The sequence below is a fragment of the Bos grunniens genome, chromosome 13, assembly GCF_055505025.1.
Source record: "Bos grunniens cultivar Pamir isolate PY7600 chromosome 13, Bosgru_T2T1.0, whole genome shotgun sequence".
NCBI lineage: Eukaryota > Metazoa > Chordata > Mammalia > Artiodactyla > Bovidae > Bos > Bos grunniens.
The window spans coordinates 2,167,235-2,238,928 of record NC_141177.1 but is presented as its reverse complement, the minus strand read 5'-3'; the positions used below and the strand labels follow the sequence as shown (position 1 = coordinate 2,238,928).

General features: G+C 47.4%; 2 long non-coding RNA genes across 4 annotated transcripts; one reads left to right on the top strand and one right to left on the bottom strand.

The window, feature by feature from the left end:
• Nucleotides 1–24,915: 24,915 nt before the first annotated feature.
• LOC147359959 (uncharacterized) lies at nt 24,916–36,950 on the bottom strand. 2 transcript variants are annotated; one of them, XR_015138820.1, is made up of 3 exons: nt 36,838–36,950; nt 35,027–35,115; nt 24,916–27,853 (listed from the first exon to the last, which is right to left on the bottom strand). It is a non-coding gene; the product is annotated as an uncharacterized LOC147359959 (long non-coding RNA). The 2 variants fall into 2 exon arrangements; XR_015138819.1 differs by lacking the exon at nt 36,838–36,950 and adding an exon at nt 36,360–36,491.
• Nucleotides 36,951–41,330: 4,380 nt separating this feature from the next.
• On the top strand, nt 41,331–51,990 carry LOC147359958 (uncharacterized). Of its 2 annotated transcripts, none has more exons than XR_015138821.1 (3): nt 41,331–41,398; nt 50,584–50,749; nt 51,276–51,990. It is a non-coding gene; the product is annotated as an uncharacterized LOC147359958 (long non-coding RNA). The 2 variants fall into 2 exon arrangements; XR_015138822.1 differs by having other exon boundaries at nt 51,165–51,990.
• Nucleotides 51,991–71,694: the final 19,704 nt, after the last annotated feature.

The following is a 71,694-nucleotide window of genomic DNA, read 5'->3' as shown; positions in this document are numbered from 1 at the left end:
ATCCTCTTGGCGCCGGAGTTTGTTCTTACACTTGCATTAAAGGTGATGCTGCTGGTCTGGGAACCACACTGTGAGATCCATGGACCTAGAAAACATGCATCTTTATTTGGCTTTATTTGCAGAAGTAATATTTGCTGACCTTAAAATAAAATGCAGACAATGCAGAAAGGTATAAAATAGAAAGTGAAAATCAATGGCTAATTTCTATCCTTCTGGAAGAATTAAGGAAAAAAAAGTTAATTTTTAAAAATTGCTTGTTTCTTTATAAACTGATGTGCTACAGGCCATACCATATAATTTAAGAGCTGGGAAGGTTAATCTTTCTTTTCCAGATTGGCTTGAAGTTACAACAAATTGAACAGAAGAAGAAAGTGAGGGCTGAGAGGAGATACAGTGATCAGTAACAGATGGAGACTCAGTGCTGAGCTCACTTAACCCCCAGAGCAGCTTAGGCGGGGAGGTACTGGTTAATACTCTCCTTTTACAGATGAAGAGAGGCTTAACTCTGTCAGTGACTCACACACGTATGGTCACACAGCCTGTGACAGTGATGTTGGGGTTTGAACAGGAGCGACCTCATATTCATGCTCCTTGTTCCTGGACCCACTCACTCATTCCTTCTCCCCAGCTTTGCCGGTTGGCATTTACCGATGGTCCCTTAAACACCGGACACTCTGCCAAGAGCTGGGGACACAAAGATTTCAGGGATGTGAAGCATGTTCCCATGCTTTGTTCTCTGTGGACTCGATTCAGGATTCCCTGTGGCTGTTGTCTTCTGGAGAGGATGCACAAACGCAGCATTTGAGGCACAGTTTCGGGGTTACAGTAAAGCCAGAGCCTCCGCTCGTCTCAGACACGTTCCCGGAGCTTATTTATGAATGTCGAAGCCTCCCGAGCGAAGGATCCTTGATCTTGCAGCATAATCCCCAAGGTTTATCGCAGGGGCTCAGAGACTGCAACTTGTGCCTGGTACTGAGCAGGGGCGTTGGTGTTTTGGCCTCGCCCACGATTTGAGTGAGCACCACGGCCTTGGCGTTCTCATTATTAGACACAGGGCGGGCTTCACAGGCCTGCGTCTGGGCCCCAGGCTCAGAAGAGTCCCGCACTCGCCTTAATGCTCTGCTGTCACCATCTTGAAATTCTTAGTAATTTTTGAAAAAGGAGCTCACATTTTCACTTTGCACTGGCCCTTATTAGACGCTGTGGCACCCTAAGAAAGACCCTGGAAGACTCAACATTTGCTGATGATAATTACAGGGCAAGTATTCATTCATTTCACCCCCACAGTGTCCCAGTGTGATCAGTTCTAGTTTTACCCCCATTTTACAGAGAAGTATGTTGTAAATGCAGTCAGTCCTTGAAATGTCTAATGTTACTTAGTAATGAGTGAGCCTTATTAGCGTAATGAGTCTAGAATCTTGCCTATTTGTATAAATTCCTCATCTGTTTTAAACACACAGAAAATTGCGTCTCTGGGGACCTGACCCAGCCGAGCAGATATCTTCCTTCTGTAAATACTAAGTTGTTATCTTCAGTGTTCTAGTGGGAGTTCAGGAAGTTCTGATTGATCTTAATTCATCTCCTGAGTGCATCCAAATCCAACTCTCCATCATAATGGGCCTGGACCATGCTGAATTGCAGGCTGGGGTGAGGCTGCAGTTCGTGGCTCCAGCTGCTGGTGACTGCGGGGAGACCGGCGGAGCAGAGGAGCCGCCTGCGGTCCCCACAGCTGGACGCAGGTGGCCGGGGAGGAAGCCGCTGCGTCTGGGCCTGATTCCCGGCCCGGTCTGGGAGGGGGCGGGCGGTGGAGCAGCGATTCGGAAACTCGAATTTCAGCTTTGCCTTCCTCCCAGTGCACTCCCCAGCTCGCTGCCTGGAGATCTGTGCCTCGTTCAACTGTGGTTCTTTGAGCACAATTTGGATCGCTAACTCAAAAGAGAACTGAAAGTCTATTTTTGACTAAAAAAAAAAAAAAAAGAAAGTCTCTGGTACGTTGAAATGCTAAGAGAAATGTGTACTACATTTCTTAATTAGTTTTCTCTAATAAAATACTTTTTATGGTTTTCTGTGCCAACGGTATACTGTTCCCGTAACTATTTGATTAAAAAGGAAAGAGTTCTTTGAAAAACCATATTATTGTAATATTAGAACTGAAATTATACCTGTTATTCCATACTACTGCCTATGGCCTTTGGACCTTTCTCATTATACTGATTTGTGAGATATTTTGTCTTCTGTGGGGAAACTTTGTGGCCTGTCTTTTTTTTTTCCTTTCCTTCCTCCCTCACTCTCTCTTTCACCCTCTTTCTTTCTTCTAAAAGAAATCAACTGCTTTCTCATTGTTGTAGGATATGTATGTGCTGTTTACTACACAATTTCGAGTATGAGATGGCACCCTTTCATGAGAAATTCATTAAAAACAGTAACACACGGCATTTAAAAAACATATTTCTTAATACTACAATTGAGCTTGATTGCATGAAATACAACTTGCAGACTGGAAACCGAAATAAATTCCAAAGTATGTTTTTAAACACCCGGGTACTGGGCTCTGTGACCGGCAACTGTGGACACTGAGTGGATGAAAACCCCGTCTGGAAGATTACCACTTTATTTTTACCAGCTACTGAGGTCCTGTGCTAAGAGCATTAAATGGATCATTTCATTTAATCCTCACAACCATTCAAAGGAGTAATACCATTATCCTTGCATCATCCATGAGAAATGCCCAGAGAGGTTAAACAACTTGCTCAAGGATGCGGAGCCACTAAATGGCGGTGCTGGATATAAAACCACATCCAGCTGGCTGCAAAGCAAGGTCACTTACAGCCTGCACGCATCTAGGAGCCCTGTCTGGTTGAGTTGAGAAGAAAAACCACTAAGGCACTCACAGGGCCTGCAACCTTGCTGGACTTGTATCTCCTCCCTCCTCTGAGAAGGAAACTGAAAGTGTGATGTCTTTGGTTTGATTCTGTTTAGGCTCTGAGGTTACACTGTCTCTGGGTTCTGCTCTACCCGTAACGAGTCACATGGCCATGTGTAGAATACTTTCTTTTCTACCGCTCAGGTTTTCATTCCTGAAAATGTAGATAATAGTGACCTGCCTAACGACATTAAGCCGGGCTTCCCTTGTGGCTCAGCTGGTAAAGAATCCACCTGCAGTGCAGGAGACCTGGGTTCCATCCCTGGGTTGGGAAGATCCCCTGGAGAAGGGAACGGCCACCCACTCCAGTGTTCTGGCCTAGAGAATTCCATGGACTGTATAGTCCATGGGGTTGCAAAGAGTCGGACACAACTGAGCGACTTTCACTTCACTAATGACATTATGGGGATTAAATGAGAAGATCTGTGTAAAATACATTCAGAAACAGGTGGCTGACTTATTAAGCTCATGTGTTCTGCTCAGTGGTTGAAATTATTCTTAAAAGTTGACGAATTCATTATGAAGAAATACATTTTATTTTTATTTTTGAGCTTAGCTTTAGGTTCATTGCAAAACTGAACAGAAGGTACAAAGTCTTCCTAAATATTGGTGCCCCCACCCCGAGCACAGCCTCCCCCGCTGTTAGCATCCCACACTCGAGGGGGCGTTTGTTGCGACTGATGGACCTACGCTGATGCATCATCGCCACCCAAAGCCCAGAGTCCACAGTGGGTACTGTACGTCCTATGGGTTTGGACAAATATGTAAGGGCGTATATTCACCATTTCAGTGTCATGCAGGGTATTTCCAAGGCCCTAGGAGTCCCCCACCGGTTTTCATGATGGTGGTGACTACTCCACCAATTCCTCTCTCTCCAGGCCCCCGTAACACATGCATACATTTATCTTTTTTCACAGTTATTGAAATTGATATACAGCACTGTATAAGGTTAAGGTGTATAGCATACTGACATGTCTTACATATTAGTATATTGTGAAGTGATTACTGCAGTAAGCTCTGTTGTTGTTCACTTGATAAGTCACGTCCCACTCTTCTGCCATACCGTAGACTGTAGCCCACCAGGCTCCTCTGTCCATGGGATTCTCCAGGCAAGAATTCTGGAGTGGGTTGCCGTGCCCTCCTCCAGGGGATCTTCCTGACCCAGGGATCAAACCCCAGCCTCAAATCTCCTGCACTGGAGGCGGGCCCTTCACCACTGGCGCCTCCCAGGAAGCCCTGTTGATGCCTGTAGACAGTGGCAAGTCGTTTCTGAGATAAAAGGTGGTTTATAAGAGGATTGTTGGAGAAGGAAATGGCAACCTACTCCAGAGTTCTTGCCTGGAGAATCCCAGGGACGGTGGAGCCTGGTGGGCTGGCGTCTATGAGATCGCACAGAGTCGGACACGACTGAAGCGACTTAGCAGCAGCAGCAGCATAAGAGGGTTATGAAGGGTCAGAACTCTATAGTTTGGGAATCAGGAGTCCACTGAAGGTTTTTGAACACGGGTGTGCTGTGATTCAGTCGGCATTTTAGGTAGAATCACTTGGGGGTTTACTATGGACTGTTTATTTACTGTGGACCAGCCACATGGTCAAATAGTTTGGGGAAATAATGGTGAGTCAAAACAGAGCTAGGCTCCGGGGCAGGCGACCTCTGAGACGGCTCCCGTGGTCCCCACCCCCTGGTATTCACGCCCCTGGGTGTGGGCTGAAGCCAGTGACTCAGTTCTAATGAAAGAATATGACAGAAGTAAGGGGGTGTCATTTCAAAGCTTGGTTACACAAAGGTTGTGACGTCTGTGCCATCTGCCCGCTGTTGCTCTGTCTCACAGCTCACTTGCCCTGAGAGGGTCGGTTGCCGTGTTGTGAGCTGCCCTGTGAAGGGGCCCACTTGGCGGGAGCTCAGCAAGGCGTCCAGTCAACAGCCAGAGACCCACGTGGTGCCACAGTCCTGCAGCCACCAGGCGCCGAGTTCTGCCGGCAGCCACACACCCTTCCCCGGTGGACACCTTCCGTCAGGCCGCAGCCCCAGCCTGCACTTGGCTTACGTTTTCCATGGTTAGCATAGCTGCGCTGTGGGCTTCCCAGGCAGCACGTGTGGTGGGGAATCCACCTGCCAGTGCAGGAGACCTGGGTTCGATCCCTGGGTCGGGAAGAGCCCCTGGAGTAGGACATGGCAATCCACTCCTGTATTCTTGCCTGGAGAATCCCACGGACAGAGGAGCCTGGAGGGCTACAGTCCATAGGGTCAGAAAGAGTCAGACACAACTGACTTGACTAAACCTCCCCCACACACGTGCTATGTAACTTAAAAATTATTCATTTGGCTGTGCAGGTCTTGGTGACAGTACTCGAGACCTTCAGTCTTTGCTACGGCATGTGGGAGCCTTAGCTGCAGCATTCAAACTCTTCGTTGTGGCGTGAAGGGATCTAGTTCCCTGACCAGGAATCAAACTCACACCCCTGCATCGGGAGTGCAGAGTCTTAGCCACTGGGCCGACAGGGAAGTCCCCCACCCTACGCGTTAATTGTACCTGGAACTGAGGCATTCTTTAAACCACACCCAGATTCCTGAGCCACTGTGATACTAACTGCAGAAATCACCGCTGCTTTTAGCAGCTTTGTCTGGGGACAATTTGTTTCTCAGAAATGGATATCCTGATTTCCCTTGTGGCTCAATGGTTAAAGATCCGCCTGCCAACGCAGGGGACACCAGCTCGGTCCCTGCCCCAGGAAGATCCCACATGCTGTGAAGCAACGAAGCCCGAGACTCAGGGCTCCAGGGCCCGGGGTCTGCAACCTGAGTGCCTGTGCTGCCGCTTCTGAAACCCACGTGCCTAAAGCCTGTGCTCCACAGCGAGAGAAGCTCTGCAGCTCGAGCCGCAACTAGGGAAGGCTGGAGGGGAGCAACCCAGACCCGGCGAGCCAAAATAAACACACAAATAAGATTAAAAAATGGACAAGTGATGTGGTCTCTGTCCTCAGGGAACTTACAGCCTGGGGGAGGAGAGTGAATGCGTGTGGACGCATGCTCGGTCTCTCAGTCGAGTCCGGCTCTTTGTGACCCCGCAGACTATAGCCCTCCAGGTTCCTCTGTTCATGGGATTTCCCAACAAGAATACGGGAGTGGGGTGCCATTTCCTACTCCAGGGGGTCTTCCCTGCCCAGGGATCGAACCCGTGTCCTCTGAGTCTCCTGCTTTGGCAGGCAGATTCTTTACCAGTGAGCCACCAGGGAAGCCTGGGAGGGAAAGATGTCATTTAAATGTGACCCCAGTTGTGTGGCCTTACAGCTGTGTCACGTGCGGTGGGAGCGGAGGATGGGTGTTCAAGGATAAGAGCGGATGCAGGGGCCGGTTCGGAGGTGCCTGCAATGGTCCAGTCTAGGAGGATGGGCTGGACGGGGGTCAGTGGGAGACACGAGATTTCTAGGCAGCAAAACTGGTAGGGCTGGGACTTCGCTGGTGGCCCAGTGGTGAAGACTCCACACTCCCAGTGTAGGGGACCCAGGTTTGATCCCTGGTCAGGGAACTAGATCCCACATGACACAGCTTTAAAAAAAAAAAGATCTTGAATGCCTCCACTAAAGATCCTGCATGGCGCAAGGAAGACTGAACATCCCGTGTGCCACAAGACCAAATAAATAAATATTTAGAAAATTGGTAGGACTTGTCAATGGTTTGGACAAGGAGGATGAGGAGGAAGGAACTGTCAAGGCTGACTCATGAATGCTTCTGGCCGGGGAAGCAGCAGAGTCTGGAGACGAGATGCTGTCCAGGTGCTACGTAAAGAGGCCATGAAAACGCAAAGTCAGAGACGGTAGGACAGGCAGAAGCATCCCCAGGGCGCCATAGAGAGAACTCAGGATTCGGCAGCTGACTGGCCGTGGGGTAAAGCCTTGGAAAAGGAACCGTCTACAAGGACGTGGGCCCAGGCGTTCTTTGCTATCTCTAACATGCAGAATACGTACCCCATGAAGTACCCTCAAATCTGTCCATTTACACAGAATTAAGCTGGTCTGTGAATGCCTAGAGGGAAGAAGAGAATAATAGAGCTTTTCAATATCCACAAAGTATTATTAAACCCAAAGGGGGAAAAGTGCTGTTTTAATGAACCCATTAGATACACTTGGAGATGTATTGCAGGCCGTAGAAGTGACCGGAATGAGCTGGGTGACAGAAACCCTGTTCCTAGTTGAACAGGGCTGTGCTGATGGTCAAGTTTGAATTGTTAGCCTAAATGAGTTTGAATGGAAATAAATGATTTTTATTTGGCAAGACTCACGTGTGGCAATTGCAAACTGATACATTTCTATATATATGGTACGAAAAAATATGCATATACACACATACATTTCATATATATCAGTATTTAATATACAATGACTATATTATAGATAAATGTACAATATACAAATTGTTTATCATTTTATTAAATTTTAATTTATAATTAGTATATCATCCTTCATTACTTGCAAATACACCGAATAAACATCATCTTTCATTCACTTATAAACACTAATAAATAGTGTTTATTTATTTAAAATAAATTTAAAATTTTTATATATATATATGATCTCCCTTAATCTAACCTTTAAATCTTTAGTCATCACTCAGCCCAGCTGACGTCTGTGCTCGTACAGAAAGACACCACACTGTGGTGTCAGCTGTCACCTGCAGGATGCTGCAGCCTGGTGAACAATGCCGTCCATCCACCAGGCGTTCCGGCCGGTTGAGATTAAGACTATGTACGTGAGCAGATAAATTTAAGCATTGGAGCTCTCTGTGTTCCAACTCACCCCTCTACATTTTTGTTCAAACAAATTAGGCTTGTAAATACTTGGACAATTTTAACAACACGTGGAGGCCCTCCGTCTTGTTTCTGAGATAAGACAGCACAAAACAGGCCAGACAGCGGCTCTGGCGTCCTGACAGGCCTCTCGGCCCTGCACTTGCCTTCCCGCAGTCCATTCTCTGCAGGAGTCATTGATCCTCTCAAAAAGCGAATCGGACCCTGCCGCTGCGTGTTCACACCCTCTCCAGCAGCTCCCACTGGCTGCATCAACGCCGCTCCCAGGCCCGGAACCTCTGTGACGGGCACCCCACCTCCCGGCAACCCTTTCCGCTCTGCGTTGCTCCTGGTCACAGCACGGAGCGTCGTGTGATAACGATGCACCAGCCTTGCCCCTCCGCCTCTGTCGGGCAGGCCTCTGCCTGCCACGGGGCCTTCGCAGTCGCCGCTGTCCACCGGGAGCACACTTCTGGTCATGTTCCCCAGGGCTGGCGTCTCCTCCTCACTCGAGTGGACTCGCGTGAAGACTCTCCCTCCTCTGGTCCTTTCTCCTGTCATGCTGTTTTATTGCCACAGGCTCAAGCGTGTCATTGCCTGAAACGACCTTTCTTGACTGTCCTTGGGAACTGGTTTTTGGCGGTCTCTCTTGCCCGGGTGCCTCCTCCAATAGGGCTGTGTCCTTTTCAGTCTCCTTCACCACTGTCTCTCCAGATCCTAGGACACTGCTTGGCACTTAGTAGGTGCTCAAAAAAATCAATTTTTTTATTTAAATAGGTTTATTAAATGGACATGGAACAACAGACTGGTTCCAAATAGGAAAAGGAGTACGTCAAGGCTGTATATTGTCACCCTGCTTATTTAACTTCTATGCAGAGTACATCATGAGAAACGCTGGGCTGGAAGAAGCACAAGCTGGAATCAAGATTGCCAGGAGAAATATCAATAACCTCAGATATGCAGATGATACCACCCTTATGGCAGAAAGTGAAGAGGAACTCAAAAGCCTCTTGATGAAAGTGAAAGTGGAGAGTGAAAAAGTTGGCTTACAGCTCAACATTCAGAAAACGAAGATCATGGCATCTGGTCCCATCACTTCATGGGAAATAGATGGGGAAACAGTGGAAACAGTGTCAGACTTTATTTTTCTGGGCTCCAAAATCACTGCAGATGGTGATTGCAGCCATGAAGTTAAAAGACGCTTACTCCTTGGAAGGAAAGTTCTGACCAACCTAGATAGCATATTCAAAAGCAGAGACATTACTTTGCCAACAAAGGTCCGTCTAGTCAAGGCTATGGTTTTTCCTGTGGTCATGTATGGATGTGAGAGTTGGACTGTGAAGAAAGCTGAGTGCCGAAGAATTGATGCTTTTGAACTGTGGTGTTGGAGAAGACTCTTGAGAGTCCCTTGGACTGCAAGGAGAACCAACCGGTCCATTCTAAAGGAGATCGGTCCTGGGTGTTCTTTGGAAGGAATGATGCTAAAGCTGAAACTCCAGTACTTTGGCCACCTCATGTGAAGAGTTGACTCACTGGAAAAGACTCTGATGCTGGGAGAGATTGGGGGCAGGAGGAGAAGGGGACAACTGAGGATGAGATGGCTGGATGGCATCACAGACTCGATGGACGTGAATTTGAGATGGTGATGGACAGGGAGGCCTGGCGTGCTACGATTCATGGGGTCGCAAAGAGTTGGACATGCCTGAGAGACTGAACTGAACTGATTAAATGGACTGGCCCCAGCCACTCTGAATAATAAAGACTAATCAAACTAAGCATCATGGTGACCATTCTCCTGGATAAAGATTTCAACGTATTCAAATGTGTTGCTACAGGCAGAATCCTTGTCTTATAAACAGAATCGTGTGGTGATGGGCAGCCTGGCTCATGAGTCAATGGAATGGGCAGGGCAACAGTCAACTACACATTCTATGAGGTGTAGTATTGGTCATCCAACTCCTCCCTGGGCATGTCAGCTATTTTTAAAATAGCTTTCTTGAGATATAATTCACATACCGTACAACTCACCTATTCAAATATACGGTTCAGTAGCATTTAGTTTATTCACAGAATTGTGCAACCGTCACCACTAAATCCAAAACATTTTCATTATCTCAAAAAGAAACCCCTTCCTCATTAGCACTCATTCCTCAATTCCCCCCAGTCCTACCTCCCTCTAGTAGTCAAGTCTCTCTCTATGGACTTGACTATTCTGCATTTTTAAAGGGCTTCCCAGGGGCTCAGTGTTAAAGACTCCACCTGTCAATGCAGGAGGCACAGGAGATGCAGCTTCAATCCCTGGTTCAAGAAGATCCCTTGGAGAAGGAAATGGCAACTAACTCCAGCATTCTTGCCTGAAAAATCCCATGAACAGAGGAGCCTGGCGGGCTACAGCCCATAGAGTCTCAAAGAATTGGAGAGGACTGAGCCACTGAGTGTGCACGCACCTCTCAAACATGTGACCCATTGGGATTGGCTTCTTTTACTTGACTTCACGTTTTCAAGATCCATCTGTGTTGGAATACGTGTCCTTTTTTTTTTTAAAGTCACTCAGCCATGTCCATGGACTACTGCAGCCTGCCAGGCTCCTCTGTCTGTGACATTCTCCAGGCCAGAATACTGATGTGGGGAGCCTTTCCCTTCTCCGGGGATCTTCTCAACCCAGGGATGGAACCCAGGTCTCCTGAGGTGGATTCTTTACCGTCTGAGCCACCACGGAAGCCCAAGTATACTGGAGTGGGTAGCCTATCCCTTCTCCAGGAGAGCTTCCTGACCCAGGAATTGAACCGGGGTCTCCTGCATTGCAGGCAGATTTTTTACCAGCCGAGCTACCAGGGAAGCCCAATATGTATCCATACTTTATCCCTTTTCATTGCCAAATATTCCGTTTCATTTATCCACTCATCTGTTGATGGACACTAGGCTAATTTCCGTTTCTGGGCTGATGAACATCTGCTTTCAGTCATCTTGGGCAGTAACTCCAGGTTTATCCTTTAGAGGAACTGGCGGCGGCTTTCCAAAGTGATTGCCCCGGTTTCCGATGGCGCATTAGTTCTTGAGAACCGGTTGACTCGGACGACACACAGCGTGTCCGAGAGCCCGCCGCCAGACCGGTGGAGACGCTGGGAGGGCCGGTGAGGGAAGCGGCGAGCCCTGCTGAACAAAACCCGATTGTTGTAATGTGAATGGAGATTTGATGATGCAACAAAGTGTCTCCCTGTTTGTGGTCTGGGAGAGGATTTCAGTGATCCAGGGAAAAGGCATTAATCACAAAGAATCCCGACGTGAGAGCACACTGCTCTTTCCATTGTCTGGTCCATCCTTATGATTACTCAGAGAAGACAGGCTCAGTGTGACGCTAATATGTCTTTAACACCTCGCTAATACTTGCAAATCTCCCTTTGGAACCAAGAAAGAGCAGGTCATCGGCTCTTCAGAGCCTTCAGCAGGCAACACGATATGGCCAGAATTTAAGCATTTTATTTTTGTGCATTTTCTTAAACAGTTACTTTCTTTTTATGGAATATGGTATTGATTTCCATTTATAGCAGCGACAAAGTGTTTTCTCTTAGACATTATATTTAAAGCAGAACACTATTTAAAAATAAGCAGTGGTAATATTCTTCTCTGGTCCACAGGGAAGATTTAAAAACAATAAAGGCTCTTAGTATAATGGCTAAGTATTCTTTGATGTCCTTGCTATGTGACAATCAGAGGTGTTTTTTTCAATATTTATTTGGCTGAGCTGGGTCTTTACTGCGATATGAGGGATCTAGTTCCCTAATCAGGGATGGAACCTGGGTGCCTGCACTGGGGTCATGCAGTCTTAGCTACTGGAGCACCAACCAGGGAAGTCCTGTGACAATCAGGGCTTTAAGAATTTTAGGCCAGTCAACTTAGTGCAACATTCACAACACTCACCACTCAGATGAGGAAACTGAGGCTCGGTGACCTGCTCCAAGTCACACGGCGAGGAAGCAGCAGAGCTGTGATGGGCACCCAGGCAGCTGGCAGTGTCTTGTTCTGACGGTGGCGCGTGGAAAGAGTGATGGTGGGAAAGCTCAAGCTCAGCGACGCGTCATGGTGCAGCCAGCTCACGGCGGCTCCTTCACCGCCGTCCCTCCACCCTCTGCTTTGGGGTCGGGTCCCAGCCACCTGGATTGAACTAAACGACCATGCTCTTCCAACTACCTTTGAGTAAATCAGGGGCAAGACTTGACCCAGGCTGGGCAAATTCAGGTCTTCTCTGAGAATCTGGAACTGTTTTTCAGAGATGGGCTTCCCAGGTGGCACAGTGGTAAAGGATTCACCTGCCAGTGCGGGAGATGCAAGAGATCCGGGTTCAACCCCTGGGTTGGGAGATCCCCTGGAGTCAGAAATGGCACCTACTCCAGCATTGCCTGGAAAGTTCCATGGACAGAGGAGCCTGGTGGGCTGCATTCCATGGGATCACAAAGAGTCGGACATGACTGAGCACACACACACACACACACACACACTGAAAGAGATGCAGTCTCCACAGTGAACACTGAAATATGTCAAACAGGGAGACCTGGGTACCTGCATTTTCTGTAGATGGAGCCAGTCTACAAGGAAGAGGAGCATGAAGATGTGCAGAGAGAGACAGAGTGGAGAGACTCTATTTCCTCGGCTCCCTGTGGCTTCCGCTTCCTAGTCCTGGTCCTTCCTGAGGCCAAGTCAGACCTGTAGTTCTGGACTGCCTTATCTGCACCCTTTCAGAAATGCGACCTTTCAACCAAAGCTAGCTAGAGTGGGTTACTGTTTCTTTTAATAAATACAGATTTTAGTGAGAAATGCAAGCAATACGTAGATGCAAAAGAGGGAGGTAAGGAATTCAAGATCTATAGGAAGAGTTTTCAGAAATGAAATGAATATCCTCTGGAGGACACGACTGGACCTCCCTGGTGGTCTAGTGGCTAAGAATCCGCTTGCCAGTGCAGGGGGCACAGGTTCAGCCCCTGGTCTGGGGAAGATCCCACACAACGCCTGTGGGGCAACTACTGGAGCCCAAGTTCTACAGCCTGTGCTCTGAGACCAGAGAAGCCACTGCGATGCGAAGCGTGAGCACCGCAGCTAGAGAGTGGCCCCGTCTCTCTGAAACTGGAGAACGCCCTCACCGGAAGGAAGACCAACCTGACCAAAAAAAGATCCCAAGGCCTGAATTCTTAACTACAGGGGTATAAGGACTCTCAGATGCCGATCATTCTTCTTTCTTATGAGTGTGATAGAAAATATACTTCATTTGGTTCTAGCTGGTCCGTTCAGCCAGCTCTGAAACATGAGACGTCAATGCCCTAGTGATACTCCTGGGTGGGGAATTTCACTCTGCTCAGCCACGCTAACTTGGGGGAGTGACCAGACTGTGACCTGAAGTACCGACATTTCTGTACATCAAGGAGCAAGCCTGGTCTGTGAGCTGCCTCTTGAACTCACAGGGTGACCAGCTGGTTCTGACTGGTCTGGCATTTTCCTAGCTTTTGCACTGAAATTTCCACATCTGGGGAGACCCTTCAATCCTGAACAAACTGGGATAGTTGGTCACCTTAGCGGACTCCCCTCAATACTTGGGAATTCCAGAATTTTCTGATGGCAGAGTCCTGAGAGTCTGGGCCAGTGGTCCTCCAGGGCAGACTAAGAGAGGGCCAACCCTGCATCCCTGAGAGCATCTGTTACAAATGAGGGTACCTGTCCCTGCTTCAACTAGGGGGGATGGACTCTGATGTGGCCCAAGAATTTGTATCTTCACCCAGGGTTTTTAATGCACGCTGAAGTTTGCAGAATCAAGCTTCCTGAGTTAAGGATCCCAGGCCCCACATGGCGGTGGTGACAGCAGTCACTGTGGTCAGGAATGTGGGTGAAAACAGGGGATAAAGAGAAGCCGGGCTTCAAAGTTGAGCAGGCACCCCCATCTCATTTGTCCCCGCAGTGGGAGCACGGGATCTTAACCACTGGTTCGTCAGGCAAGCCCCTGTCTCTGGATAATTAACCAGCTCCCCGAATCTCAGTTTTCTTATGTTTCAAATGGGGATAATAAAGGATATAATATATGCAAAACCACTGGCATCTGTGGTTAAAGAGGCACCACGTCATCGTGTCCAACTCTTTTGGACTCCGGGGGCTGTACCTGCCAGGCTCCTCTGTCCGTGGGATTTCCCAGGTGAAAATACTGGAGTGGGTTGTCATTCCCTTCTCCAGGGGCTCTTCCCAGCCCAGGGATCGAACCCAGGTCTCCAGCATTGTGGGCAGATTCTTTACCATCTGAGCCACCAGGGAAGCCCCTGGCATCTGTGAATGCCTGATAAATTTTAGTTCCCTTTCCTTACATTCGGATTGAGAATCGCTACAAGAAATGGGCATAAAAAGTAAGGCTGCACATGTAGAAACCTCTCTTCAGAATATGTCCCCATGAGGAACTTAAATAAGTAAACAAACAAGCGAACAACAAAAATAAACTCCCGTGGAGAATCGCAGAATGTAGCACCTGAAAAGTCAAATCTCGCCGGCCTCCCAAGAATTTGTCCTGTTTTCTTCCAGTCTCCTCCTCGTTACGGTTTGACTCTTAAGAAACCCACACACTGAAAATATAATCATTTTAAAATTAAGTTTGGAGCAGCACACTTGTCTAGTCCTTTTGTTTATTTAGCTGAGCCGGGTCTTAGCTGTGGCCTGCAGGATCCCCAGCTGTGGCATGCAAACTCTCGGCGTGTGGGATCTAGTTCCCCGACCAGGGATCGAACCCGAGCCCCACGCACTGGAAGCATAGCGTTTCAGCCACTGGACCACCGGGGAAGTCCCCTAGTCCTCTTCTTATGGGGCTCAGTATCTACTGAGTTGTTCTTACTTCGAACATTTTTTTTTTAACTTTTATTTTGAAATAACTAGTTTCATAGGAAGTTGCAAAAAGAGGCCCTGAGTCCCCTTGCTCCAGTTTCCCCTTGTTCCCCATCCATAACTAAAGGGCCACGTCAAAGTCAGGCAACAACAGTGGGACAACGTGTGCACGCAGAGTTTAGGCCCCTTTGTCGCATGTGTGACTGCCACTGCCAGCAAGACACAGCGCTGCTCCATCACGCCAAGGATGTCCCTTACAGTACTCCTTTCAGGCGTTCTCCCTCCCGTCCTGCTCAGCCAGCCTAACTCCTAGCAACCATGAACCTACCTGCCATCCTCACGGCTTGGTTATTCTTAGAATATTGTGTAAATGGAAGCATACAGTATGACCTTTCAGCACTGACTTTTCACCCAACACAACAGGATTCAGAATATGGTTCTTGAGATCCATCCAAGTTGGTGGTGGTGCAATCCCTTTTCACTGCTGAGTAGTGTTCCAGCAATGACACAATACACATATTACATGTATATGCATTCCAGCAATAATGTAACAGACATGTATTCTTTAAACGACCCTCGAATCATTCTAAGTCACAGGTGAAGCTACAAATAGGGCCTTTTACCCAGATCGCCACCTGTGACTGTGTGCTGGGCAGCGTTCACATACTGACTCACGTGATCCCCAAAACAGCCCTGTGAGCTGGTGGCTGTGATCTGCCTTCCTTTTAGGCCAGGAAAGTGCGGCCCAGAGAGGTTCAGGCACTTGTCTAAGGTCACAAAGCCAGGCAGCCTGGCTCAGGGCCCAGGCCCTCAGCCCTGACCTCTGCTGTCACCTACAAGCCTGTCCCCGTGTTTCCGGAGCACGCACAGTGGAACTGGCTCTCCCGGGGAACCAGCGCCACAACTGTCCCAGCAGAGGTGACTCAACACGTTTACACCAAGCAGGAGGAGCCGGATTCCTCAGGCTGAGCTTCTCGACTAAAGAGCGTGTCTGCGGAAAGAATGCCAACACTAAAGAACAAAGTTTTAGGGTCTGAGACTCACAGAACCCAAGGATGAGTGGAAGCAAGATGAAGTACGTCCGTCGTATGGGAGCACCCGTGTTTTTACGTAGAATTATGTCAGATTCGGTTTTTTATAGTGTCTTTTTAAAAAGTGTTTTTATTCATTTATTTTTGGCTGAGCTGGGTCTTCGTTGCTGTGCAGGCTTTCTCTAGTTCAGAGGACGAGCGCCACGCGCTCGTTGCACTGGCTCCTCCTGCCTTGGCGCACGGCCTCTGTGGCACGGGGGCTCCGTAGTTACGGCACACACGCCTAGTTGCTCCCAGGCAGGTGGGATCTTCCTGGACCAGGGATCCGACCCGTGTGCCTGCGTTGGCAGGTGGATTCTTTCCCACTGGGCCACTTGGGAAGCCCCTGTAGTGCCTTTGTAAAAACATCTTAAATTATGGTTATGTATACATAATATCACCAAGTTAGCCATTTTAACCGTTTTTAAGTGTACAGTTCAGTTATATTAATCACTTTGACAACACTGTGCAACATCATCACTATCTATTTCCAAAATCACTCCAAACAGAAACACTGCATCCACTAAGTAATAAATTCCTATCCCCGTAGCACCTTGTACAGGGGCTGCTACTCCTGGAACTGCTTCCGTTTCTGTGAATTTGACAGTTCTAGTATTTCCTATAAATGGACTCAGACCATATTTGCATTTCTGCCTGCTCTCCTTCACTTGGTGTTTACGAGGGTCACCCACATTGCAGCACGTGTCCGATCTTCACTCTCTCTTGATGCTGAGTGACACGTCTTGTGCCTTTATGCCACGTCGTGTTTATTTGCTTGCCTGTTGGTGGGCCCTGAGGTTGCTTCCACCATTTGGCTCTTGAGATCAGTACTGCAGTGAACACGGGAGCACACGCTCCTGCCCGAGTTCCTGTTTCCAAGTCGTTGGGGTTCCATCTAGGACTAGAACTGCTGGGTCATACAGTAATTCTATATTTAACTTTTTGAGGAACTGCCTGATCCAATTTTGGGGCAGAATGTTTCCAAAAAGGAGGAGAAGAAGTATACAATGAAAAAGAAACCACACCCAAACCTCACAGCCCAGCTCAGAACAGGTGTTTTGCACTGATTACGTTTTTTTCCCCTTCCTATCAAGCATTCCATCTGTAATTCTGCTGGTTAATCTTCAGAAAGAGACACTTAGAAAAACAGAGCTTGGGGTTTTCTTTTTTAAGGCCGGTCTTTTCTTCAGAAGTCCTGATAAAGTAAGATTTCTCTAGAACGTGAAACTGTATTTTAAAACCATGCTTGATACCAAAGCCAAAATAAGTCCCTTCCTCTGAGTGTGACTTTGTTTTAATGTTTGAGGATACACGTAAATAATTGCACACCATTGCACGCTAGAACATTTTAGGCAAACTGCATTGATACATCCCTGTCCTCAAAGATATGTTTCTTTGAATTTTCAAACGTCCTGGCTAGAGTGCAAGTAGTGAGTTAGTTTTCTTCAGGAGACCTCACTTTATAAGTAGTCAAGGTACTATCCAGGTGGCTCAGTGGTAAAGAATCCGCCTGCCAATACTGGAGCTGCAGGAGACACGGGTTTGATCCCTGGGTCGGGAAGATCCCCCAGAGGAGGAAATGGCCACCCACTCCAGTACTCTTGCCAGGATAATCCCATGGACAGAGGAGCCTGGCAGGCTGCAGTCCATGGGGTTGAAGAGTCGGACTTCTTCAAGTTGAAGAGTCATGACTGAAGTGACTGAGCAAGGTACTATTTTAAATATACAACGATGGATTTCACCACATGTGCGAGCTTTCTAAGGTTGAAACTCAGTCCCCAAGGCATAATCAATCGAGGGTAAAATTCTGTAGGAAACTCAAAAATATTTCAGGAATCTTAAAGACTCTATTTACAGATAGGGTAAAATATGCTTCCAATCCATGGGACCAGTGCATGTGGTAAACACAATTCCCTGAAGAAACAGAAGAAAAAAACATTTCACCCTGCCGCTCCACTCTGTGTACTTTGCCGTATGTGTTCTTGACTTAAAAGCTCCTCCTCGCCAGTTCTGAGAAGCAATTTGTTATTTTCCTCTAAACCCCTCAGTTGTGGCAAGACTTTCTTCCCAGTTGAATCAATCTGCTTCAAGAATGTGTTTGCGTGATACTTAATCCCTTACTGGGAGCCCAGATAGGGTTTCTTGCCAGAACTAGAAATGGCCTCTTTTACAAATTCCCCTTCCCAAGCAAGCCATGGTAACCCACATTTGGGGCCAGTAACACCCTATCAGTGTATCTTTAAAGAAGAGAAAAAGGCTCCACCTTGTATCGTAAATTACAGCAACATCGTCTCTGACCACAGGGGTGCCGTTCACAGGAGCAGAAACGGCCTGTCTTGGATCTCGGGGATATAGCAGGAACTTTCTAGTGCAGCAGCGGATAGCCGTCAGGTCAGTGGCATGCGGACAGACGGGCTCTCGGGGAGCCTCAGTGGTGTTTTCCAGTTTCAGTGGCATAAATACTCTCACCGTGCTGATATCATCAGGGGCAGAGTTGAGAAGATCCTTACAGATCAGCTCCCCAGAGCCAGCCCACGGGTCTCCAGGACAACCCACTCTCAAAGACGCCTTCGACTCAAGACATAAGAACCCACATCTCTTGAAACAACACCATCCCACTCTTCCCTGGAGAAAGTTAAAAATGAGGTTTTGCTACAAAACTACTATCTCTAGCACCAAATCCCAGGGGCTCTGCTAATTCTTTTCGAGGAACAGAATTCACTTAAATTATTCCAAAGTTAATAATATTAAACCTCAACCTCCGTTCTGATCCAAAGGATACACATCCTGAGAAATCAAATTTTTTTTGTATTAAAAAAAAAAAAAGCGTTTTGTTAGTGCCTCCCTGCTGTGGAATTAATCCCATTTAAAAATAATTGTCATATGTACTTTAGGACTTGGAGTTATTTAACAAAATGTTCTTGTCATGTTGATGTCATTCTAATGACATGTTATTGGTATTTTTGTTCTCAAAATGTGAATGTTTCCCAGGAAACTGACCAGTGGGAAGGAAGTTGGGTGGGGAAGTGAGAGTGTGTCAGAAATTGCAAGCTAACATTTTTGCATAGCTCTTCTGGTGAAGTCCTAGGGTAACTAAAATTTTCTAGGAAAGAAGGGCTTTCAGGTTTCCCTGCCTTGACAGAAAAAAAAAAAAAAAAATCCTTCTTTGGGATCCTTTAACGGTCTTCAGCATCCTAGGCAAGTCTCTGTGTAACAGTTAGCCTTTTCCACGCAGAATTGGTGTTATTGATTTTCTCTTCTTATTCAGTTAGGCCAGGCTCTTCATCAAATAGCCAGTTTTTTGTTTTTTTTTTAATCTCTTTGACTCTCTCCTGTGCCCAGGAAACACTAGATTTGTTTGCGGAATGAGTGCTGTGAACTATTTTCAAAATGAAAAAATACTATCAAGATCCTAGGGGACTCGTCTTTTTCATGAATTCACCCTCCACAATTGAGGCACCTTTAAGCCCCCTCCTATTTTGGATTTATTTAGCAACCGACTCTATTGAAAGCTGCATAAGAGGTGGTGGTTTCTACAAATGGCTTAAGCAAATAATGAGGTGCTCCGTGTGGGTGAAGGTGGTAGGTTAATAGTGTGGGCAGGGAGCCAGGAGCGTGGGGCTGAATCACAGCCTGTCACTCCCCACTGAGAAAGGCCCGCATGCTTCGGAACGTTGGCTTGTTCATCTGTGAGCTGGGCGCATATCTAACGTTTCCGTGTACTGTAAAGCTTCAATGAGATAACGAGTCAGATCTAGCAGGCTGTCTGGTCCGGAGTAAGCCTCATCCAGTAAATGTTCCTGCCCCTCTCTCCTCCCGACACCTTCCTCCCGACACCTACCCTTTTCTTCTCCCAGCTATTAAAAAAAAATTGCAGTAAAATATATGTAACACAAAACTTACCATTCTGGCCAGTTTGAATGTTTAGTTCGGTGGCACTAAGTACATTCACATTATTGGGCCACCACAGTCACCATCCATCTGCCAAACCTTTCACCATCCCAGACTGAAACTCTGAACCCATTCGACAGTAACTCCCATCCTCCACCCAGGGGCCCTGACGATCACCCTTCGACTTTCTGCCTCTGTGAATTCAACTACTTTAGGTCCCTCACGTAAGTGGAATCCTGCATTATTCCTCCTTCTGCGTCTGGCTTATTTCCCTTAACACACAGTCCTCAAGGTTAATGCATTTGTACGTCTGAATTAAATTCTCCTTTTTGGGGGGCGGGGGGGCTTTGCTGTGTGGCTTGCAGGATCTTAGTTCCCTGACCAGGGACTGAACCCAAGCCCCAGCAGTGAAAGAGCCGTGTCCTAACCACTGGACCACCAGGGAACTCCCATGAATTTCATTTTTAAGGCTGAATGATATTCCATTGAACTATACACCATATTATGTCTATCCATTCAGCACTGGGTTGTTTCTCTCTTTTGGCTACTGTGAATCGTGCTGTGATGAACACTGGTGTCCAAGAATCTGTTTCAGCCCTCCCCCACCCTTGAAAAGTGCGTTTCACAGTTTCACCCAAAACATTGTTTGAACAACTTCAAACCTCCTTCCTGCTGTAGGTCTTCCCCATCTCCTCTGTCTAAGGGCATCCCTGGCTGTGACTCTCCAGCCATCCACTCAGCTGTACTGATCTCATCAAGTATCATTCACCTTATACCTTAGGAACTGACCTCTTTATTGTCTGTCTCCAAGCCTTACATTAAAAGACGCTTACTCCTTGGAAGGAAAGTTATGACCAACCTAGACAGCATATTAAAAAGCAGAGACATTACTTTGCCAACAAAGGTCCGTCTAGTCAAGGCTATGGTTTTTCCAGTGGTCATGTATGGATGTGAGAGTTGGACTATAAAGAAAGCTGAGCGCAGAATTGATGCTTTTGAACTGTGGTGTTGGAGAAGACTCTTGAGAGTCCCTTGGATTGCAAGGAGATCCAACCAGTCCACCCTAAAGAAGATCAGTCCTGGGTGTTCATTGGAAAGACTGATGCTAAAGCTGAAACTCCAATACTTTGGCCACCTGATTCGAAGAGCTGACTCATTTGAAAAGACCCCGATGCTGGGAAAGATTGAGGACAGGAGGAGAAGGGGATGACAGAGGATGAGATGGTTGGATGGCTCACCGACTCAATGGATATGGGTTTGGGTGGACTCCGGGAGTTGGTGATGGACAGGGAGGCCTGGCATGCTGCGGTTCATGGAGTGGCAAAGAGTCGGACACGACTGAGCGACTGAACTGAACTGAGCTGAGACCTTACATACGAATCCCAGGAGAGTAAGGATTGGCCCTGACTGTATTCCGGCTCTTAGAACAGTGCCTGGCATAGTAGATGCTCAATAAAAACATACTCAGTGGCCAAGCGGTGCCCGGCTGCCCGTCCACCACCGCTGCCCAGAGTCATCCGGACAAACGCTTGGCCGCCGCCTCTGCAGCCGGAGGCGCAAGCCGCGCTTGGAGCCGCGGGCACCTCAGAAGTGCCCAGGAGCCCGCCGCCGCCCCACCCAGCCCTCCCGGGCTCCCTCTGACACGCAGCCCGGATCCCCTCGGTCTGGGCCAGCTCTGATTCACCTTCAGGACGAGCGAGGCCTCGGTGAGGACAGCGCTGGGCACGTGACGGGCTGATTTAGAAACAAACTGACCCAGCACTCGCTCGACATTGTTTGGTGCAAAAACACTGCCTCGCGGAGTTGGCTCAGCTGCCTGCCTGGTTTTCCGTGAATTCGTTTCTCTCCCTCTGTCTGTCTGTCTTTCCAGCCCACGAAGTTTCACAGAGGCCCTCAGTGTGTCCAGCCCGGCGGCGGCAGACAGAGGGACACCCCGCCTCCCCCAGGCCTTTGGCAGGGCAGGGGGCCCCGGGGGCGCTTGACCCCGGCACTCACTCTGCTTGAGGTCAAGGGGGACAGAGTGAACACCCTTTGTCCACTCAAAAATGTGTTATGTGGGCATTCCTACAGTTAGCTCCGCTTAGGAATAACCCATCGACTGCCTCCCCAGCTAGCTGCCGTATACTTGGGAGAGTCACTGAGCCCCTGGGCCTGGGCGTCCTCATTTCTAGAATAATGCAGCTGGATTAAGGACAAGAGCCCCGCAAATGTGTGTCTTGGGCGCGCGTGTGACACGGCCGAGCTCCAGGTCCACAGACCCCGCCCCGGAAAGGGGCTCCGCAGGGAAAGGCGGCTGTCCCCGCGTGGCGCGGGGACTCTCAGGGTGGATGTTGCGGGAAGTCCCAGATCCACTCAGACAAACGGGAACCAGGGCCCCCGGTCTCAGAGGCTGGGACGTGAGAGGGGCAGCGTACCCCAACGCTGTGCTTCTGGAGTGGGGGGGATCCTTGGCGAAGTCTGGAGACGGTCAGGTCGTCCCAGCGCCGGGGGTTGGCGGGGTGCTTCTGGCATCCGGTGGGTAGAGACCAGGGTGCGGCTGACCCTCCCACGAGGCGCAGGTCGGGCCCCAGCAGAGGGCGGGCCGGCGCCCAGGTGAGCGGTGCCGAGCCGGGTGCGCACGGGCTGACGGCGGGCGCAGGCGGCGCCTCGAGGGACCGAAGTCGGGCCAGGACCCCCGCCCTGGACCCAGGACCGGCCCAAACCAAGATGCGCTCGCCGCCCCCCACCTCCCCCGGGCCCCGCCCCTCCACCCGCTCAAACCCACCAGGTTCACTCCTTCACGCGATGACCATTAGCGAGCACCCGGCTTCCTCCGTGCCCCCAGCCGTCGGCAGTGCCGTCTGCGCCCTGCAGGGTTTGTGGCCCCGGGCCTCCTCGTCCAGCGCCCACGAGGGCCTCTCTGCAGGGCGGGACCGAGCGCAGGACCCGCACGCAGAGCTTCAGCCCCTCCCGAGGCCCTGGACGGCCTTCCGGGGGCTGGCCCGCAGACCGGCGGCCTGTTTACGTTAGCTATTTTTGAGGAGGAAAGTTCAGAAATCAAGTCAGTCCTGTGAGACTTTTATAGGAAGTTGATTCACTTTATGGTTACTGAATCCAGAGAGAAGTGGAGCTGGTGTTTTATCTGTCTGTGCTTTATTGGTTCATCTCTCTAGTACTTAGCTCCTACTGCATTTTAAGTGTCTGTCTGTGACAGACAGCTAGTGACAAAAAACAGCTCAGCTAGAACTTTTTTTTGCATTTTAATGAATTAATTCACTTAATTGAAGTATGGTTGATTTACAAGGCTGTGTCAATCTCTGCTATACAGCCAAGAGACTCAGTTTTACACACACATACATTGTTTTTTTAATCTTCTTTTCCATTATGGTTTATCCCAGGAGCTTGAATAGAGTTCCCTTGCACCTCAGCTAAACACTCTGAGTCTTTCTGCATCATGCTAGTGACTTCCCATGTAGGCTTCCTTCTGCTTTTCTAGCCACAGGTGGGAACAGGTTTATACACAACAAACAAAAAAATCTTCCATAGACTGAACTCTTCTAGCGTCCAGGACCTCAGGTAAGAGTTTCAAAGTTTGAGGTAGGTAAAGTTATTCCCATTTAATGGATGAGGATTACAAGCCTGAGGGAGACTAAGTAATTCGCCTAATTTACAAAACAGACTCTTGTGAGTAGGCTCTGAAGCAGGAGCTGGAAACCCAAGTTTCAGCATCTGTGAGGGAGGGAAGGACTGGGAGTTTGGGGTTAGCACATGTAGACTATTATTACAGGGTGGAAAAGCAACAAGGTCCTTCTGTACAGCAGACTGAGGAAACCATTCAATATCTTGTGATAAACCGGAATGGAAAAGAACATATAGAAACAGGAATGTGGGGCTTCCCCGGTGATGTGGTAGGTAAGACTCTGCCTGCCGATGCAGGGGACAGAAGTTCAGTCCCTGGCCTGCGAAGATTCCACAAGTCGCAAAGCAACTAAGCCTGTGATCTACAACTACCGAGACGGGCCTCGAGGGCCTGCGGGCCCACCCACTGAGCCCGTGTGCCCGACTACTGAAGCCTGCGCACCTAGAGCCTGTCCGCAACAAGGGGAGCCCACACCGCCACGAAGATAACCCCTGCTCGCGGCAACGAAGATAGCCACGCTCACCGCAGCTAGAGAAAATCCCGCACACAGCGACAAAGACCAGCGCAGCTGAAAATAAATAAAATTACAGAGAAAAATAGAATGTCTGTACGTGTGTAACTGAGTCGTTTGCTGTACAGCAGAGATTGGCACAACCTTGTGAATCAACTATACTTCAATTGGGAAAATGTTGGAAGATACATTAACACTATAATTGCATATTTTATTTTGGGGGGATATTATTTAACCTTTTAAATACCCTATTTACGTAAAAAAACCAATACTTGCCGTGATACGTAAAGTACAAAAGGGCACTGAATCTCCTTCTAACCCTGTTTCAAGTGACCCTACTTCTTGCTTAGGAGAAAAACCTATCTTACAAATTTCTCCTGTGTGTTTCCAGAGTTATTCTGTGAATACACAAGCATTTCTGTGCTGTGGGCCGTACTTTTGTCTGTTTCTATTTCACAGTGCATTGTGGAGATTGCGTCATATCACTGAAGCAAGCACCTCCTCATTCTTTTTTATTGCAGCATAGTATTCCATTTTGACTCATGTAACCTGTCTCCCATGGATGAGAATTTAAATCATTTCTGCCCCTTTGCTCTGACAAGCAGTGCTGCAATAAGCAGCCTTGTCCACTATTCTGTGTGTGGGGGAGGAGATCTCAAGAATAGCTCCCAGGAGTTATGCGCACATTTTAGAGAAAAGAACAGGGAAGCTCTGCCGGCCGTTCCCATTCAACACGTAAGAGGGGTAGCACCTACTCTCAAGTTTCAGCACTTTTGGGGAGGACCACGTTCAAGAAGGGCCTTCATTCTCCAGGACAACAGAGCCAAGAGGGCAGGCTCCAAATAGCTAATCTGGCAATAACGGTCTCCCGAGACCAGACAGGCAGGCAATTGTACCAACGCGGTGTACGTAGTTGAGAAGTGACTTGAAAGTAACTGGGGTTGGTAGCCATCTGCCTGACTACTCTCACTCTTTCACATGTATGGGCGTTTCTGGATCACCTTTCTCTTAAGAGCCAACGCTTCATTCTCCCCAGGCTTCGGGACAGCACAGCAGCCAGCATGCCTCCCGCTCACTTGAGGGGCTTTCGCAGAAGCGTGGGCCTTTCTTTCCCTTAAAGCTCTCACGTTCGTCTCCAGGCCCATCTGGCTTTGAAGAAAGATGTCTCCTTGCCTTTGCCTCTGTCCACCAATAGAAGAGAGCTTGTTCTGCTTGATAGTTTTTAAAAACATAAAGACATTTTGATGACTTGTGAAATCCAATTTTTCATTTTACTTGGAAAAAAAGACTTTATTTCATCAGCTCACAAGCTTTTTTATACCACTCTCAGCTTGGAGAAATTCTCTATGCTGTTCACAAGTTTATTCTTCAAAGCCCAGAGCAAGGACTCTGCCACCAGTAGATATATTGATAATTAGTAATGATAATCAAACTAGAATACCTACCTTTGACTGTGTGGATCACAATAAACTGTGGAAAATTCTGAAAGAGATGGGAATACCAGGCCACCTGACCTGCCTCTTGAGAAATCCGTATGCAGGTCAGGAAGCAACAGAACTGGACATGGAACAACAGACTGGTTCCAAATCGGGAAAGGAGTAAGTCAAGGCTGTATACTGTCACCCTGCTTATTTAACTTATATGCAGAGTACATCATGAGACATGCTGGGCTGGATGAAGCACAAGCTGGAATCAAGATTGCCAGGAGAAATATCAATAACCTCAGATATGCAGATGACACTACACTTAGGGCAGAAAACGATGAAGAACCTAGCCTCCTGATAAAAGTGAAAGAGGAGAGTGAAAAAGTTGGCTTAAACCTCAACATTCAGAAAACTAAGATCACGGCATCCAGCCCCATCAGTTCATGGCAAATAGATGGGGAAACAGTGGAAACAGTGACAGACTTTATTTTTTGGGTTCCAAAATCATTGCAGATGGTGACTGCAGCCATGAAATTAAAAGACGCTTACTTCTTGGAAGGAAAGTCATGACCAACCTAGACAGCATATTAAAAAGCAGAGACATTACCAACAAAGGTCCATCTAGTCAAGGCTATGGTTTTTCCAGTAGTCATGTATGGATGTGAGAGTTGGACTGTGAAGAAAGCTGAGCGCTGAAGAATTGATGCTTTTGAACTGTGGTGTTGGACTCTTGAGAGTCCCTTGGACTGCAAGGAGATCCAACCAGTCCATCTTAAAGGAGATCAGTCCTGAGTGTTCATTGGAAGGACTGATGCTGAAGCTGAAACTCCAATCCTTTGGCCACCTGATTCGAAGAACTGACTCATTTGAAAAGACCCTGATGCTGGGAAAGATTGAGGGCAGGAGAAGGGGATGACAGAGGATGAGATGGTTGGATGGCATCACTGACTCGATGGACATGAGTTTGAGTAAACTCCAGGAGTTGGTGATGGACAGGGAGGCGTGGTGTGCTGCAGTCCACGGAGTTGCAAAGAGTCGGACATGACTGAGTGACTGAACTGAACTGACCATGTCTTGAGAATTTATTGCTTTATCATTTCATTCTACAATCCTTCCCCCTCCCATGTTTATTTACTTTTGGGTGCATCGGGTCTTGGTTGCGGAATGCAGGCTCTTCGTTGCAACGTGCTGGCCTCTCTCTTGTTGGCCGTGAGGGCTGCCGAGCACATGAGCTCAGTCGCTGTGGCACGTGGGCTTCTCTGTTGCAGAATGCGGTCTCTAGGGCACGGGGCTTGTTGCTGTTCGGCATGTGGGATCTTGGTTCCCCGACGTGGGATCAAACCTGTGTCCCCTACGTTGGAAGGCAGACTCTCAACCACTAGACCACTAGGGAGCTCTCTCATTCTACAATCTTGTGAAATTAAACTCCTACTCTGTGTATGTTGCAGAGAAAAAAGTGAGGCCTGATTTAACAGGGGGTTAAATTATGCTTAAGCCCCCACAGCGAGTAAATAGTAGAGAATCTGGATCTGGGTCAAAAGCAAATATTCTGGAATATACGATAGCTCTGATCCTCTGCCAGGGGTGATGCTGCCTCCTGGGCAATTGGACAATGTCTGCTGACGTCCTTGGTTGTCACGCGGGGTGGAGGGGGATCTGGTGCTGGTAGCTGGTGTGTACACGGCAGGGATGCTGCTAACGTTGCTCAGTGCACTGGTCAGCCCCACAACAGAGACTTTTGCAGCTCCAAATGTCAGAAGTGCCATGTTTGAGAAATCGTGTGACGTATGAGCAAGTCATTCAAACCAAAGCATTTCAGACTGGTATGCATATCCTCTATTTTTCTGGGAGCCATAAATTCAAATTAAACACAGTGTAATCAACATGATATGGTATGAATGGTATCAACTTGAATGGTATGAATTTAAGATAATGTGACATAAAATATTAAAAATATCTGATCACAAATTTGATATATTGTGCATTTCCTCTCAAACTAAAAATTGGTCCAGAAACACAGTTTCAGAGCTCTCACGGTGAGGGTGTATGGTATCAGAGCTGTCACGCTGAGGGTGTATGGTATCAGAGCTCTCACGCTGAGGGTGTATGGTATCAGAGCTCTCACGCTGAGGGTGTATGGTATAGCCACATGACAACACCAGGGAGCTGGCGAACAGGAATGTTTTGGTGCAAATCCATCCCAAACAAACGTTTGCCCTGTACTGAGGACTGAATGAAAGAGTGGCGTGCAGACTTTTATGTGCCTGCAGCTCCATAAGTATGTTTGATTTGTCTCAACCTATAGAGGTTTGTTCTACAATATCATTTCACCAATACTCTAGGGCTTGCGCATAATTCTTCTCAGAAATTATTCCTCAGATAATTTGCACTTATCAAACTTGTAATTATTCCAACAAATAGGAAGTTGCCTTTGAATGAGACCATTTCCAGAGCATACAAAGCGGGTGATGTTAGATTGTTCCCATGTCTCGGTCCCCGGCAACGTCTGTGAGCATCTGGAGGCGGAAAGCGTTTGCTCTTTAGTGCCCGTGATTGCCATTGTCATGAGAGATGCTGGAGGACATCGGATCGCCCAGCCCTCGCAGCAGATGCCCGCGGGGATGCCGGTGCTTTTCAGACGCTCCTTGACTGCTCTTTGTTCGTTGGCACTGTGGCAGGAGTGACGACTCAGAAGCCGCGCTGGTGGAGCGCTTACTGGCTCACCTGGCACTTCTCGGTTCAGCACAGGAGTCACTGTGAGGTACAGCGTGTTTCTCTGAAAATAAAAAGGGAGACTGTCGAGCAGGGGTTGGCACACTTTTTCTGTGAAGGGCCAGCTACTCACTGTTGTAGGCTTTGTGAGCCAGACGGTCTCCATCGCGATGACTAAACTCCGCCCTGGTGGTGTGAAAACAGCCATCGTAGACAACAGACAAGTGAGCGTGGCCGTCTGCCAATAAAGCTTTATTTACAAAAGCAGGCAGGGGGCCTTGTTTGTCAGCTCCTGGAGGAGGAAATGACAACCGGCTCCAGTATCCTTGCCTGGGAAATCCCATGGACAGAGGAACCTGGTGGGCTACAGTCCATGGGGTTGCCAAGAGTCGGACATGGCTGAAGTGACTCAGTACGAAGTAAAGCGTTAAGTATTTAAAGACTCAGATATGAACAGATAGGTATAAAGAGATACTTGAAGTGTAGCCGAGAATGCTAACTTCCACGACCCAATCCTCTCTCTTCTTTAAGATCAGACCTTTATACTGTTGAGGCCAGCAAGGTCTCCTCTTCAGTATATCTATATCCCAGTCTCCCTTGCCAAAAGGAGTCATTCTTAAAGTGAGAGCAGAAAATATAAATGAGGCATCTGGGAATGCTCTGTAAAGAGGACTCATCTAACTAGCTGAAGCTATTTTGCATTTGACCTTTCTCTCTTTTCATGCCTGGAACAAGGGAAAGATGGTTGGAGCGAATGTGGGCATTTTGTGATTAAGAGGGTAAATCAAGAACCTATCAGAAACCGTAGCCTCTACATCTACAAGCCAATGAAACAAAGCCTGCAGCGCTGACCTCTGAAGCTGTTATATGAAAGAAACAACCTTTCTATAGACTTAGGCCGATGTTGAAATTGAGTCTGTATCTCCTGCATAACTAAAATTCTGACACATGTTGATAACAGACGCATAGTGCGGCTTACAAATACTAGACGTGACACTGCGAGCTATGACTGTTTTAACCGTGAAGAGGCAGTACTTCTGATTCAAGACCTTGTCCATCCAGATCTGATGGCCAGTCATGAGTCTAATGCTGACCTTAGGTAATTACTCTTTCTAGACTTCAGTTTCTCCCCTCCAAAATTGGGATAAAAATATTACATGGCTTCATGGTATTGTTGAAACACTTCAGTATGACAGCGGATGTATAAAGTAACTGGCAGATGCTAAGTACTCAGAACACTATTCATTATCAACGCTATTACTGTTACTACTATTATTTTGTTGATCTGGTGAATGACTGTTCACTTCTTTGAAGCAAGGATGTGTATGAGAACAGTTGGTGATGACTTTTTCCCAGCCTCACTTTTCAGGTGTCGCCTTTATCACTAGAACAATACATGGAAATCCACCCACCATCTTGGGGTTTTTAATAGTTATTATATGTCTGACAGAGTGCTGGGTGTGGGGTTCTCAAGATGAGTCAGATAGTTCCTGTCTTCTGTGGGCAGTGGCAAGCCGGGCAACAATTAGATGTAATTATCAGGTGGATGATGGAAATATGAATGGAGGTCAGCGGGAGAAACAAGGTGCTCAGCTCTACACTGCCGAACGGAAATGGTCTGAAACTCTAGAGGAACTGGGTGTGAAATGTGAGTAATGAAGAGGGGGGGCTGGTGCAACGTCATTAATAACTAAGGATAATAGTAAGAAAACGTTAAGCCTCAAAGAAAATACGAGCCATGGTTTTCCTTTCTTCCCTCCGTTGCCCCTCCAGCCGCCCCTCCCCGCTCCGCGGGCGCCTTTCTCGGCCGTAGGAGGAGCCGCTCTCCGGTTTCTGCTCGGGGGCAGCCAATGGGCGGCGGCTGTGGAAGAGCGGGAGGAGAACACTGAGCTTGGGGCGTTTCTTTCCCTGATTTCCTCTCGGCCCGGGTCGGCGGCTTCCTCCCGCCGAGGGACGAGCCTGCGCTCCGCTGCCGTCCTCAGGTGTGGGGCCCGCAGCCCGCCTCCGCCGCTCCCGGGCTGGGGCAGCGTCGGCTCCGTGTTCGCACGACTGGCCTCGGGGTGTCCCCAGCTCGGGTGCTTTTCTCTTAGCCCTGCTCGCATCTTTGAAATCCTCCTTTTGTGCAACTCTCGGTGGACACCTAGTCTATTTCAGGGTGGTAACTGTTTCCAGCTGGGATCCTGACAAACTCGGTTGCCAGCAAGGGTGCGATCGGAGGGACTCGGGCCAAGTGTGACGCAATAGGGAGGGCTGGTGACGGCGGAGAACAGGCTCTGCCTGCCCGCGCCGTTGAAAATGCGACTCCAGTTGCGTCAGATCTGATTTATCTGTGGAAGCCGAAGGTGCACATTTTAAAGGTTGTTTGTTCGTTCTTTGTTTTTGGCTGCGCCATGCAGCACGCAGGATCCTAGTTCCCCAAGCAAGGACTGAACTCACGTCCCCTGCGTTGGGAGAGTGGAGTCCTAACCTCTGGACGGCCAAGGAAGCCCCAAAATACACATTTTAAAAGAAGAAATGTTCCTGTTTACAAAAATGCTCTGTGGGCCAAAGAAAAAAATATGTTTAAATTTGACCTGTGGCTGCTACTGCTATAAACCTAGAGCGCTGGTCATCAGGGGAACAGATTGCACCTCACTAGTGCTAACGATTGTCACCTCATGCCAACACAGCACACGTTATTTTGTTTAATCCTTTCAACAACACCAACTTGAGGGAGGTTCTGTTTTCCTGCTTGTATGGAGGAGGGTGTGTGTGTGTGTGTGTGTGCGCGCTCAGTCACTCAGTTGTGTCCAACTCTTGCGACCCCGTGGACTGTAGCCCTCTGTCCACAGGATTCTCCAGGCAAGAACACTGGAGTGGGTTGCCATGCCCTCCTCCAGGGGATCTTCCCGACCCAGGGATTGAACCTGCGTCTCTTTACATCTCCTGCATTGACAGGCAGGTTCTTTACTACGAATGCCACCTGGGGGGACCCACTAGCTAATAGATGATTTCTGGAGAGGTCTACGGGCTTCCCTGGTGGCTCACACGGTAAAGCATCCGCCTGCAAAGCAAGAAACCTCGGTTCTCTCCCCGGGTTGGGAAGATCCTCTGGAGAAGGGAATGGCTGCCCTCTCCAGTATTCTTGCCTGGAGAATTCCATGGACAGAGGAACTTGACAGGCTACAGTCCGGAGAGAGGTCTAGGAAATGTTTGAAATTATAGGCACTTTTAAATATGCACATGTACATTTTGCTGAGGAGCTATGCTGTAGCTTTCATGAGTATCTCAGATGGAGAACCACAAAAAACGAAGCCCATCTGTCAGGGTGTTGGACAGAAAATTAAAAAAAAAAGCCAGACCCACTAGAATGGCTACAATAAAAAAAGATGGAAATAACAAGTGTTGGTGAGGATGTGGAGAAATTGGAAAGGAACCCTTATATGTTGCTAACGGGAATGTAAAATGGTGCAACTATTTTGAAATACAGTTTGGAAACTTTTCAAAAATTTAGTACAGAGTCACCACATGAGCCACCCATCCCGCTCCTAGCCATATGCCCAAGAGAGCTGAGAACACTCATCCAGACAGAAACCTGTACTCAGACGTTCATAGCAGCGCTGTTCACAGAGGCACAAGGCGGAAACAAGCCAAACGTCTGTCAGCTGATGGACGGACAGATAAAACGTGGACCATGCACATAACTGAGCATTATTTAGAAGAATCAAGTACGATAATGCCACAATACAGAAGAACCTTGACAACAGATGCTGGGGGCTGTCCTGGTGGCTCAGTGCTACAGAAGTCACCTGCCAGTGTGGGGGACACAGGTTTGATCCGTGATCCGGGAGGATCCCACATGCCTCAGGGGAGCGACGCCGGTGCGCTGCAGCTGTTGAGTGTGTGCTCCAGGGCCTGGGAGCTGCGACAAGAGAACGAAAGTCGCTCGGTCGTGTCCGACTCTTTGCGACCTCATGGACTATACAGTCCACGGAATTCTCCAGGCCAGAATACTGGTGTGGGTAGCTGTTCCCTTCTCCAGGGGATCTCTCCAAGTCAGGCATCGAACCCAGGTCTCCCATAACGCAGGCGGATTCTTTACCAGCTGAGCCACAGGGAAGCCCAAAAATACTGGAGTGGGTAGGCAGTGTAGCCCACCAGGCTTCTCTGTCCATGAGATTTCCCAGGCAAGATTACTGGAGTGGGCAGCCTATCCCTTCTCCAGCGGATCTTCTCAACCCAGGAATCAAACCAGGGTCTGCAGCATCCCAGGCGCGTTCTTTACCAGCGGAGCCCCCAGGGAAGCAACAGAGAAGCCGCTGTGATAAGAAGCCCACACACCACAATGAAGAGCAGCCCACTCACCGCAACTAGAGAGAAACCCATGCAGCACTGAAAACCCAGAAAACATCACGCTGGACTGCCCTGGTGGTCCAGTGGTTAAGAATCTGCCTGTCAATGCAGGGGGCACGGGTTCAATCCCCGGTCTGGAAAGATCCCACCTGCTGTGGAGCAGCTAAGCCCATGCACCACAGCTACTGAAGCCCCCACACCCTAGAGCCTTTAAAAAGAAAACATGCCAAGTGTAAAAAGCCGGTCACAAAAGACCACCTATTGTATAATTCTTTTTATAAGAAATGTCTAGAAAGGAGGGAAATCAATAAAAACATGACATGTTTATGAAGGTTAGAAAAATCTGTGTCCCTTATTCACTAACTCATCTGTCCGTCCATGCACCAACACGGCCTTGGACACCCACAGAGCACGCTGTACTCTGCTGAGACGTGAGGATAAAAAGGTATAGTCCGGCTCATTCCTTCCAAGAGCTGATAGCTTTGTTGGGGAGAAGACTTTAAACAAACAAACAGGTGAACGAGAAGCTGCAGCTGGGACAAGTGTAACAAGTGAGAAGTGAGTGGTGGTATGAAATTATCGATAACCTGAAGAATCTGGCTTGGTCCTGGGGTAAGGGCATTCAAGGAAGGCATCTCAGACTCCAAATCTGGAGGTGAGATGGGATTGGAGGTTGGAGGGGGAACGAGACGGCGTTCTCATCAAGAGGCAGCAGAACGCTGAGCGAGACTCTGTGGCAGGAAGTGGCCTGGGCCACGGGGAGAAGGCCTGTGTGATGGGGCCAAAAGGTGAGCCAAGGTGGTGAGAGAGCAGCCGCAGGCCAGAGGCCGGCGCCGGGCCAGGACGGGGCTCTTGGGGTCTCAGGTTAAAATGTGTCCCTTCAAAGAGGTACACTGAGGACTTCCGGGAGGTCCGCTGGTCACCTTCCAATGTGGGAGGTGTGGTTCGACCCCTGGTCCGGGAGCTGAGATCCCACATGCCTCAGGACCAGAAAACCCAAAAAACATGAAACAGAAGCAATATTGTAACAAACTCAATAAAGACTTTAAAAATGGTCCACATAAAAATGTCTTTAAGAAAAAGGTCACTGATGTCCTGTGTGTGCCCAGTCACTCAGGTGTGACCCAGTGGACTGTAGCCTGCCAGGCTCCTCTTTCCACGGGATTTTACAGGCGAGAAACACTGGAGTGGGTTGCCATATCCTTCTCTAGGGGATATGCGAGACCCAGTAGACTGCAGCACACCAGGCCTCCCTGTCCATCACCAACTCCCGGAGTTCACCCAAGCCCATGTCCATCGAGTCGATGATGCCATCCAACCATCTCATCCTCTGTCGTCCCTTCTCCTCCTGCCCTCAATCTTTCCCAGCATCAGGGTCGTTTCCAATGAGTCAGCTCTTCACATGAGGTGGCCAAAGTATTGGAGTTTCAGCTTCAGCATCAGTCCTTCCAATGAACACCCAGGACTGATCTTTAGGATGGACTGGTTGGATCTTCTTGCAGCCCAAGGGGCTCTCAGGAGTCTCGTCCAGCACCGCGGTTCTTTGGCGCTCAGCCTTCTCCATGGTCTTTACCACTAGGTGCCCCAGCATCTTAGAATATGACTGTATCTGGAACCAGGCCTGTTGCAGGTGTGATTAGTTAGGACGAGGTCGTACTGGAGAAGGGTGGAGGGGCACCTAAGACAGACACACAGAGGGCAGACCGTGCAATGATGCAGACGGAGCCTGGCGTGATGTGGCTGAGGGCCCGGGGTCTGCCAGGAGGGCAGGCCCGCTGGGGAGAGGCGAGGAGAGCCTCTGCACAGCGTTCAGAGCGGCCTGCCCAGCCGGCCCTGCACTCTGGACTTCTAGGCTCCAGAACTCTGCAGCAATACCCTTCTGTTGTTCTAAGCTGCCTAGTTTCTTATACTTGTTACAGCGTCTGCAAGAAAGTAGGTCATTATAGCGAATAGAATTGGGGGCTTTTGTCCCAGGAGTGTGGGGAAGACTTCCATGGCAAGAACTGAAGCCAGGTGGGGAGGGGAGTGGTCTGGCTACACTGGAAGACGCGAAGGAGGCAAGAGTGCATGCGCTGAGACTAGTTAGGTGACTGAAGGGGACTAGTTAGGAGCCTACAGGGAGACTAGTGAAGAGTTTGGTTGCCCAGGAGAGACGACGGTAATTTGGAACAGGGATTGAGGCTTCATGAGGAAGCTGAAAGAATGGACCTGTGTCCCTCATGTGAGCGAGACACAGAGGTGTGTCAGCGAGAGGTGGATTCAAGACTGCTGGCTGCTCAGTTGGAGGAGAGTGGTGCCAATCACTGGGCTCCGGGGAAGACAGACTCCACAGGGTCTAACAGCGGACGGAGATCTGATACAGTGAAACGAGCCTGCACAATAAAGCCCTTTTTCTTTACAGGATTGGAATATATACACCCTGCAATGCCTTTTATCTTCACTGAATAAAGCTTCTGGGTATCTTATATAAATCAGCACAGGGAAGTTGACCTCTTTCTTATGAATGACTGCCTGATAATCCATTGTAAGGATGTGGCTTAACAATTAATTGTAAACCTTTGTTTATTTACTTGGCTGTGCCAGGCTTTGGTTGTGGCATGGGGAATCTAGTTCCCTGACCAGGGATCAAACCTGGGCCCCCAACAGTGGGAGCACAGAGCCTTAGCCATTGGACCATCGGGGAAGTCCTGGCTTAATTTATTGAACCAATCTCCTATTGAGGCATTCAGGTTGTCTTCAGATTTTAAATTGTCTGATGGCAGGATTTTCACATTTTCAAAAACCTTGACCCCCTAAAAGAAATATTTTTACACGGACAGCCAGCATGCACATATATAACCCAAGCACACACACATATATACACAGCACATATATATTTATCAGAACTTCTGTAAACAGTACTTACCCTTCCCATGTGCTGTGTGCTCCATTCCATGAAGAAAGTGCTGATTGCGACCTGCTGCTGGCTCTCACCACCTCCAGGTAGGTCACAGCCTGCAGTTTGAAGAACACCTTCAGCGCGTATTTATTAAAGGAAGAGCAAAGATGCTTACGAGTTATTTAAACCTTACAAAGTGGGCTGGGAACGATTGTTCTTCCCGTTTTTCAGATCTCAAAAGTGAGGCCCAGAGAGGTTGGACAAGTTGTCCAAAATCACAAGCTAGCATGTAGGGGTGCCACGCTTCAGATCCCGGCCGCCTGGCAGCAGTTTATTTTCTTAATCATCAGCTTACAGTGCTTCCTCTAGCCTTAGGACTTGACATGAGACAAGCCAAGTACTTAGACATGCACAGTGCTAAGTAGCCTAATTCGGGTTTTACCCTATCTTCCTTGGGGTACGTCTATCCTTTACAGCAGTCAAGCAGCACGAGGTGAGCGTACACCGCTGTTCACACACTTGATGACTACAGAAACCAGTCAACAAGTCCCCTAGCAGCTCAGCATCAGCAGGACACACCCAGAGCCCCGAACCCCCAACCCTCTGAACTGTAGGGAGCAGCACTGAACTGTAGGGAGACTCCAGAAGCACTTCTGATTCAGACGGAGTGTGGGGCTCCTCTGTTATTTATTGATTTCTCCCCAAAGTTATCAAGTTCTAAAGCCTAATTATTGGTGTACTAGCGGAGACGTTTGGAGAATCATAAGCTCCTTTAGCTAATGCATGGCATATGTCGGAGGGACCCGGCTAATTCACATATCTGTCTGCACTGTTAATGGAGAAGGTTACATGCCAATTATCTAGGCTTCAATCAGCCCGTGTGGATATAATAGAGGCAGTGTTCACACACTTGACGTGCCACATTCCTTCTCCAGCAGAAGCAGCTGGGCCAGATAAAGACCACTGGGGTTTGGATATTTAGGAATCTCCTCCACGGAACGCGGGGACGGGGACTAGATTGCTACATCAACGGCAGGTATCTTTAACCCGGTTTCTTTTGAAAAAGCTTGGGGTTTGTACTTCACCGGTCTTTAAACATTTCCTGTTCAGGCTTGTTGGGTGGGTGGGTGGAGGTGCTGAGGAAGAAGACAAGAGACAAAGACACAAATAGCTTAACCGACAAAGGAAAGAATAAGAGGAAGGGGCGAATGGATTCCTATAAAATAACCCACATGCACTGTCTCGTGCCCAGTGTTAGAACTGAGTAGGCTGAGGCATTTCCCCCTTAAGATTTCAGCCTCGTGTGTAAAAAGAGATACATATGTATGTGTGTGTGCATGTACATGTCTATATATTTCACCTGCATTTCTTCCTTTTTCTTTTTTTCATTTTCGTTTGTTTCCCCCTCTGCTTCGGAAACTGGCCTAGAAGTGCTGTAATCTCATCAGAAAATGCTGCTTCCGGTGGTATTTTCAACCCAGGAACAGAAGCAAGTGTCCGGAATCACTGGAGAAAGCCCCAGGTCTCCCGAGAGCCGATCGCGACTTTTTGTTGGCTGGGAGCACGCATCAGTGATCAGGCAGTTAAGGCGGCAGATGTTGCGGGTGTTGGGGGAGGGAGGCAGATACCTGAGACTGCGGCCGCCTTTCCTACCCTTCCCTCGCCTCCCTTTCTCAGATCACCGTATTAACACAGCGCTGCTCCCCACCTGCCTAAGGTCACACAGCCCGACACAGGCACGGCTGCAGACAATCCACGCAGCCAGTGCTAGGCCCTGCCTCCCAGGCTGCTTCATTATCCCGCTGACATTACCCAAATACTAAGGCAGACTGCCATACCTTAAAAAAAAATCACCAACAGCTAATAGACACCAGGCAGATCCATACGCCAGCCGCTGTTTTGTGTGCTGTTTCAGCCCAGCGTGTATTTTTTCCCACCCTCCCAGATGAAAATACAGTAATTAACTCCATGCGGTGGGGGGATGGGGGAGGGAATTCTTTTTTTTTTCCTCCCTAGACTTGAAAAGAAATTCTGGCAGATAATTTGGCTGAACATGAAAAGGGAGAGGCTGCTTACAGCCGTCCAAGTAAAGTGCTAGGCTGGTGAAGCTGCACAGGCTGAGCTGGTTATTTCACCGCGTGAAAAGCAGACATGTATCTGTTCCCATGGAGATGTGTTTTCTACTAGTCAATCAGGCAGTGAGGACAATAGCCGGTAGATCTTTTTTTTTTTTTCATCTTGAGAGACAGTCCTGCTTTATTTTAACGTTTCACCTCCATTTAAAGGAATCTAAATGGAGTCTCAGAAATACCTGCAAGCATAGCCACTATCATTTCAAGAGATCCAAATTAACAAGAAACTTCAACTGCCGAACAAGACTGGGGTGTGACCACTCCTCCAATCTCACGTCCTTATTTGTATTTCTCTCCTTATTTGTATAAATTTGGCTTCTCGACTTGATCCCTCCCTCCCAAATAAAATAATAAGGTCATGACTTACATGTTGAAAATTTCCAAACAACTGTTGGGAAGCAAGAAGGGACCTTTCAAACAGAACATCATAGAAGCAAGACAAAGCTGGCCCAGAAAAGAGAAAAAAACAAAAACAAAACCTAAAGTGCTGGACGTTGGATAAGTTGTAAACTTGCCCGAAAAGTGTTCATGCAGAAATGATTAGGGCTGCTATTTGACCTTCGGTGTTTGTTATCAGTCCCCAGAAACCAGATCATGTCCGGTTGCAAAATATGTTTGCTTCAGTAGGTGAACTGCCATGTGAGCGCCTGGAAACTGGGACCCACACAGAAGCTTTAAATCTCTTCTTTCAAGTGTGCTTCTCCCCACTCTGTCTTCGCACACGCCTGGTACAGAAGAAAGTGCAGGTCTTCCTGGAGCTGACTGAGAGGGGAGAGCGTGTCCAAGGGATCGCCCCGAGGCCAGCTCTCAACTCTGACTCCAGCAGAAGCCCCTGTACGGGATGGATGGCCGGGATGGATGGCCGTGTCACAGAAGACAGCACACAGCAGTCAGGATGCAGTCATTCGAGTGCCGCTCAGCAGCGCAAGGCAGGAAAGGGAGTGCAAGAAGGCCTCCCGTGCACAAGCCCGGGCTTTTCTGGGCCCTGTGTCTCCAGCTCCCTGAGGGCAGAGGCTCCAGGGCCTCCAGGTGGGCCCTGGGGCAAAGACCCCAACCGGGCCCCTAGGAAAGCCACCTGGAGCCGTCCCAGCAAGCAGCGCCCGGGGAAGGGGAGAAACTCCAGCATCACTCATAATGGACAACATCCCGTTGCTAAGGAGGCGGAAAGCAGAAATCTACCACGAGGGTTCGTGGCAGTTTGGTTTCCCCGGGAAGACAGGGCCCACATTTCTCCTGTATTGTGGGTATTTGACTATTTCCTTCTCTTTTTTTCTCATGTTAGTTTTGTTTTTTTTTTAAATTTAAAACAGAAGCAATATGTCATCTCTCTAAAAGATTCAAGCAGTATAAATTTCAGGTAAAAGACTCGAAGCGCCTCACTGCCTTTGCTCTCGCCTATAGCTCAAGATCCCGATCGCAGCAGCCAACGACTGCTTCTCGCACATCCTTCGACGCGTCTCATAAACACGCACGTGTTTGTGAGCGTATGTGTGTGTACACACGGGCGCGTGCTCTTTGTTTTAAATATACCCCTGGAATCATACTTATAGACACTACTATACAACTTAGTTTTTTTTAAAACTTATCTATCAGCCTTTTTCTAAGTCTACATGCATTTTTTTTTTTTAATTAGCTATTCGTTTTTGAGAAAAATGAGGTTATATGTGCTCCTAGGATGGGGGTGGAGAGGATTCAAATCAAAGGGCTTGTGGGGAAGGTTGGGCCTCGTCCCTCCCCCGCAGACAATCGCTGAGAGGTTTTAATGTGCCAGGAACCATCTCAGCATAGAGCAGGGTACACATTTATCAGACACTCACACTGATCGGTCTTCACCCCATTTCTTTCCCCTTCCATTTTTCACTTAGATCTCTTAGAGAGTGGTCCATGTTAGAAAACACCGACGTTTTATTTCATTATTACTTTAAAATTTTATTGGGGTGTAGTTGCTCTACAGTGTTGCTGGTTTACTGTTCAGCAAAGTGAGTCAGCTGCAGGCACACACCCCCCCACCCCCCTTTTTGGACTTCTTTCCCATCTGTGTCACCCCAGGGCACTGAGCAGAGTTCCTGGTGATGTCCGGTAGGCTCTCATCATTACCCACTTTATACGGAGGGTCACTGGTGTAGACAGGGAAAATGGACATTTTAAATGCAGTACCTCTTTGAGAGGCTGTGGTTTAAGATGCTTCCCTTGTCCTTCTGGACGGGCTGTGGGCGGCTCTCAAGCACCCTCTGGCCTCCTGGCCACTCTGCTTCTGCTCACACTCATCCTGGCCACTCAGCTTCTCTGCTCACACTCATCCTGGCCACTCTTCTCTGCTCACACTCATCCTGGCCACTCAGCTTCTCTGCTCACACTCATCCTGGCCACTCTTCTCTGCTCACACTCATCCTGGCCACTCTTCTCTGCTCACACTCATCCTGGCCACTCAGCTTCTCTGCTCACACTCATCCTGGCCACTCTTCTCTGCTCACACTCATCCTGGCCACTCAGCTTCTCTGCTCACACTCATCCTGGCCACTCTTCTCTGCTCACACTCATCCTGGCCACTCTTCTCTGCTCACACTCACCCACTGAAAGCAGCTCCGTTACTCCACACCTGTCCTCCAACTGCCTTCCTCTGAAGAACGGACTGAATTAACTTTTAAAAGAGGTTTAAAGCAGAGTACTATTAACCCATTAAAAGTCCATTATTTTTAATGCGCCCCTCCCTGTGGTTTTTAATCTCTCCTCCAGCTTGAGAGCGAGAGGCTCAAGAAAAAGAAAAAAAAAAAGTCACGTTTCTCCCCTGCCCCTGCCAGTCCAGAAGGCAGCCACGCCAAGCTCACGCTTACACGTCGTGTGCTTATTATAAATGTAGGCTTCATACTGGCTAATTCCTCCTGTTTATTCCTTGTATCCTGGGCTCAGAGAAACATCGCAGCTCACTCTTATAACTTAGGTGCAGCTCCCTGCTCTTTTTTTTTTTTTTTTTTTTGGTGCAAGAGTGAAGGCAACAGGGATTTAGAACAAAGTGTGTCCTTGGAAAGAAGTGGGTGGGATTTTACGTTGTCAAATTGGTAGGTTGGTGAGGGACGCCCCCCTCTCGGGGGAGGAGTCGGCTTTCATTATCCAGTCAGAAACCTGGTGAAATCATGGATATGATTGAATCTTTTCGTTCATCTAGTGAGGTCTTTTTGTTCTTTGTCTTTGCAGTGTGTACTGCAAATTTCTGTGACGCCTGGGAAGGAAATTTGAGTTAAAGAGCCGGGCAGCTTCACATGACTCGTAACAAGCCAGCTAATTGAAAAATTTAATTCAGGAAGAGATACAACGAGGCCCGAGCGAAAGAGGAACTGGGTCTGTCAATGTTCAGAGCAGGAAAGCTGAAGAAGTTGTCATCCCTGAGTTAAAACATTATGTGGGGCTTGGAAAATATATCACCTGCTCTGTTTGTCATTGAAAGTCACAATCTTGTTTGCTGTTTATCTTGAGGCTTGGGGAGCTCGCCTGCTGGTTAGGAAAAAAAAGAGGCGAGTTTCTAGGGGAAAAATGCTAGTAATAAGAAAGGGAGGATTAGAAGCCCCAGAAAGAATGGGGGGTGTAAATAATATGTGGGCATTTGGCAATCAGCACAAAAGAACGAGGGACAAAGCCCAGCCTGATGCCGGAAATCCTAAAACTTAAATGGGAAACCCGGATATAAGAAAAGCATCCCAAAGGAAAAAAGAAAACAAAAGTCCCTGGAGATCTTTTTCCTCTGTGATGATGCTGGTTCCTGGAGTAAATAAAGCTTGGTTTCGCCGTGGTGCTCGTGTGAGCAGCTCTGCAGGCAGAGGCCCCAGATTCACGACGTGCCTTCAGGGCTCATCAGGCCAGCTCTGGCTTTTGGACAGAATGGGTCAACTTGGGGAACAGAGTTTTCCTTCAAAAGAGTCGAGATTCGAGGGCAGGAGGAGTGTTTCGTGGGGGGAGAATTACCCCTCTCCCCAGAGAGACTGGTCTGTTTGGGTCACCTACCCACCTCTGTTCCTTTTTTTTTTCCTCCTCGGACTTACCTTGAATGAAATTGCCTAAAGACAGAAAAGGCATTTTTAGCCAGAAGCTAAGTTAGGACCAAGTTAAACTCGCTGGACAAGGGGACTGGCTTGCATACGCCTCCTAAATGCATGCCTTGGGCTGATGGTTATCTCACCGTAAGAAGAGAGGAAGAAGCAGAAGAGGCAGCAGTTGTAGGAGCCTTACGTGGACTGATTTATACCTGGATCCACTTTGTCCTCTGAGCCTAGTAAGTGGTATATTATGTCTGTTTGATACATAAATGGGGACTGAGAGTCAGACTGTCTCCAGGAGATGGTGAAGGACAGGGAAGTCTGGCGTGCTGCGTCCGTGGGGTCACAGAGAGTCAGTCGCGACTGAGCAACCGAACAGCAACAGCCAGATCACAGCTAGAAAATGGTAGAGATGAAACGGAATTCTAGCTCAGCGGTTGCTAATTACAGCCTGATGGACAAATCCAGCTCAAGATCTGTTTTTGTAAATAAAGTTTTATTGGAACACAGCCGTGGTCACTTAGTTATGTATTGTCTGTGACTGTTTTTGAGCTACAATGGCAGAGACACGATGGCTTGCAAAGCCTACAATATTTATTACTAACACTTACTCCTTTACAGAAAAAGTTTGCAGATCCTTGCTCTAGATAACCTAAGCCCATGCTCTTAAACCCATATATTTGCTTCTACTCCAAAAATGCCTTTTTAATGTGCTGCTTAACAGAAAAAATGATTATGAAATGTCAGAAATAATAATAATTGGAGAAAAAAGAAAGAAAAGAAAAAAAATTATTGGAAAACTGCATCTGTTAGGGTCCAAGGAAGATGTAAAACAAATGAAAACAAACTTTTCTCCTTTTTCCCTTTTTCTTAATCTCAAAATTTGGAAGCACTTTGATCCTAAATTTAGAACAAACTAAAAACCTTCATTGCTTTATCAACTTTATCAAAACTGCATACAAATACTTTTCTAAAAAGCCAAACTTCTAGAGTAATTTCCAAAAAAAACCCACAAAATACTATTTTCCATGAGACTTAAAAATTCTTGTTTTTGTATGTTATTTTCAAAAACTACAAGAAAAATAAGTTGTTGAAGTGAGAAGCTACCAGATTTGAATCTGATGTTTATCCCATGATAGTTATATACAAACTCGCATCATTTGGAGCTTTGTTTATAAATGTGAAAATTCTGTAACCAAAGAAGAAGGAAAACCAAGGACAGTTGGAGTTTCTTACCCAACAGTTATTTTTTTCTATTATTGCCTACTAACGGAAGCCGGAGATCTTGGAAACTGATCTGGTTACCATGTGACTAAGTGTTTCGATGTTGTAACAGTGGCTTTGTTTTTCATAGGTTTCCAGGATTGATGAGTATAACTACACCCAGGTTTTAAAAGTTAATGAACAGCATTAATAATAGTGTCTTCTGTGCTGGGCCCTGTGGGCTGTTAGTCCTTTCTCTAGGGCGAGTGGGCTTCAGAAGTTGTGGCTCACGGGCTTAGCTGCCCCGTGGCGTGTGGGATGTTCCAGGACCAGAGACTGAACTGGTGTCTGCTGTTGCAAGGTGGATTCTTAGCCAGTGGACCACCAGGAAGTCCAGGCTGTCAGCTCTGAATACACTGGCGCTAAGTCCTCCTGATAACTCTACAAGGAAGCCCTTGCTGTTTTCATTTATTAGAGAAGAACAATGAGGGGCATGCAGTGCCTCAGCTAGCATGTGACTGCATCACCCCGACAGCCTGACCTCACGCTCCATCATCTTTTTGAGTGTCTGCCTTCTCACTCAGCCAGTTTTTACCTACTTGAGTACCTACCATCTATCAGGCACACACGTGGTTCTAGGGATTCAGCAGTGAACAAAACAGGGAGCTCAGTCAACAAGGTAAAGAGCAGGGTGTTTTCAGCTGCCGAGGAGGGCCGGGGAGGGGATTCAGGAGGACAGACAGGATGGAGAGGTCGGGATGGGTGCAGCGATCGGGGGTGGGGGGCGGAGGAGGCGATCTGTGAGAGAGGCAGAGGCCACGGGTGAAGATCCAGACTCTGGAGGAGAGCTGCGAGCGGAGGAGAGGGCAGGGCAGGCCCCTCGGGACGGGAAGGTCTCTGTGCTGGAGTCCTGTTGGTCTCATCCTCTCACCTGTGTGGCACAGAGACCGGCCCAGGCTTGACGGGCTGGGCTCTCCAGGCGCAGGGTTATCAGACAGCTCATCCTCAGATCTAAGAGGATCCTCTGACTTCCCACTGCGGAACCTCCTTCCCCTCACTTATTTGCAACTGGAAACAATCGTAAAAGCTACCAATTACTGAGCACAGGCCGTGTACCCAGCACACCATCCTAACTGCTCGATCGTATCATCTCATTTCATCTGCACAGCAACCTGGTGCATTTCTGTGGCCTCACAACAAGAGGAGGTGACAGGGAGAGCACCATGTAGATTACTTTCTAGAATCCACATGTTTATACTTACATGGACTCTTCCTAAGCTTGTCTGGGAATGCTCCGGCGTGCCTAAATTCATAGTAACCCTTTTCCTGCGTTACAAAGAATTCTGGTACGGGGTGTACGCCAGCACCTTTATGGAGCATTGAGGGGTAGGTGGTGCAATAATCTTCAAGGTAAAAAACAAATAGATTAATTCAAATGTTGTTTTTGGGAAACCCACCTTTGATGATTAATCAAGGCACCTAAATGTGGGCATTCTATATTACTTTATCTTCAATGCATTGCTTTTTTTTTTGAAAAATTTTTTTCATATTTTTAATTTTTGTTTACTTATTTTTTTGAGGGGCTGTGCCATGCAGCATGTGGGATCTTAGTTCTTAGACCAGGGACTGAACCACATTCTCTGTACTGGAAGTCTGGAGTCCTAACCACTGGACAGCCAGGGAAGTCCTTTGTATGTATTTCTTTCTAGGTAGTATTCCAAACAATGACAGGAGTTTAATAATATTATTTATTCTTATAAATATAATGGAACAGTTTTCTAGAACCTTCAAATATTTCAGAATACACTGGATATGTCTCAGGATAAAATATTTATATATATATATTTTCAGATTTAGTGCATGCTGTTTAATATATTACTTAAAACTTACTTTGTCAAGTCATATAATGAATTATGGATTCCAATTACAGTCATTCATTGTACTATTAATTTTAAAAACATGTATTATTGTAGTAGCTTACAGTGTTTCAGGTGCACAGCAAGGTTATTCAGTTATCCAAATACACATATATTATTTTTGAAATTATTTTACATCATAAGTTATTCTAAGATACTGACTATAGTTCCCTATACTATACAGTAAACCTTTGTTTCTTGTTGCATATCTATTTTTTTTTATTAGAAATCTAGCATTCTATTCATACTAAGTCAAACAAGTTTAATAAAAATGTCATGATTTTTTTAGTTAGGCAAAAACTAATGTTTCCTAAAATATATTATTATACATATTTATATATAGGTATACAAAAGCTTTTTTACTACACTTGATAAAGGCTTGAGAAAGACCATCAAAAAAAAAAAGAGAGAGAGAGATGGAGAAATTGGAGAACATGAACTAAATGAAAAGGAAGCATTGAATATGAAACAGAAAAAGTGAAACAAACTAGATAAAAGTAAAAGATCATCATACACTCCAGTTTTTTTAAACATGGCTGCTCATTAGAAACACACCTGGAGCTCTGGAGAAAGAAAGCAATACCTGAGCATTTGTGTTTTTCAAAAAATTTCAAGATAACTCTGATAGGCATCTGGATTTTAAAAAGTGATGGCAGGTTTTCCTACTAGATCCAAGTTTTGGTGATATGGGCTTCCCTGGTGGCTCTGATGGTGAAGAATCCTCCTGCAATGCAGGAGACCGGGGTTCGATCCCTGGGTTGGAAAGATTCCTTGGAGGAGGGCATGGCAACCCACTCCAGTATTGTTGCCTAGAGAATTCCCATGGACAGAGGAGCCTGGCAGGCTACAGTCCATGGGGTCGCAAGGAGTCAATAGACTGAGTGACTAAGCACAGCACAGCACACAGAGTTCTATTATTTTTCTGTTGACCAATCATGATACAATGGTATTGTTAGAAAGTTACGTAATCACAAGAGTAAAACATGTTTATCAGTTTTCACAATCAATACCTAGAGAAAAGAGATAAAATTGCAAGCCATAATGGGAACATGATTAACTTAACAACACAAAATAATTGTATAAAATTGTATAAAAATTGTAAAAATAACTGTAAAAATGTGTATAAAATATACAATGGGGGCGGGATCAAGCAGAGTGATGTGGTAGCTGGGAGCATGCACATGTTTTCATCCACCCGGCCAGTCTATGTCTTTGGGTTGGTGCATTTAAACCGTTCACTTTTAAGGTAATTATCAATATATATGATCCTATTGGAGAAGGCGATGGCACCCCACTCCAGTACTCTTGCCTGGAAAATCCCATGGATGGAGGAGCCTGGTAGGCTGCAGTCCATGGGGTCTCGAAGAGTCAGACACAACTGAGCGACTTCACTTTAACTTTTCACTTTCCTGCATTGGAGAAGGAAATGGCGACCCACTCCAGTGTTCTTGCCTGGAGAATCGCAGGGACGGGGGAGCCTGGTGGGCTGCCGTCTATGGGGTCGCACAGAGTCGGACACGACTGAAGCGACTTAGCAGCAGCAGCAGCATGATCCTATTACCATTTTCTTGACTGTTTTGGTTTACTTTCTGTAGGGCTTCCCTGATCACTCAGCTGGTAAAGAATTTGCCTGCAATGCAGGAGACCTGGGTTCAATCCCTGGGTTGGGAAAATCCTCTGGAGAAGGGAAAGGCTGTCCACTCCAGTATTCTGGCCTGGAGAATTCCAGGAACTGTATAGTCCATGGAGCTGAAAAGAGTCAGACATGACTGAGCAACTTTCACTTCATTTTACTTTCTGTAAGTCTTTTCCTTCTTTTGTGTTTCCTGCCTAGAGAAGGTCCTTTAGCATTTGTTATAAAGCTGGTTTGGTGGTGCTGAATTCTCTTAACTTTTGCTTTTCTGGAAAGCTTTTGATTTCTCCATCAAATCTGAAGGAGAGTCTTGCTGAGTAGAGTATTTTTGGTTGTAGTTTCTTCTCTTTCTTCACTTTAAATATATCATGCCATTCCCTTCTGGCTTGTAGAGCTTCTGTTGAGAAATCAGCTGATAGCCTGATGGGAGTTCCCTTGTGTGTTATTTTTCATTTATACCTTGTTGCTTGTAATACTTTATCTCTGTCTTTAATTTTATCACTGTGATTGCTTGTGTCTCAGTGTGTCCTCCTTGGGTTTATCCTGCCTGGGACTCTCTGCTTCCTGGACTTGGTGGACTATTTCCTTTCCCATGTTCAGGAAGTTTTCCGCTATCATCCCTTCAAATATTTTCTCAGATTCTTTCTCTCTCTTTTCTCCTTCTGGGACCCCTTTAATGGGAATGTTGGTGCATTTACTGTTGTCCCAGAGGTCTCTGAGGCTGTCTTCATTTCTTTGCATTGTTTTCTATATTCTGTTCTGTGGAATGATTTCCACCCCCAGCTCAATCATCCCTTCTTCTGCCTCAGTTATTCTGCTATGGATTCCTTCTAGTGTTTTATTCATCTGTTTGTTTGTTCTTTAGCTCTTCTAGGTCTTTGGCAAACATATCCTGCATCTTCTCAATTGTTGGCTCCATTCTTTTCCCGAGATCCTGGATCATCTTCACTATCATTATTCCGAATCCTTTTTCTGGAAGGTTGCCTATCTCCACTTCATTTAGTTGTTTTTCTGCGGTTTTATCTTGTCCCTTCATCTGGGACATAACTTTCTGCCTTTTCATTGTGATTAACTTTCCATAATACAGTTTCTGTTTTAGCCACTGTGAGACTGTGTTTCTTCTTGCTTCTGTCTGCCCTCTGATGGATGAGGCTAACAGGCTTGTGTAAGCTTCTTGATGGGAGGGACTGGTGATGGGAAAAACTGGGTCTTGCTCTGATGGGCAGGGCCTTGGTTAGTAAAACTTTAATCCAATTATTTGCTGATGGGTGGGGTTGAACTCCCTCCCTGATAGCTGTTTGGCCTGAGGTGACCCAGCCCTGGCTCTTGGTAGGGATAATAGTGAACTGCAAGAGGATTTACGCCAAGGGGGACCATCCAGTGCTCCCAACCCTGTAGACTCACACCCCCACAGGAGAGCCTCCAACAGGAGAGCCTCCAACAGGAGACCCTCCAACAGGAGACCCCCCAACACCAGCAGGTGGCTGTGGCTCAGTCTCCTGTGGGGTCGCTGCTCCTGCCCTCTGGGTCTTGGTGCATGCAAAATCTCATTTGTGCCCTCCAAGACTGGAGTCTCTGTTTCCCCCAGTCCTCTGGAAGTCCTGTAATCAAATCCTGCTGGCCTTCAAGGTCAGATTCCCTGGGGATTCCCAGCCCTTCTGTCAGATCCCCAGGCTGGGAAGCCTGATGTGGAGTTCAGAACCTTCACAACAGTGCAGGAACTTCCTTGGTATTACTGTTCTGTAGTTTGTGGGTCATCCACAATGGCACCCCACTCCAGTACTTTTGCCTGGAAAATCCCATGGATGGAGGAGCCTGGTAGGCCGCAGTCCATGGGGTCGCTAAGAGTTGGACACAACTGAGTGACTTCACTTTCACTTTTCACTTTCATGCATTGGAGAAGGAGATGGCAACCCACTCCAGTGTTCTTGCCTGGAGAATCCCAGGGACGGGGGAGCCTGGTGGGCTGCTGTCTATGGGGTCGCACAGAGTTGGACACGACTGAAGCAACTTAGCAGCAGCAGCAGCAGTCTGTGGGTCATCCACCTGGTGGGTATGGGATTTGATTTTGTCCTGATTGTGCCTACAGGCTCGCTGTGACTCTTCTTTGTCTTTGGATGTGGGGTATCTTTTTTGGTGGGTTCCAGTGTCCTCCTGTGGATGGCTGTTCAACAGCTAGTTGTGCTTTTGGTGCTCTCGAAGACGGAGATGAATACACATCCTTCTACTCCATCATCTGGAACCTAAAACACTGTATTTTTTTTTTTTTCATACAAACTGTTTACTATTTTCTATTTTTTGTTAGGAAAAATGGGCTTATTTGAATCATGGTAAAGAATTAAAGATATCAACTTAAAAATATTCAAGGGACAACATATTATTTTTTTCAAAATTATGCTGAGCATAGCCTGGCTGTTGTCTAATGCATGCATGCATGCTAAGTCACTTCAGTTGCGTCTGACTCTGCAACTCTATGGATTGCAGCCCACCAAGCTCCTCTGTCCATGGGATTCTCAAGGCAAGAATACTGGTGTGGGTTGCCATGTCCTCCTATAGGTAATCTTCCCAACCCAGGGACAGAACCTGCATCTCTTACATCTCCTGCATTGGCAGGCATGTTCTTTACCACTAATGCCACCTGGGAAGCCCAGCTGTAGTCTAATAGTAATCACTAATTATTTTCTTTGCTAATAAAACACAGTTTACATGTACACACATACATATACTTTTATTTATCTTGACTGCTACCTGCTTCAGGGAAAGCTAGGACCTCAACAGTCCCAGGGCATGAAGTATTGATTGCTATCAGTGGTTCTCAACCTCAGCCACAGGTCAGCTCATCTTCAGAGCTTTAACAAATTCTCAGTGCCTAGACCCCACTCCCAGCTAGTGTGGCTAAATTAGTCTAAGCAGTTAAGGTCATTTTATTTCTCTTGGGAATAACTAATTAAGGAATAGCCATGTGACATAATTCTGACCAATGAGATGTGAAGTAAGTGGGATGGTATGTGTCTCTCAGAGGATTATTCTTGCTCATGATAAGCAAGGGAAGAAATATTCTCTCTTCTAAGTTTTAGGCATTTTGTAGGTGAATAAATGCCAGCAGGCTCTGCGGCAGCCATTTTGTGGCTATGAGAGGCAAACCTGAGATTCAGAGCGAATATACCAAGGCAGGCAGAACACGATCCAAAGAACCTGGGGCTGGAATAATTGAATTAACTAACCTTGGAGCTGCCCTAATAGGCGGACATTCATGCATAGTTTTGGTGGTTTCTCTGTTTCCTGGAGGTCTAAGCATCTTCAGTTTTACACAAGGAAATTGGAACACAGAGAGGTTACGTGCGCTCTGCGGTCACATGGCTGTAAGTGAGAAAAGCAGGGTCTGAATCTATCTGGATCCAGTTCTGTGCTCTGAATGACTAAGGTATAGAACAGGGATTGGCAAAGCATGGCTTGCTGGCCAAAACCCACTCCCCACCTGTTCCTATAAATAAGGTTTCGTTGGAACACAGCCAGACCCAGTGGCTGTGGGTGCTTTTCACGTCACTTCATCAGCGCGGCTGTGAGAGACGCCGAGTGGCACGTAAAGCCCCAAACATTCAGCGTCTGGCTCTTGATGGGAAAAGTCTGCAGACTCGTGGCGGTGTAAACCAGCTGTGGTGATCTTACCTTTATCAGCGGTGTGTGTGCGCATGCTCAGTCCTGTCCCACTATTGGTGACCTCACGCGCGGTCACTGTCCCACCAGGCTCCTCTCTCCATGGGACTATCCTGGCAAGAATACTGCAGTAGGTTGCCATTTCCTACTCCAGGGGGTCTACTCAACCCATGGGTCAAATCCATGATAGTAATATATAAACTCTCAGTGTCTGGGGCTTTTTTTATATATGTAAACAAATCCATAAAAGTGAAAGTCGCTCAGACGTGTCTGACTCTTTGTGACCTCATGTACTACAATCCATGGAAATCTCCAGGCCAGAATGCTAGAGTGGGTGGCCTTTGCCTTCTCCAGGGGATCTTCCCAACCCAGGGATGGAACTACCTGACAGTTATTTCCTCTTCTCCCCTACTAACAGAGCCTGCATTTAGTTTGGCCATCAATACACCCAGATGAAGGCTATCTGATCTAAGCCAGTCATGACATTCTGTTTCCCCCTTGTGGGAAGTTTTACTCCCTAAATACTGATTCCAGGGTGGGCCTGAGTGAGGCATGACAGCCTGCACTTCCTACGAGCTCCCAGGTGAGGCCAATGCTTCTGTTCTGTAGAATGCTTTGACCGTACTCGGGGCTTCCTGGGTGGCGCTAGTGATAAAGAACTCACTTACCAATGCAGGCAGACCCAGGTTCGATCCCTGGCTAGGGAGGTTTCCCTGGAGGAGGGCATGGCAACCCATGCCAGTATTCTTGCCTGGGGAATCCCATGGACAGAGGAGCCTGGCGGGCTACCATCCATAGGGCCACACAGAGTCAAACACGACTGAAGTGACTTGGCACACATGCAGATCCTATACTAGACATAGAAAACTTTCTCTGTAAAAGGCCAGATAGTAAATATTTTCGTTGTTTTGGCCCAGATAATCTCTGTCACAACTACTCAACTCTGCTATTACAACAGCAACATATAAATGAATGGGTGTGGCTATGTTTCAATAAAACTTTATTTACACAGACAGGTGGAGGGCTGGACTTCGCCTGCAGGCCACAGTTTGCTGACGCCTGGCTTAGACTAATCACAGGTCATGTCTTGTCTTCTCTGACTAAATTGCTGACTAGAAGCCGGACCAGCAGCAGTTCTCTTAGGAACGATGACGTGGGTGATGGCTATTGGATTCCAGGTAAACGGCTGGGATTTAGGCCAAGCTGCATGAAACAGTTCTTGGGCTGCTTTTTGGCAGAGGTGACGGTTCACTGTTGGCCCACGGTCTAACTACATGTCGTCGTAAAATTAAGTCTCTGTCGCAACTCTGCTACTCCTAGAGCTAAACGCTGCTCAGCAGAGCAGGCACAGAACAGCTCACGCAGCCTCTTCTGGAGGCGCCCAGCACTCTATTCTTCCGGGTGCTCTGGTTACACCCTGAATGCAAAGTGCTCCCGGGCGGGCATAACAGCATTCCCAAAGCAGGATTCTGTGCTCCCTGGTCAATGATATAATCACAACTCCTCCTAAACCAGTGGCTGGACACAGAATTAATTGGCGGGGGGGAGGGTGTAGGTGAAGGACTGATTATCATATCCCGTAATGTATTCTAGTTAACGCACAAGACTCCACCAGGTTTAGTTTCACCAATGCAAATCCACTGCTAACACCAGCATGCCAATTAACTAGTTTTACCAATGAAAAACCGATTTCTGAATTGCAAGACAAAGAATTGTGCTATTTACCTGGAGCCAAACTACGGTGGAGGTAATGAAGACAATGGCGACCTCCTTCAAAAGATCCCAGGCACGCGCTGCTACACTCAGTGCCCCCAGCCCTGCAGCAGGCCGCTGCCAACTCACGCCTAAGCTGGAAACTCCTGGGCGCTCACAGGCAAGTCTGGGTCAGTCTCTAGTGGGGTCATTGCTCCTTTCTCCCAGGGCTGAACTGTGCTCTGCATATTTAACTTCTATGCAGAGTACATCATGAGAAACGCTGGGTTGGATGAAGCACAAGCTGGAATCAAGATTGCCGGGAGAAATATCAATAACCTCAGATATGCAGATGACACCACACTTATGGCAGAAAGCGAAGAACTAAAGAGCTTCTTGATGAAAGTAAAGAGGAGAGTGAAAAAGTGGCTTAAAGCTCAACATTCAGGAAACTAAGATCATGGCATCTGGTCCCATCACTTCATGGCAATAGATGGGGAAACAGTGCAAACTGGCAGACTTTATTTTTCTGGGCTCCAAAATCACTGCAGATGGTGACTGCAGCCATGAAATTAAAAGGCGCTTACTCTTTGGAAGGAAAGTTATGACCAACCTAGATAGCATATTCAAAAGCAGAGACATTACTTTGCTGACAAAAGTCAGTCTAGTCAAGGCTATGGTTTTTCCAGTAGTCATGTATGGATGTGAGAGTTGGACTATAAAGAAAGCTGAGCACTAAAGGATTGATACTTTTGAACTGTGGTGTTGGAGAAGACTCTTGAGAGTCCCTTGGACTGCAAGGAGACCCAACCAGTCCACCTCAAAGGAAATTAGTCCTGAACATTCTTTGGAAGGACTGATGTTGAAGCTAAAACTCCAATACTTTGGCCACCTGATGCAAAGAACTGACTCCTTTGAAAAGACCCTGATGCTGGGAAAGATTGAAGGCAGGAGGAGAAGGGGACGACAGAGGATGAGATGGTTGGATGGCATCACCGACTCAATGGACATGAGTTTGAGCAAACTCAGCGAGATAGTGAAGGACAGGGAAGCCTGGTGTGCTGCAGTCCATGGGGTCAGACACAACTGAGCGGCTGAACAACAACTTGTAAATATAACAGGAGGCAAAGGGGCAGGGCACAACTTTTGAAAGAATGACTTAGGCCAAGGACACAAGATAAACTGATTAGAATCAAATGGGTCCAAGACGGCAGACAAGTAGACTCTGATTAGACCTTGATCCTCAATCAGCAAGCTAAATGACACACACAGAGGTGCCATGACAGCTCCAAGGCTCCGTCAGAAGACCAAGGCCTGGGCAGTGGCCCAGTACCTGCAGACCTCTTCCCCTTCCCCAGTTGGCATGCTCCTCCCACTCATTAGCATATGCAGTCACCCAGTCTGTAAAGACTAACCACGCCACACTACTTGGCCGCACTCACCCTCTGCGATGGTCCACACTCTTTCTGTGGAGTGTGTTTCTCTGAATCTGAATAAATCCACTTCTTACCTATCACTTTGTCTCTCACTAAATTCTTTCTGCAATGAGACATCAAGAATCTGAGCTTCATTAGGTCCTGAAACCAGGTACTGTGGGTTTTGGCTGGGTTTGAGTCCCAAGCACATGGTTCAAGTCTCAATCTGAGGTAAACAGTTTCAAAACCACTGCTGGAGGGTGGTCCTTTCTGCCAAGGGTGTTTGCTAACTCTCTTTAAATAATTTCTTCTCTAGTGTCAGTTAGCTGACCATACTCCTACAGCTGAACTTGGACTAATGTCATGAAGATCCCCTGGAGGAGGGCACGGCAGCCCATTCCAGTATTCTTGCCTGGAGAACCCCTTGGGCAGAGCGGCCCTGCAGTCCATGGGGTCACAAGAGCTGGACACACCTGAAGCGGCTCGGCATGCACACGCATGGAATGTTTACCACACTAGTTACTCTGGAGTATTTTAAAGTATAGACTTTGTAACTGAGAAGTAACCGCCTCTCAGAATCTAAGAGGATTTGTTGCAGGACTGCTGCTGCTGCTAAGTCACTTCAGTCCTGTCCGACTCTGTGCGACCCCATAGACAGCAGCCTACTAGGCTCCTCTGTCCCTGGGATCTATTTCAAATTCTGGCTGAGAGTACATACTCAAAAAAAAAAAAAGCGTCATTGTTACTGTTCAGAGAACTGGTAAGAAAATAATATCAGCTTTTGTTTTACGAGCTTACTCTCAGCCCTATGACTTCCTGTGCCTTTCGCAACTTTCTAACTCTACAAGGTAGAGGTACAGATAAGGAAAACAAAGCACAGGTGAGTGAACACACTTGTCCTGGCTCTGCTATCAGTGAAGCTGGGTTCAAATCTAATCTCTTGCTTACTACCTTACTAGTTCAGTTCAGTTCAGTTGCTCAGTTGTGTCCGACTCTTTGTGACTGCATGGACTGCAGCACACCACGCCTCCCTGTCCATCACCAACTCCCAGAGTTTACTCAAACTCATGTCCATTGAGTCGGTGATGTCATCCAACCATCTCATCCTCTGTCGTCCCCTTCTCCTCCTGCCTTCAATCTTTCCCAGCATCAGGGTCTTTTCAAATGAGTCAGCTCTTTGCATCAGGTGGCCAAAGTACTGGAGTTTCAGCTTCAGCATCAGTCCTTCCAATGAACACCCAGGACTGATCTCCTTTAGAATGGACTGGTTGGGTCTCCTTGCAGTCCAAGGGACTCTCAAGAGTCTTCTCCAACACCACAGTTCAAAAGTGTCAATCCTTCGGTGCTCAGCTTTCTTTATAGTTCAACTCTCACATCCATACATGACTACTGGAAAAACCATAGCTTTGACTAGACAGACTTTGTTGGCAAAGTAATGTCTCTGCTTTTTAATATGCTGCCTATTTGTTGGTCATAGCTTTTCTTCCAAGGAGCAAGTGTCTTTTAATTTCATGGCTGTGGTCACCATCTGCAGTGATTTTGGAACCCCCCAAAATAAAGTTTCCACTGTTTCCCCATCTATTTGCCATGAAGTGATGGGACCAGATGCCATGATCTTAGTTTTCTGAATGTTGAGCGTTAAGCCAACTTTTTCACTCTCCTCTTTCACTTTCATCAGGAGGCTTTTTAGTTCCTCTTCACTTTCTGCCATAAGTGTGGTGTCATCTGCATATCTGAGGTTATTGATATTTCTCCCGGCAATCTTGATTCCAGCTTGTGCTTCTTCCAGCCCAGCATTTCTCATGATGTACTCTGCATACAAGTTAAATAAGCAGGGTGACAATATACAGCCTTGACGTACTCCTTTTCCTATTTGGAACCAGTCTGTTGTTCCATGTCCAGTTCTAACTGTTGCTTCTTGACCTGCATACAGATTTCTCAGGAGGCATAATAACTATGAAAAGAAGAGAAAGGAAAAGGAGAAAAGGAAAGATACCCATTTGAATGCAGAATTCCAAAGAATAGCAAGGAGAGATAAGAAAGCCTTCCTCAGTGATTAATGCAAAGAAATAGAGGAAAACAATAGAATGGGAAAGACTAGAGATCTCTTCAAGAAAATTAGAGATACCAAGGGAACATTTCATGCAAAGATGGGCTCGATAAAGGACAGAAATGGTATGGACCTAACAGAAGCACAAGATATTAAGAAGAGGTGGGAAAAAAAAAAAAAAAAAAGAGGTGGGAAGAATACACAGAAGAACTATACAAAAAAGATCTTCATGACCCAGATAATTATGATGGTATGATCACTCACCTAGAGCCAGACATCCTGGAATGCGAAGTCAAGTGGGCCTTGGGAAGCATCACTATGAAAAGCTAGTGGAGATGATGGAATTCCAGTTGAACTATTTTAAATCCTAAAAGATGATGCTGTGAAAGTGCTACACTCAATATGCCAGCAAATTTGGAAAACTCAGCAGTGGTCACAGGACTGGAAAAGGTCAGTTTTTATTCCAATCCCAAAGAAAGGTGATGCCAAAGAATATCCAAAGTACTGCACACTTGCATTCATTCACACACCAGTAAAATAATGCCCAAAATTTCCAAGCCAGGCTTCAACAGTATGTGAACTGTGAACTTCGCAGAGGGACCAGAGATCAAATTGCCAACATCCACTCGATCATCGAAAAAGTGAGAGAGTTCCAGAAAAACATCTACTTCTGCTTTATTGACTATGCCTAAGCCTTCGACTGTGCGGACCCCTAGCTTCCTAGGTAAGCGCTCAGTGATCCTTACAGGCTCCAGGTGGCCCCTGGTAGAGTGCGGTGCTGTGGGTTGTGCTTCCTGCAGTTGTCAAGAAGTGGTCTCCTGTGCAAACATGGAGACAATAGTGCTTATGATGATTAAGGAAGCCCAGCCGTGAAACAGCCCAGCGTCAGCACAGGATGAGTGTTCAGTAAATTCTGTCTGCTTTATCATCAGCCTGACTTTCAGATAAGACTCAGGCTCAGAGAATTAATTTTCCCCAAGACAGAGGCAGAGCCTGTGAAAACCATAACAAAACAATAGTACCACCCACCCTAAAAGAATATATCCCATTGAGTGCGTGCTGAGTCACTTCAGTCGTGTCCGACTCTTTGCGACCCCATGGAGTGTAGACCGCCAGGCTCCTCTGTCCATGGAGTTCTCCAGGTAGGAATACTGGAGTGGATTGCCATTTCCTCCTCCAGGGCATCCTCCCGACCCAAGGATTCAAACTGTGTCTCTTCAGTCTCCTGCAGTTTCAGGCAGATTCTTTACCACTAGCATCACCTGGGAAGGATAATAGGGGTTGGGCAAATCTTTTGTCTTAGGCTTTCCCTGGTGGCTCAGATGATAAAGACTCTGCCTGCCATGCAGAGTCAAACCTGCCACCCAGGTTTGATCCCTGGGTCGGGAAGATCTCCTGGAGAAGGGAACGGCTACCCACTCCAGTACTGTTGCCTGGAGAATCCCATGGACAAAGGAGCCTGGTGGGCCTCAGACCCCGGGGTCACAAAGTCAGACATGACTGAATGGCTAACACTTTTTGGAAAGTTAAGGACACCTAACAGAGGCTGAGCTTTGCATCTAAATGAGGAAGGTGGGAAAACACAGTCTTCGGCCGGTGCAGACTGATTTAGATCCAAAAGCTGGAGTCCTTGCTTTCACGTGTCCAGCAGAGAAAGTTCTGAGTTTGTGTCCTCATCAGCTACAGTTGGTGTTTATCCCTTTTTCTTAATCACTTACCATCTGAACCCTTTTCTTTTTTTTAACTGATTAAATAGTGAACCCACTTATTCCGAGTGGTTTCTGGTGGGAACCAGAGCCCAGTTTTCACTATAGAAACTGAAACTGTTGAAAATTGATTCCCAGCTTCCCTTGCAGGTGACTTAGGGCAATGTCACACGTCCTTTTCTGGAGTTTTTATAGGAGGGAGACTATTTCCTGTTATTTCCTGCAAAGCAAAAAAAGATTTGTGGTTAAGAGTGTGGGAATGGAATTCTGAAGGCTTGACTCTAAAACTTTACTGTAGAAATTACAAAGTGGGTGACATGGGATCAGAGAGCCTCAGTTTCCTCATTTGTGAAGCGGGCATAAGATGGCTCACCTCTTAAAGGATTAATCAAGATTTAAGTAGTGTTTGGCACCTCTTGGCAATGTAAAGTCTCTGGAAGAAGGCGGGGACCAGGGCGACACCTCTCAGCGAGGAGGAAGGTGCACGTGAATCGCCTGGGTGCCTCACTGCAGGCGTGCTCCGAGCCTGCGGGTCTGGAGAGCACCTGAGACCCGTATTTCTGATCAGCTCCCGGGGATGCCGATGCTGCCGGCCCCAACCACACTGCAGAGACCCTCATCTCAAGAGTACCCCCTGAGAACTCTTCAGTTCTTTTCCATTTTCAATGGCCATAGATTTAAATTCCAGATTCTTTCTTTCCCTTCTCTGTTTCTTGCTTTGCATTTTGAGTGATGACTTTTCCTAGCCTGGGTTCCTCTCACGCTGACTGTCTCCCCAACTTTTCTCTTTTTCTTGCTGCGTCAGGTTCTTAGCTGTGGCACGCACGATCTTTGGCACGTGGGATCTTCCTTGGGGCACAGGGACTCTCAGCAGTTGTGGTGCATGGGGTTTTCAGTTGCTCCAGGGCATGTAGGATCTGTGTTCCTCCACCAGGGGTGAAACGTGAACATCCTGCATCACAAGGTGGATTCTTAACCCCTGAACCACCAGGAAGTCCCACTCCGCCACTTTACTCATCTAATAAAGACGAACTGAGCGCCGGCGCCTGTGCTGCTGGCTCTGCTCAACCAGGCGGCCCACTTGTATCTGTCATCTCCAGGTTAGACGCTGTTTTCCTAGCTGACTAGTTGGTAAGTCTCCTGCACGCAAATCTTGGCACCTTGATGAGCTCGCGTCATGTCCATCTCGACTGGTGGTTTGTAAACTACAGCTCACGGGCCAAGTTTGGCCTTTTGGCTTATTTTGTGAATAAAGTGTTCTTGGAGCCCACGTCCATTCTATCATGTATCGTGTATGGTTGCTTTTGCTATAACAGCAAAGCCGAGCAGTTGTTGATAGAGAATGGATAACCCACAAAGCGGAGATATTTACCCTTTTCAGAAAATGTGTGCCAACTCTGGCTGGATTATGCGTTGATTGCTCTAGGGCAGTGCCTGGCACTCAGTGGGTCCCCAGAAAATACTTTTTGAACATATTAATTAATAGATTAAGGATGAGATGGTTGAATGGCATCACCAACTCAAGTTTGAGCACACCCTGGGAGACAGTGAAGGACAGGGAAGCTGGGGCGCTGCAGCCTGTGCAGTCACAGAGTCCGACACGACCGAGGGACTAAACAGTATGGATTATCTCACTTAATCCTCCTTACCACTCAGTGAGCTAGATCCTATTAAGAGTCCACAGAACTGAAACTCTAAAGTCACACTTAAAAAAAAAAATGAATTTGCCACTGAAAACTGATTTTATCTGACCTGACTCATTTGGCTGCAAAATATGACCGGAACTAATGCAAGGCTTTTGATGGCCTATATTTATCTAAGTCAGCCTTTCTATGTTTCCCAGCAAACATAACAGTGAGGTGGATTAGGAGTACTGGCCCAGGCCCTGCTGAGAAGCTCTGTAACATAATGGCACAGCATCATTTTTCACTTCTGAAGCCCCCAGTTCCTGAATTCCGGAAGCATATTCAGCCGTAAGGGTTTGCATAAGAGATATAGATGTATGTTCTTCTTTATTGCAAAGCTGAGGAATAGAGAGACTAAACTAAATAGCAATGTTTATTCAGTGGATATTGTTTAGTCACTAAGTCCAACCATCTCTTCACAGCACTGTGGACTGTAGCCTGCCAGGCTCCTCTGTCTATGGGCTTTTCCAGGCAAGAATACTGCAGTGGGTTGCCATTTCCTCCTCCAGGAGAATCTTCCCGACCCAGGGATCTCCTGCATTGGCAGGTGGATTCTTTACCACTGAGCCATCTGGGAAGCCCAAGGAATAGAGAGACAAAACTAAGTAACAATGCTTATTCAGCGGGTGGCAGGGCCCAGATTTGAATCCGGGAATCTGATCCCTGAGTTGTGTCTGGACCCATTCGGCTCTCTGGCTCTCTCGGGAGAGGGGTAGGAGCTGGTCAGCCGGCTGAACTAAGGGTCGGTGAAGCTGCCTGGGGCTTGTTCCCAGCCCGGGCTGGTGTGCCTGCTGCTGGGGTCTCCTGCCTTTATTCCGTCAGAACATCCTTGCAGGCCAATGTTCGAAGTCATAAATGTGCGTTTAAAACACGCGACGCATGCGAACACACACATCCACGCACACCTCAGAAAGGAGCTGCGCACCATTCTGTTTCCTGGGGCTTTGTGTCCTCCTTCTGTTTCAGGAAGCTCATCTGTATGAATCAGGTGACAAAACCCACTAGTCGGCGGGCAGGGGAAAGAAAGCAGATGCTGTTCCTGCCGGGTAGGATTGAGCTGAGCAGTTTGTCATTGTGGTTAAACTCTGCCTCTCTCAAGGCACAGCCCCTTGTTAAAAAAAAAAAAAGGAAGAAAAATCATGACTGTTCTCTCTCTGGCTTTGGGAGCTGCTCTGGTCTGAGCGCTCAAAGCTGCAGCTCACAGGAACAGTGTAAGTTGTCTGTTGCGGACGGAGATGAGAACAGGGCGAGGGGGCGTGGTAATGCTGCTTCCGGAAGCTTGAAGGCATTGGCTTCCTTCAGTCAGGAGGGGAACTGAGCCTCCCGTCGAGTGCTTCAAAGCTTCCTTAAGAAGTTGCCTCCAGAAGGCAGTGGAAAGTTAACATGGTTTCAGCATGCAAGATTGTCTTTGAAAAATCTCAGAGGAGACGGGCTGTAGCTTAGCCAGGAGGAGACACTGTTGATTACACACAGTTGTAGGCTGTGAATACTATATGGTTTCCTCTCTGGTAAGACAAGGGCACGTATCTAAGTATGTGTGTGTGTGCGGGCGTGTGTGACAATACAGAAGAAGGACAAGAAGAATACACCCTCAGTATTAACACAGGAAGTAAATGAGAGACAGGCGGGGGTGGAGGAAGGCATGTGTGTCGGAGAGAGAGGGGCAACTTTCTATTTCCAATCAAACAAGCGCCAGTATTCTTCCAATGTTTGTGTAATCAAAACAAAAAAATCCAATAAAATTGACTTGCAAAAACAGACGAGCAAACAAAAAAGTCCCGCAAGGCATCACTTCAAAATAAACAGAAATCCCTTGACTTCTAAGAATTAGGAGGCTCCAGATACAAAAGGTCTTCCTGGTTTGGGGCATTCCTAGTTCATTCATTTTTGGGAGCTGACTTCAAATGCTACCCCACCCCCGGAACAAGGTGGACTCCTTAACAGTGTTATCGAAACTTGCCTGCTGAACAAAAAGGAAATGTTTAATTCCCTCCTCTCTTGAATACTCTCCTTAAAGTTTTGAAGATTAAAAAAAAAAGACTCATCCAAATGACTGATGTTCTTTGTAATTTATCCTTTAAAACCACATCCTACTAGATTAAGGCATGCAATCCTAACCTTTGAATGCTAAAGAGCAAAATCACATCTAAAAACCAACCAACCTTTTTAATAATCTATAAGGGAAAACAATCTAAAGAAAAGAATATATATATACATATGTGTGTGTGTGTGTGTGTGTGTGTGTGTGTGTGTAACTGAGGCACTTTGCTCTATACCTGAAACTACGACAACATTGTATATCAAGTATACTTCACTAAAAATAAATAGGTAAATAAAAAATAACCTTTTTCAGAGACTAAGAGTGTGCTGTGCTTAGTTGATCAGTCGTGTCTGACTCTTTGTGACCCCCTGGACTGCAGCCCGCCAGGCTCCTCTGTCCATGGGATTCTCCAGGCAAGAATACTGCAGTGGGTTGCCATGCCCTCCTCCAGGGGATCTTCCCAACCCAGGGACTGAACCCAGGTCTCCCGCATTGCAGGCAGATTAGAGCCACTACTGAAAAATAATTGTTCGCCTTTTTACTTTCAGGTTACTTTTCGGTTGAAGTTTCACTGGACTGTTACTTTTTTCACTTTGTTTTTTAAAACTCAGGTTAAATAGAAAATAGAAGATGAAGGTGCGTGAGGCAGGTGGTGATGGTGAAACAGAGGAAGGGGCTCCCTCTCCTGCATCCCCTTCATCCCTCTCCTGCATCCCCTCCATCCCTCTCCTGCATCCCCTCCATCCCTCTTCCTGCATCCCCTCCATCCCTCTTCCTGCATCCCCTCCATCCCTCTTCCTGCATCCCCTCCATCCCTCTTCCTGCATCCCCTCCCTCCCTCTCCTGCATCCCCTCCATCCCTCTCCTGCATTCCCTCCATCCCTCTCCTGCATTCCCCTCCATCCCTCTTCCTGCATTCCCCTCCATCCCTCTTCCTGCATTCCCCTCCATCTACACAGACAACAGGAACTCAGCAAAATGGTCGCTACTGGCCAGGCACAAATTGAGAAGCTTTTCCAGCTTTGAATCTGAAACTGGCTTCTCTCAGGAGAACAGTATGCTTAATTACTGGGTTTCCCAGATGGTTCAGTGATAAAGAATTTGCCTGTTAATGTAGGAGATGCAAGAGATACAGGTTTGATTCCTGGGGAAAGATCCCCTGGAGAAGGAAATGGCAACCCACGCCAGTATTCTTGCCTGGAGAATCCCATGGACAGAGAAGCCTGGCGGGCCACAATCCATGGGGTCGAAAAGAGTCAGACCTGGCTGAGCACGCACACTCTTAATTACTGGAGCTTTAGTCATATGCGCTGAAAGAATAAACTACCAGCATGGGAGGATTTAAAGATTTGTGAAGCAGGAAACTATTCTCTGAAGACTGAGACTTTCAGCTTCATAGGATACATCTCTGGTTGGTGAAAGTTTGTCAAAATCCCTCAGGTTTGCAAACTTAGGAAAGGGTGTTAGAAAAAGTCTGCACCCACATTTTAGAATGTGGTTTTGTTTTTTTTCAAATAAGGATCATGTAAGAAATTTTGTTTTCATTGATCAAATGAGATGAAAAAAAAAAAAAGCTCGGCCCAAAGGTTGGGTTTTGTTCCTTTTCAAAGCGCCTCTTGTCGTGTTATTTCTGCTTTGACCCTCGTAGCAACATGAAGGCTGTCAGAGTGAGGAACTTCCATGTTGCAGACGAGAGAGCGGCATAAAAGGTTAATTCATGCATGTAAATAACTGGCTAGAGAGCGTTTAGGATTCCCAGTCTTTTTCACTTAACCTTTTGAGCAGAGACAGGTATAATCTTTATCAGATTTTATTCAGGTGCAGTTCAGTCAATTCCAGGCTTCATCTTGGGCTAAAGGTTCTGGAAAAATTTCCAAGAGTACAATAAAATTCAAAGAAGAGGTTTATTTAACCATGATTCACCCTCCCCCCCAGCTCCAATACCTACTTCAGACTTTGGGGAAAGGACTGATTTCACCTTTGCCATCAGATATACACCACAAGCGTTTTCCAGCCCTGCCAGGAACTTGTCTATTTTTACTTTATTACCTGAGGAGACTGTTCAGCTGTTGGTCTTCTAGGACCACACCAGGCCTCTGCGAGTGGACGGCAAGGTGATTCTGTGGGCGTAGATGATGGCTCGAGACAGTCCCAGGCTCCCTTTACTCGAGGGGTGTGCCCTTCATTTACAGAAAGGAAGACTGAGTCATGGAATGGAAAACAACTGGGACACAGCAGGTCAGTGGCAGAGCAGGAAACAGAAGAACGGGCTGACTCTTACTCCCCAGCTTAGCTTTCAGACTAAATTGTCTCGAAGGCAGACTCTGATCCAAAACTTGAGTCCTTTTTCATTGCAGCGGAAACTCAAATGTCTCGATTCACTTAGACTCAGTGGATGATCATCCGCTTAGATGGCTAAGTGGGTGATCATCTAGGTTTTGCTTAAGGAAAAATAAATAAAACTAAGCTGATTGTTGTTTAGCCACTAAGTCTTGTCTGACTCTTATAGCCTACCAGGCTCCTCTGTCCATCGGATTCCCCAGGCAGGAATACTGGAGTGGGTTGCCTTTTCCTCCTCCAGGCTATCTTTCTGACCTAGGAATCTCTTGCATTGGCAGGCAGATTCCTTACCATTTAGTCACCGGGGAAGCCCCAAATTAACCTTGTCCAAGTACAAAACGTTGAAGTCAGGGATTTAGTGGTGGTGAGGAACAAGTAACAGTTTTCAAGCATGTACAAAAGTGATGTAAAATTAGCAACAGTAATAAAGCCAGTCATAAACAACAGTAACAGCTCACCTACAGCTACACATCAGACACTGCCTTAGGTGCTTTGCAAATATTAATTCATTTCATGCTCACATCAACCCTATAAGGGGGTGTTATTATTATTCCCACTGTAGACCTGAGAAAACCAGGGCACAGTGAGGTAAGACACTTGTTCAGGCTGGCAGTGAAGAGACATTAGCTTGTCATCCTCGCCCTGGTGATGCTTGCTGTTGCTCAGTCGCTCAGTCGTGTCTGACTCTTGGCAGCCCCTGGACTGTGGGCCTCCAGGCTCCTCTGTCCATGGGATTTCCCAGGCAGGAATACTGGAGTGGGTAGCCATTCCCTTCTCCAGGGGATCTTCCCGACCCAAGGATGGAACCTGTGTCTCCTGCATTGGCAGGTGGATTCTTAGCTGTCGAGCCACCAGGGAAGCCCCTGGGGATGATTGCAAATGCAGCTTCAGTTGCTCTCGCCCCTCTTCCTAACTCGCTGCTGCTCTCTCACCAGACAAGGGCTCTCCGGCCTCAGGGTCACCATACTTCTGCCCCTCCCTCCGCCTGCAACGCTTTTCTCCAAAATAGCCTGTGAACAGCCATTCACCCAACGCTTTGCTCTGTCTCTGCTCCAACATCGCCTCATCAGAAGGTCTTCTCCAAGCGTCCCCTGAACTCTAGCTCGGTGCCCTCTCGCCCTGCCGGCCCCTCCCTCTGCTCCACCCTCCTTCGAGTCTAGCGTGGAGGGTTCCCGAGAGCGAGGGCTTCTGCTTGTCAGCCGCTAGGTCCAGATGCTGCCTGAGACCACGAGGCGAAGGCCATGTTGCTCTGAACCCAGGAGCTGGTGTCTTCCCTGTTCTGCAGGTGAGAGCTTCGAAATGAGTCTTGAACTGTTTCATCAGGAGGAACGTGGGGGAGTGGTGATAAATGCAAAACTAAACAAATGTAGAGAAACTGCTGTCCGCGCGGGTCAGGAAGAAAAGGAGAACGTTCTGCGTGCACAGATGTTAGATGGTGATTGCCAGAGCACGATCCGGAGCCATCTGCCGCCACGGTCCGCCCACGTTCCTTTGAAGAACAGCGGCCTCCCTCCTCTGAGCCTGCTAAGGCCGCCCAGGATAAATACTGCTGATGGCGAGGGGGCGAAAGAAGAATCCCACTCAGCTATTTTTAGTTTCCCCTTGAAGTCTTACATTTCACGTTTTAAGTTTGCTTTCAGAGTTCTCTTCCAACCCAAATAAACCCAGGCTCAGAAATGAAAGGACTTGGGTGATTACTTTCTGAGTCTCCAGGGAGCAGGCAAGGAAGCCGACTTCCCTTGGACTCCCGGGCGAGCGAGGCTGCCGTGAGGAGGCCCCGGGCCGGCCGGGGCTCCCTGCGCTGCCGCACAGCTGCTCCTCGAGAGGGGGCGAGCGGCTCGCTCTGCCCTTCGGGGCAGCCCGCTGAGATCCACTCTCCAGGACTTTCTGTCTGCATTCTGCAAGGACTTGCTGGTTGAATTTCTCCATCCCTTGCTGATTTCACTCATTCATTCATTCAACAGATAACTATGGGGCGCCTACTGTATGCCTGGTACTGTGCTCAAGAGTCCCCGCTCTCGGGTCACTTCTTTTCTATTAGGGGAGCGAGTGAAACACGAAGTAACAGATGAACGAACTTATACATCAATACAGAGTTGACTAGAGTGTCTGTTATAATAACTACAGTGAGTAAGAGAACTGTATTAACACATGAAGAACCTCGACAGACTGCTTATTACATGCTGCGTGGTCATGAATCTGAGCAAACCCCAGAGATGGCGGGGGTCAGAGGAGCCTGGTGGGCTGCAATCGATGAGGTGGCACAGAGTTGAACATGACAGCAAAATTTTACAAACGGGGAATCCAAGAAGCCTAAAGGTTAAGTATCTTTCTGAAAGTCCCACAGCCAGCTGCATGGTCAGTGGGATTTGAAGGTCAATCATACGGATTTAGGATCTGTCTTATAACCATACGGCTGGCCTAAGTCTGATTATTTTTAACTGAATTAGGTAATTATATTTTTGGCTGCTCTGGGTACTTGTGGCAGGCGGGGGCTTCTCACTTTGGTGGCCCCTCTTGCAGAGTCCAGGCTTAAGGGCACGAGGGCTTCAGGAGCTGCACACGTGGCTCAGTAGCTGTGACTCCTGGGTCTTGGAGCACAGGCTCAATGGCTTGGTTGCCCCTAGGCACGTGGCATCCTCCCGGGTCAGGGATCTAACCCACGTCTCCTGCATTGGCAGGTGGATTCTTTAACCACTGGACCACCAGGGAAGCCCCTCAGTCTGATCTTTAAGACAGCCCATTAACAAGTAGATGGCAGGAAGTGACAAGCGCCACGGGGTGGGGGTGGGGGGCGGTGACCTTGTGGGTGAGGAGTGTGACTGGTGGGTCAGCGGGCAGCGCCCTGAGGAGCCAGAAGGCCACACGCGTGCCCAGGGCGTGTGCCGGGGGCAGGCTGGTTAGTGGGGAGCCACAGGGGCACGAGCAGGCCGGGTGAGGGGGCAGATCCTGGTGGGTTTTCAACTCAGCTGCTCTTCAAAACAGGAAGCTCCTTAATGGGTCATCTTGCTCAGGGTTCCGTGGGGGCCTGTGGTGACTGGCATTTGTCAGAGCTCAGGGGTATGCAGAAAACCTGTTTCACAGCATCCCTTGGGGCTGAAAACCTTTGAGCATTTTTGAATCTGTCCTTCCATAGGAAGTCTCTGAGCATAATTGAGTTGCCTGAATGGTTGGTGGTCTGACTTGGGTTGCAGTTCAGGACCTGGTGACCCATGATCAATGCCACTGAACCTGTAACCGTTTGAATGGCACTCACACTCACCTCAAGACTTCCCCGAAGCAGTGTTTCCTTGGTTGTGGTTTAAAAATAAATTTTGAAGATTAGATTATTTTCCTATGATTTACATGATGTTTAAAAATGAGCATAGGACTCAAAAGTCAGCAGAAAAGGAGGGGGGCTTTATACAATCCGTTCCTAGTGCATCAGGACTTCTGTCTTCTGTGTATGCCCCTACGGTGGGGACTCTCTGCAGACCTGTGGCTTGGGTGAGCAAATAAAAGGTTCCAGTTCAGGGAAAATAAATAGCCTAGCCAATGACCAGGTACTTTGGCCAAAAATACCTGCACTGGCCCCACTTGGAATGGATTAATAGTCTGAGCAGAGCAATCGACACATGCCGGCAGCCCTAGGTCTTAAAGCACTTTGGCCACAAACAGATCACCGTACAGGCAAGACAAGCCCATTACAACTGTTCTTCAGAGGGTAACACTGGGAGATTTCACAGAACGTTCATCAGGAGGAAATAAGGGGTTCAGCCAGCCTCAGGAAGAATTCCCAAATTCTCGATTGGCCTCAGTCTCCTCATCTGCAAGATGGGTATAACAATGGCATGTACTTCACAGGGCTGTCCTGAGGGTAACTGACACATTGGTTCACAGGAGAGGGAACCGACGTAAAGGAGCGAGTTCAGAGCCTCGTGTGAGTGAGGCCCCGACACACTTCCCTGTGCTGCTTCTTCCCTTGTCCCTTTCCAGCCGCAGCCTGTGGCCCTGGCAAAGCGCACGGAACATTTCACCTTTACTGTTTTAGGGGACGTCGCTGCTGGTCCTTGGCTGAGGCTCCGTGCTCCCAACACAGGGATCGTAGGTTCCGTCCCTGGGTGGGGAACTAAGATCCTACATGCCGAAACAAAGTGGAGGATTTGATCCCAAGTGCAGCAGCTAAGACCCAGGGAAGCTACGTGAATAAATTAAAAAAATATTAAAAAAGGGGAGGGCCGGAGGGAGGTGCAAGAAGGAAGGTGTGTATGTATGCATATAGCTGATTGGCTTCTTTGTACAGCAGAAACTAATACAACATTGTAAAGAAGTTAAAATATAAATTAAAAAATAAAACCTGTTTTAAAAAAATTTTTAACTAAATCATATACCCCTATCGGGTTTCCCAGGTGGTGCTAGTGGTAAAGAACCCGCCTGCCAGTGCAGGAGACCTAAGAGAGGCAGGCTGCACCCCTGGGTCGGGAAGGTGCCCTGGAAGAGGGCAGGGAGACCCACTCCAGTGTTCTTGCCCGGAGAATCCCACGGACAGAGGAGCCTGGAGGGCTACAGTCCGTGGGGTCACACAGAGTTGGGCACTACTGAAGCTGCATGTATACCCTCATTGCTGGGGAAAGGGAGGAAGAGAGGCTGGAGGAAGGATGAAAAGGAAGGAAGGAAGGGACAGAGAGAGGGGGAAGGAAGTGGGCTGAGCAACTGTGTCCACAGCAGAACTGAAACGAATCAGCACACACACGCCTACACGGCACTACAGAAGTTTGATAAATATCCTCAGAAACCACTGTTCTAGGTGTGAGTCTATATATCAACATTTCTTTGGGCCTGACTCTCACACAGGTGTTCAGAGCAAAGGTTCCGAGATGGGAAACCCAGGGGCCTGGATCTCAGCTCCAGCCCTCACGAACCGTGTGCTAGCGGCCAAGCTGCTTCACTTCCGCCGGCCTCAGTTTGTTCATCTGTGAATGGGAGCGATCATGATACCTCACTTGGCACAGTGCCTGGAACACTCACTCATCGTGGGCTGTTAATATTTGCAAAAATATGTACGGCATACGCCATGTGCCAAACACAGAGCTAAGCACTTTCCACAAATCAGCTCATATGCTGAACGATTAACTGATGAACAGGCATTGTTTCATTCCCAGGTTATAGGGAAGGAGCCTGCTGGTTACAGAGTAACGAGCCAGGAGGGGGACGAGCAGGCAAAGCGCTTAGCAGTTGGCTCTCTCAGTGACTCTGCTGCCTGCTACCGTTCAGAATTCTGAACTCTTCCCTAAACTCAGCAAAAAGAGGCTCCGTCTCTCTTCATCTCAGGACCTCTTGCCTTGGGATAATCCAGGAATCTTAGGGTCCTTCCCAAGATTTTTGATTAGGATCAGTTATGTTCTTCTATCACTTGCCACTCAGGAAATCCGCGGAAATATCCCCAATTCAAAAAGGCGGCAGGAACCTTGGAGACGCCCCAGTGCCTCTGATAACCTAATTAGGGCAGCGACGTTCTAGCACTTCTGTGGGTTTTACAGTCACATGGACCAATCCTGATACAACAGGGAGGGAATCTCAGAAGAATGGGGACAGGAGACACCACCTCAGAGGCTGGCCACCACACCAAACACAGGCCAGTGCGCAGAAAATATTTAAAAGAAAATAGGCTTTGGCCGGAAAACTGACTTTTATGAAAGATTTAGCCTCACATTGGAGATGATTACTTCTCTTGAAAAGTTACTCTTGGGAAATATTATAAACTCCCTTCATATAAAAGATAAAAAAGAAATATGGCATATTAGGTTAGTCTCTATTTGAATTTAGATCTGGAAAAGCAAATTAGATAGAAACCTCTACTTTGATGAACAGATAGTGAGGCTAATGTGTGTAGTTCTAAAACTGCTCTCTCTCTAAGAACACAGTAAGTTGTCTAAAGTGAAAATGACTCCTGGTACAACCACTTGTACACACTAACGTAATAAAAACATACAACAATTTAAAAAACATAGTAAATTAGTAAGTATGAGTAAACCCAGAAATATATGTTTGGTCAGCCTTTGAGATTCTATTTGTACATTCAGGGTTAAAGATTCAGTTGAGTTCAGTTCAGTCGCTCAGTCGTGTCCAACTCTTTTCGACCCCATGAATCGCAGCACACCAGGCCTCCCTGTCCATCACCAACTCCCGGAGTTCACCCAAACATCATGTGCATTGAGTTGGTGATGCCATCCAGCCATCTCATCCTCTGTTGTCCCCTTCTCCTCCTGCCTCTAATCCCTCCCAGCATCAGAGTCTTTTCCAATGAGTCAACTCTTCACATCAGGTGGCCAAAGTACTGGAGTTTCAGCTTCAACATCAGTCCTTGCAGTGAACACCCAGGACTGATCTCCTTTAGGATGGACTGGTTGGATCTCCTTGCAGTCCAAGGGACTCTCAAGAGTCTTCTCCAACACCACAGTTCAAAACCATCAATTCTTCAGCACTCAGCTTTCTTCACAGTCCAACTCTCACATCCATACATGACCACTGGAAAAACCATGGCCTTGACTAGACGGACCTTTGTTGGCAAAGTAATGTCTCTCCTTTTGAATATGCTGTCTAGGTTGGTCATAACTTTTCTTCCAAGGAGTAAGCGTCTTTTAATTTCATGGCTGCAGTCACCATCTGCAGTGATTTTGGAGCCCCAAAAAATAAAGTCTGACACTGTTTCCACTGTTTCCCCATCTATTTGCCATGAAGTGATGGGACCAGATGCCATGATCTTTGTTCTTTGAATGTTGAGCTTTAAGCCAACTTTTTCACTCTCCTCTTTCACTTTCATCAAGAGGCTTTTGAGTTCCTCTTTACTTTCGGCCATAAGGGTGGTATCATCTGCATATCTGAGGTTATTGATATTTCTCCCAGCAATCTTGATTCCAGCTTCTGCTTCTTCCAGCCCAGCGTTTCTCATGATGTACTCTGCATAGAAGTTAAATAAGCAGGGTGACAATATACAGCCTTGACATAGTCCTTTTCCTATTTGGAACCAGTCTGTTGTTGCATGTCCAGTTCTAGCTGTTGCTTCCTGACCTGCATATAGGTCATCCCCATGGAAAAGAAATGCAAAAAAGCAAAATGGCTGTCTGAGGAGGCCTTACAACTAGCTGTGAAAAGAAGAGAGGTGAAAAGCAAAGGAGAAAAGGAAAGATATTCCCATTTGAATGCAGAGTTCCAAAATAGCAAGGAGAGATAAGACAGCCTTCCTCAGCGATCAATGCAAAGAAATAGAGGAAAACGGTAGAATGGGAAAGACTAGAGATCTCTTCAAGAAAATGAGAGATGCCAAGGGAATATTTCATGCAAAGATGGGCTCGATGAAGGACAGAAATGGTATGGACCTAACAGAAGCAGAAGATATTAAGAAGACGTGGCAAGAATACACAGAAGAAGTGTACAAAAAAGATCTTCAAGACCAAGATAATCACGATGGTGTGATCATTCACCTAGAGCCAGACATCATGGAATGTGAAGTCAAGTGGGCCTTAGAAAGCATCACTATGAACAAAGCTAGTGGAGGTGATGGAATTCCAGTTGAGCTATTTCAAATCCTGAAAGATGATGCTGTGAAAGTGCTGCACTCAATATGCCAGCAAATATGGAAAACTCAGCAGTGGCCACAGGACTGGAAAAGGTCAGTTTTCATTCCAATCCCAAAGAAAGGCAATGCCAAAGAATGCTCAAACTACCACACAATTGCACTCATCTCACGCTAGTAAAGTAATGCTCAAAATTCTCCAAGTCAGGCTTCAGCAATACATGAACCGTGAACTTCCAGATGTTCAAGCTGGTTTTAGAAAAGGCAGAGGAACCAGAGATCAAATTGCCAACATCTGTTGGATCATCGAAACAGCAAGAGAGTTCCAGAAAAACATCTATTTCTGCTTTATTGACTATGCCAAAGCCTTTGACTGTGTGGATCACAATAAACTGTGGTTAAAGATTAGCTAGGTCCAATTCTGGGCCCAGTGGTAAAGAAACTGCCTGCCAATGCAGGAGACACAAAAGACACAGGTTCGATCCCTGGGTCAGGAAGATCCCCTGGAGTAGGAAACGGCAACCTGCTCCGTATTCTTGCCTAGGAAATTTCAGGGGCAGAGGAGCCTGGCAGTCCATGAGGTGGCAAAGGGTTGGACATGACTGAGCACGCGCGCGCGCGCGCGCGCGCGCGCGCACACACACACACACACACACACACACACACACACACATCCCCTTTGATAACCATAATGGAAAGAATATATCTATGTATAACTGAATCACTTTACAGCAGAAATTAACACAACATGGTAAATCAACTATACTTCAATAAAATTTTTTTAAAAAGGTTAGATATGTACCTCTACTGACAGGAAGAAATACTTTTTTTGAATATCACATTTAATTTTTTATAAAGTGTCATTAGCTACAAGGCCCAGCAGTGGACATGAGAGAGCAAACTCAGAGATCGTGCAGGACAGGGAGGCGTGGCGTGCTGCAGCCCATGGGTCGCAGGGTCGGACAGGACTGAGCGCCGGAACCCGTGTGACCTGACTCCTGCTCAGCGATGACAGTAAGCTCACCCACCACACTCTTGCCGTGGTGGACAACTTTCTTTCTTTATTAAAAAAAAATCTCTGGGCACACCACACGGCACGCGGGAATCTTAGTGCCCTGACCGGGGTCAAAACGGTGCCCCGCGCTGCGAGGATGGAGCCTTAACCCCTGAACCGCCGTGACTGCTCCAGCGCGGGCGACTTCCTCACCGTGAAACACCGGCCGGTCCTGCCGCGGGGCTTCCCCCTCCGCCCTTCCTTCCCACTGCGTCTCAAACACGTTTGTCTCTCCCCATATCCCAGGATAGTATCTTGCCTATGTGAAGTGTGAAGTCGCTCAGTCGTGTCTGACTCTTTGCGACTCTGTGGACCGTAGCCCACCAGGCTCCTCCGTCCATGGGATTCTCCAGGCAAGAGTACTGGAGTGGGTCGCCATTCCCTTCTCCAGGGGATCTTCCCGACCCAGGGATCGAACCCGGGTCTACCGCATCGCAGGCAGACGCTTTAACCTCTGAGCCAACAGGGAAGCCAGGTGCTAAATAAATCTCCCTGAATCTGTTTTTGACTTTCTAAATTTACACACAGGTGACCAACATTTGGCTGCAATCACTTTGGATTGGTTGTTCGGTCGCTAAGTCGCGG